This window comes from Cebidichthys violaceus, unplaced genomic scaffold, assembly GCF_023349555.1.
Source record: "Cebidichthys violaceus isolate CVI_PGR_0920_01 unplaced genomic scaffold, fCebVio1.0.p SCAF_14, whole genome shotgun sequence".
NCBI lineage: Eukaryota > Metazoa > Chordata > Actinopteri > Perciformes > Stichaeidae > Cebidichthys > Cebidichthys violaceus.
Genome location: NW_027176307.1, coordinates 9309398 through 9362188, shown reverse-complemented (window position 1 = coordinate 9362188; position 52791 = coordinate 9309398). Strand labels below are relative to the sequence as shown.

At 41.6% G+C, this 52791-nt stretch overlaps 1 protein-coding gene across 3 annotated transcripts; it reads left to right on the top strand.

The window, feature by feature from the left end:
• The first annotated feature begins 299 nt into the window (after positions 1–299).
• Positions 300–50467, top strand: LOC137871122 (adhesion G protein-coupled receptor F5-like). 3 transcript variants are annotated; one of them, XM_068708740.1, is made up of 44 exons: positions 300–373; positions 4038–4132; positions 4223–4274; positions 4819–4971; positions 5076–5240; positions 6839–6991; positions 8083–8247; positions 8656–8790; positions 8881–9051; positions 9203–9244; positions 9413–9562; positions 19779–19946; positions 22557–22601; positions 22694–22753; positions 23611–23667; positions 24291–24350; positions 24747–24794; positions 25341–25481; positions 26259–26429; positions 29035–29079; positions 29555–29611; positions 30233–30292; positions 30689–30736; positions 31283–31423; positions 32201–32371; positions 34525–34569; positions 35010–35066; positions 35688–35747; positions 37415–37525; positions 39235–39345; positions 41040–41150; positions 41781–41887; positions 41978–42036; positions 42126–42265; positions 42348–42557; positions 44557–44766; positions 44871–45014; positions 45116–45294; positions 46210–46377; positions 46477–47886; positions 48011–48052; positions 49028–49090; positions 49252–49318; positions 49399–50467. In XM_068708740.1, the coding sequence occupies exons 2-44, from the start codon at positions 4040–4042 to the stop codon at positions 49467–49469; spliced, it is 5916 nt and encodes a 1971-aa protein (XP_068564841.1). In that variant the 5' UTR covers positions 300–373; positions 4038–4039; the 3' UTR covers positions 49470–50467. The 3 variants fall into 3 exon arrangements, with proteins under 3 accessions (XP_068564841.1, XP_068564843.1, XP_068564842.1); XM_068708741.1 differs by lacking the exon at positions 300–373 and adding an exon at positions 3718–3766; XM_068708742.1 differs by lacking the exon at positions 22694–22753.
• The last annotated feature ends 2324 nt before the right edge of the window (positions 50468–52791 follow it).

Genomic DNA, 52791 nt, shown 5'->3' with positions numbered 1-52791 from the left:
CACAATGGATTCATCTAGAATTCTGAGTCACTGTCGGTCTCTTGGTGCTTTGTTTCCAACTTCCTGCTCATGAATTGTTTAAGGGAGATATTTAAAAAAAAACTATTATCTTAACTTATCTATCTTTCATTGCTTCACACATACATATGGGTACAAGATGAAGTAGCTGATACAATCAGTCAAGTAGGCTGAGGGAATAATTAAACCTGTTGAGCTACCCTTACTATATTACAGGAAGTGAGCTGCGCAGCATGTTTCCCATAGTTCCACTTGCCTATTGACAGCCTCCACATTACACTGCTGACTTCTGTATTGACGTGTGTTCCCTGAACACCGGAGTGGATACATACATACAAGTGCAAGAGAGAGGATGGTAAGTGGCTACATTTACATGTCAGTGGGGACTTCATTGAAGAGGCTTTTTTCAGTTTTTGTGTTTTCAGGTTTGAGCTCACTGAGGCTGGTAGTTTACAGACAGTGTGACCTCTTTTGTGATTGTGTAGAAATCATTTGCCATGGTGCCTTTTCAACAAACCGTAGCTTTGAAAATGTGTGTGTGCTAAATGACTGGTTATAGTGAAATAGTTTTCCCTACTGCACAGTATTTACTGTATGTATTCTGGGAATTTATTTTGTATTGTTGGCTTAGTGTTGGTACCAATGCTTTTGCAAACTGACAAAGTCAAATACTAATCATACACAATTATTCCTTGACATTAAAGAGGGTCAAAAGAAATTACATTTATTCGTCTTCAGGGATCAAAATGTGTTTCTGAAAGCTGGAATATACTCAGTGAGTGTTTGATGTGTGATATTTCGGCGGGTTCATAGTTTTATTTAGCTGTGCAGTTCTTTTCTTAGTTTTGACCAATTATTAATCTAGCAGAAATAAAGACGTCATGTTCATGGCATTAACAGTAGTATTTTTAATACTAAGTGACCATGAGTTCCTTTTGTGAAGCATATGAAAATATTTCTAATTTTTTTAATGCGATGGGTCATATCAACAGGAACTGTGGCAGTGTTTGATAATACCTGATGGTTAATCCTATGGATCGATTAGGTTTGAGAGAATAACAGAAGTCAGGAAAAAAGGAAGAAATCGTTTACAAAAAGAATTCCAACTTTGCAGCAATATCTTTTGAGCCAGATATGCAACCTGGCGGATCCGACTGACCTTAACATCCCCAAAGTGAGGAGAAGGCATAAACAGATTCTGCATACGTATGCAGAATATTTTTACAGAGATTAGCAGACAGGAAGGATGAGAAATGATGAGATTGTGTGTTCAGCAATGGAAACCCCTTGCTCATTCCGAACTTGTTTTAACACATTGATACCATGCTGTGACGAGTAGCCCGCCGCACACTTCTTTTCCTTGCGTACAGCGTTCCAAGGATCATCATGCTACGGAGTGGGATTAACTGGAGCAATCTTTGGTTTGGCTCCCAACCGAGTCCTTGGAGCTTCGGCTGGAGGAGCAGGCTCACTGTAGAGTCTAGCTCTCTGTAACACTGGCAGAGCTTGTCACCCAGAACTGAGATTCTTCCCTCCAGTTGGGCGATCTTCTTGCATTAGTTCGTTGTGTCCTTTGTTCCCAGTGTGAATGTGTGTGACTTTGCCTGCCACATCCCAGAATGTAAAATATGGGTCTGGCTGTGTCGGCACCATGCAAAACCCACCATACAAAACCCGCCATACATTGTCCAGTTGTCCGTTGGTATACTCTAGTCTTTGAGGGCCATTGCCTAACCCAGAGATCAGAGTGTTCTAGTGAAAATGTCAAGTTGGAATCACCAATACTTGCTACACATGGACTCTCTATGGAGTTAACTAGTCAGTCTTTCATAAAGAAAGTAGTGAATGAGAGAACGAGGGAGTGATTCTGGACAGAGCCCTCAAGCTTTCTTACCGGAAAACACTGGCAGCCAGACGCACTAAGCGCCAGCCTTTTCAGCCAACGAAGGCCAAATTTCATCATAAAACCACAGCATCTTTTACTGCATTTTGTTTTGTTCTGATCAGATTGCTGGATGTTGAATTAAGGATGTCTTGACATGATTTTTGAGAGACTTTTTAATTACGTAACAACAGCTCCTTTGTTCAGAGCAGTACTTATTAACAAAGGAGGTGTTGTCACCTGAGAGCCAACCAATGTTCCCTCGCACTTATAATGACATGTCACTGCCCGCTGTCAACACATTGTGCCCTTGTGCCATTTTAAATGCAGCACTATGCTTTATCTTTCAGCATTCCCTTGGGCCAAACAAGCACATTAAAGTGGCAATAGACAATTTTTCAACTTTCCCCCCTAGACGACCAGATTGCTTTCCCTTTTCCTCATAGCCTACTACTAGGGACAAATGAGGGAAAAAGCAAAAAACATATCAAAATATATGGTATTGTAATTCATTGCTTAGGTAATCGCATTCCACGGCTCTTCTGGCAACAGCACAGTGTCTTTCCCTAGCTGCAACCAACACAACCACTAAGCTTTATTCAAATGAATGCACAATAACGTCACCAACGGGCAATGAGCGTTTGATAATCATCTGGTGACATGTATACTTTTGGAGCTAGTCACACAGAATTTTGTTTTCCACAGTTACTCTGGTTGTTCCACCATTGGAGATGATAACAAATAACTAATATGCTCTAAATATTTTGGTTGCACACAAGAGAATTGCATAGTGAAAGCCAACCAATTAAAGGGGACCAATCTAAATGCCATTGGTGTTATTATTCCACAGCCGTTACATTGTGAAATCAACATCGTTGCTTCATAATGATAAGTTAAAGAACTTTTTTTTTTGAAGTATCTTCATCTAAACTGCACATCTCAATCACTTTCAATTGTGAACAGGTCACCATTCTGGCATCCTCAAAAATGATAAATCTTCCACTGTTGTGCCATATCTAGCCACACTGGATCTTGTTGAGCCACAGCCAACATGTGGAAGCTTTTCTGTCCAGTGCAGTTAAAGTCAACTTGAAGAGGAAATGTCATTAAATCTGTGTTTAGAGGTAAACGTTTGTGCTTGTCTCTAGATAAGAAATACGTCTGATATCTGTCACACTTGGCAGCACAAACAGTTTCAGGCGTCAATGCTTCCTGGTTTCACCCAAATACCAAGAAACACAAAGTTACCTAAAGCTCACTGACATTTTAGACTTGATGATATTTCTTTCACTTGACGGAAACCAAACAAAAAACACTTAGAGTGACTTATAATTACATTATAATGCATTATGACATGAATATAATGAATCATAAAAAGATGATTATTTATTACAATTGTGGAATTATGAAAAAATGAAAAGCCACACACTCATGTCCCTGAGTCACCATCAATTATGAAGTTTTTTTATACTTGACCTTATAAGTCATTGTAAAATTATTTTTAATGAGTTATTAGTGTAGTAACACTACTACAATTACAATACTACAATTACTACAATAATACAGTGCTATAAGCAGATTATAAAGCATTTTACGTATGTTTATAATGCGTGTGTTTCCAACACTCGCTGAGTCAACGGCAGCTCCCTCACAGCTTGTCCCACGTTATATAAAGGACAGGGGGTCTAGCTGTCTTTCCTGGTTCCATTTGTGGTGATGGGAAACAACCAGGCCATCAGGACTTACAGGATGTGCTCTAACTCAAGCATTATGAATGCAATTCTGTGATTTCATTTCATGTCACCGATGCAACAAAGCAACAGCTGACAACGCCCATCCAGTTAATTGCCTGTGGTTGAGATTACCGTAAGTGATGCCGCAAACGGTTTTAAGTACCTGCCCACGCAGGTATTGCAGCAACGAAATAACTACACAAATATTGTCACGGGGAACCAGTTAACGGAGACAATAGATATGCTCCCTATCCCCCCTTTAAACCCTCACGTAATTAATCCTTAGCTCTTGGACTGTTTAACAATACAAACAATAGGCTGTGCAGCCAGTATGCTAAAGCTGATAGTAAATCACTATGTATCTTATTGTTCTTTTTTCTGTCCCTTCCAACCTTTCTTGAAAGGAATGGCAATACCTAAGAATGGCTTGGTCATCATTGCCCTTCTACTGACAACTATTATTTTGGAAACAGGGAACTTCTCAAGTCACTTCTCAACGGTAGGTCCACTGCTGAACAAAAAATATGGGTTCAGAGGTTTTAATTAATAACACAAAGCAACTCTCTGAACGTGTGTTCTGTTTTCTCAGGTGCACTATGAAGAAGACCACTTTGTATCTCACATTAGGGAGAAAAGGACTGGTGAGTCCCATTAATGAATATGATTGAATATGATATGAATATTGGGAAATACACTTATTTGCTTTATAACTCGTAGTTAGATGAGAAGATTCATGAATACAACTCTAATGTTTGTCCACACATGGAGATTGGATCGCTTTTGACATGAATGTTTCTAGTCAGGGAAAAAACAGCTGACCTGAAGTCTCTTTTTCTTGCTGTTGTGACAACGTTGCCCAGCCCAACCATCCTTCATTACGAAAGCTTTTTTATTTTTATCACCTTGGTTTTATTGACTAAACAAACACTATACAACTATAGTATATAGTCAGCTTTATTTTGTGAGCGGTCTTTATGCTTAGCTAGGCTAATTGTCTCTTGGTTGTAACTCTTCAATGTACCGACATGAAAGTGCTGTCAATCTTCTCATCTAACGCAAGAAAATGAATACACGAATTTCCCAAAAATATCCATCTATCACTTTAATACCATGTATATCATGCATGCATGGCAGTCAATATTTCCCAGTGTTGTTTTTTTTCTAATCCCATTTCAATCTTTGCAGTAACTACAGACCAATGGAATTACATTATTGAGGTTGTAGTGAATGCCTCTAATGTAGAAACAATCCAGCAGATTCGGTCCGTCTTGAATGCTACCAGTTTTCCCAAAGCACTTGATAACAGCACAGAGATCTCTGACATTAGCATCACAACAGGTGAGTAGCTTGAGCATCAAGCCTCGGCCTTCTTTCAACGAGTCGAAGACAAACATGCTATCAAGCTTAATAGTATATAAACACAAAATCTACTCTTTTGACAGTGTGCTCCTCAAATGCAACCAGCATCCAGTGTAGATGTGAGGAACATTTTGCTTGGCCGGACAGCATTTGTGTCACGTACGGAGCCTGTGATGAAATATCCAGTGGCATCTGTAAATGCATCGACGGCATTCCAGCCGATGGCCAGTCCTGCCAGTCAATATCAGGTAATCAAGTTGTAATTAGGGGTCTCCCTGACTAAGAATTTGCACAGTCGAATGTGATCTGTCCAGTAGTTGCCAACCACTCATTGACCCCCCCCCCCCATTTAAGCTTTATGTATGGATACAACAATAACAACAATCATTTTTTACAACAGAAAAAATGATTGGCTAAGACACAGCTGTCCGTAGTATTGAAACGGAGCAGAGATCGACAGATGGACAGACATGGTTTCTTAGCGTGTTTGCTTTTTCATGGCTGTAAATTGAACTTTCAGCTTTAACTCCATTTTACCCCCGTTGTAGCAATCCACAGACAAACGCAACCAGCTGTTTCTGCCCGCCTCCCCCAGCTGACTTTAAAGAATCATTCATGAATTAAAAACATATCTTGCGCTCTCATGATTGCACTGAGTTCTTATTGTTATCTCATATTCTTTTATTTTGAAACAGCAGCCTGATGTTGTTGTTATTTAGCTTTTCTGAGGCTATCGTGAAGATGCTACTCAGAAGGTCCAGGACATTTGTATAGTGCAACTTAGTCTACATGGTGATTTATTCATGCACACTAAGGAGATTTCTAAAAACAGTGTTACCGAACAAAAATAGGCTATAAATTATGATTTATTGGGAGAAACCAAGCCATTCTTGTAAAAGATAATTAGAATGGATCGATATATCCACATTGTAGTCCATATTTTATATTAATTATCAATCACATGAAGACTTGTATATGAAAGGCGTCGTTCATAGAAATGAATCAACAGAGAATTCTAATCACCAGACTCTGCACTTCCTCTCTACTCTAAAGAACTTCTTGTCTTTCAGCTCTTGGTTTTGGTATCTGTCCCCGCTACCTTACTGTTCAGTCTCACCGCTCTCTTCGGCATCGTTTCCAGATGCAGCAGGCAGCTGTTTTTAGCCAAAACATACATACAACACATAGCTAATAAACTCACAGTGTATACTACTTGTCCAACACCAAACATAAGACGGACAGAGTTTGCGATTAGCTGGTGAGCAGGTGGAAAATGTAGCAGCTAAAGAGCCTGAGTTAATGGAGAGGAAAACAAAGCTAAAAGGAGAGTGAATATTGGACTTAAAATTCATTAGTGGCACACAAACACCCTTCAAATGGCTGTGTCATGACAAGTGACAAATGTTATGTTCGTATCACCTTTCATTAAGTTAATATGGCAAAGCTGATATGGAGCTAGTGTTTTAATAATCTGTCTATGGCTGGTTTCTGATGCCCCTTTATGGTTAACATTTTTTTGCAGGTTTAAAAACACAATGTAGACACTCCCACCATGTCAAAAACAGTATAAATGAATTAATGAAATTGATATAACACAAAATTGTTTGTATTACACTAGCCCAACCACCGTCACTACTTTAGGGAGAAAGACATGATCCCTCTCTGGCTTCCCACCCCATTGAACTAGGAATTACTGCTAGGTTCCTGTCTTATTAACTGAATGTATATGCCAGTGAAATTTGAGTGTCCCTGTCTGTAGATTTAATAAATGCCAAATGGATATTTGCTTTTGAGGGTTGCACTGATGAATAAAGCTCATTGTACAAACCGATTGTTTTTCATACAGCGCTGCTAACTCAGGTTGAGTACGCAGTGGACGTGGAGCTGAATGTTACCGACATTGAGACGGTGGACTACCTTAGGAGCCTCCTGGAGAGCAGTGCCTTCACCCTGGCCTTGGGTCCCACTGTCAACGTCACACACATTGTCATCACCACAGGTGAGAATGGAGCTTCCTCTGGTCGGAAACACCAATGGAGGCTAAATTTTGTGAATCAAGGCACAGTAAAGTGTGCAGTGTACCTTTTCACAACAGTTGACAAAGTGATTAATTCCATTCAATCCATTCCGGATGGATTTCTGTGTATGTTGCTATTTTCTTTCATGAAGACATTTGTCATATTAGAGATCATATTACAGTTTGTTACAGGAAGGCCCCTGGTTATCCTCTGCATTAATGCACAATGTAATGTCTCACCTATTAACTCCAGATATGTGGAAGATGTGATAAAGGAGCTGAAGTCATGCACCTGCTCTCTTGACCTTCCCCCCCAATCACCATTAAACTCTTCACTTGTTTTTAAAGGTTTTATTTAATATAATACGCTCCTTCCTTGTTACAAACTGGGACTTTCCCCTTATCACAAGCAGCGAGAGGCATGGAGTTTACTTTAGCACTGGTCAAATATTTCTGAACTGTGAAAAATAAAACACCAACACCGCGTGATTTGAAAAGTCAACAATAAATGACGTAAAAGAAAGATTATTATTTATTTTATGCCAAAATTTGATTGCCTGAACGTAGCTAAGTCATTTTATTGCCTTTTTGTTTTGTTTTTGTTTCAATTTACTTAATTTGAAACTGCGACCGAAATCTGTGAGAAACATAATTGAGAATGCAGTTTAGCTGGAAGGGTATCGTATTGTACCGATGCTGCATTCTACAGTTTACTAAACCTGTTTTCTGGTGCATTCTTTAGGTGGAAAAGGAGTCGTATCTCCTATTTTGGCAGGTTTTCCCCACATTTAAAAAAAACTTGCATATATGCGTAAATTTAGCTGGAAACAGGGTATAAGTCAACAACAACAACAAAACAACAGGGAACTATCAAGGCCTGTGCACACACGCACAAGTTAAAGTTTAACAATATCAAATCCTGCAGTCCGCAGAGAACAAACATAGATGGCCTATGAATGATTGATCAAAAAGGTGTGTCTCATGTTCCTCGTAGTGTTCACCAAGAGTGAAATGTATGAAACTGCATATAATTTAACACTTTTACTCACCTGTGTGTGTGTTGTTTTGTTTAGTGTGTTTCCCAAACGATACCAACTTCCAGTGCTGGTGTGAGGAACAGTATGTTTGGTCATTTGACAACTGTATCACATACGGAGCCTGTGACGAGATCATTGGGGACACGTGCCAGTGCATCAACAGTATTCCTACCAATGGGCAGTACTGCCAGCCACAGACAGGTGATTTTATAGGTTACTTTATGCTTCATTTCAGCTGCATCTTGATGTTTTCGTTCTATATGGAAATAAATGCATCTTTAAGTATTGTAATACAATTTACATTACAATACATTTACAATACATTTAACATTTTCTTTTTGCTGAAGTTGACCTCATCTTATATATAGGTCTAGTGTAAGACTGCGCACATGGAGAAATCTTAACAAAAATATCAGCGCGGCTGTTCATTCTTGAGCATTGAAAACAACTTATGCAAAAAAAAAATTTAAAGAGTTAAGATTGTTCAGAACTTTCAGCTGCATCTCACAGTCTTAGCTCGGGTGTCATCACATGACCTTGATTTGGAACAAAAATAATCACAAAGAAATTAACTTCTAATTACAGTCTCTTTTCCAACTGTACTTCCAGTTTTTTATGAATACCAGATCTTCATTGAGGTGAACACCACGGACGTAGATCAACTGAGGAACACCCTAAACAGTATATCTTTCCCCGTCCAAATCAGCAACCAATTAATCATCTCAGAGGCTATTTTCACTACAGGTAAGAACACGGAGATTCTAGCTTATGTCTATCTTAAACTGTTTTACCTTTTCATAAGAGAAAATACAGTGTTGTTTTTTTTGCTTTTAGTTTGCAGCCAAAACCTCACTGAGATCCAGTGCCAATGTGAGGATGACTACCTTTGGCCTTGTGACAAGTGTGCCACCTATGGGAAATGTGATAGTAATACAACCAGCACATGTGGGTGCATTAAAGCTTTTCCCATAGATGGACAGTATTGTCAGTCAATAAAAAATCAAAGTGAGTACTATGATCACATTCTGATTCCAGTTTTAATGCCCAAAATCTAAAATTTCTAATGTTTTTAAAACCATTTTTACTTTTCTTTAATTTAATTTGTAAATCAATTCATGCCATTAAGAAGTGACATATCTTTTGTTTCTCTCTACAGACTTTACGACGTGTCCTCAGACAACAACGTCACCAACAACAGGTAAAGCTGAGAAGACGCTGCTGTTTCAATCAGAAAAGAAAATGCACAAAACACAGAATCTTGTTTACCTTTGATCTATTTGATTTCTTTGTAACGCTTTTCTTTTCTCTCCACATGATCAAACTAATGCAACTAATTGTTCTTTTATTTTCTTCTTTTTATTTGCAGATCCACCACTTCTTTATGAATACGTAATTTCCGTTGAGTTGAACATCTCAGATGTGACACAAATAAATCGGCTGCGGTCCATTCTGAGAAACATCATTTACCCTGTCAGCATCAACGACGTGCAAATCTATGGTGTCAACATCTCTACAGGTAAAGATGGTCGCTTCTGTCATTTTGGTTTACTTGATTCAAAGTTCTTATACAGTTATTATGTGAAATGCATGTGTCTACATTCATGATATTGTGTCCTCTCGTTTCCAGTACTGTCCTTGACTAAAAGGAAAAAAAAAAAAATTATTTTGTTAATGCAAAGTCAGGTCTGCCATATTGTTCAAATTAACATCCACTTATCAATAGTTCACAATTAGAAAAACACCCATGACATATCTAGCTCCCACACGTGAAATTTATTGTGTTTTGGTATCCAGGTTGCTCTCTGAGCAGCGGTGGTCCTGACTTCAGCCTTTCCCACCATGGCTCCAACATCCTGTTACTCATGCAAACTCTGTGAACACAATCAAGCTTTTGTCTTTGTAGGGAGTGAACTTTTCTTCTCCTTTGATTTAAGGGTTACAACTCATAAGTGCATATATACTTTGTATTGGTGATTGGTTAATACATCTGAATTGAATAGATCAGATTAAGGATACAAATACACATGGTCACATTCAGTCGAATACAAGAATACATTTTTCTACCACATTTCCCCCCTAGAGTGACTGTTGTTACTCACTCTGGAAAATGCTAAAACCTCCCGCTGGTCTTCTGGTCCATAGGTTTTGCCCACAGTAGAGAACCACTCATGCAAATGGTTACTGGCACCTTGTGGCTGGATGCATGAGTTTGTTCTTGTCTTCAGCAGTTTGTCATTCTTAGCTATATTCTACTGATCAACTATTACAATCTCAGGTTAACACACAACTTAGTTTTAACTATAGGCTACATATAACATTTTAGATGATTACATATTAACCCTAATATGTCACTTAAGGTGACCAACTGTTTAATGCTGAATATGCTGTTTTTTAGGCCCTATACACCTAAGAGTAATGCAAGCAGATTACATATTGTTATTACTGTTACATAGTAGGTGGCTAGCTATATGATCTATACGTGTCATTACATGAGTATATGAGTGTTTTTGGAGTAATTTGAACTACCTTATGGTTACTCCTTGAGGGTGGCTTCTCCTGCCCATTGCAGTGCTTTTGGTTGCTGAATAGTTTGAGTACCCAGGTATTATTTCTAACTGGGGTACTTGTCTAATGATGTCCAGATCCTTGAATACTATTTGGCCTCCTGGTAGACTGTCTAAATCAGAAAAGGAGGACTAAAGGATTAGTCGCTAATCCGGGACCTCTTTCGTTTCATGTACTATGGATACATTTCCAATTGAAATATTTCTGACAGCCACTCCTATGAGGACACTATGTCTTCACAACTGTCAGGTATCACAAAACGACAGACAAGAACCCAATAGCACGACACAGAAAACAGTTCAGGTGTAGAAACCGGGTTTAATAACCAGCAGATGACAAACCAGGTAGTAATCCGCGTGGCAAACAAATCCAGTGGGAGCAGGCAAAAGGGAAGGTCCAAAGTCCAAAAAGGCAGGTCAATACACGAATAATCAGGATCAGAATCGGAATGACAGGTTGCTGGATAGCAAGGGAAACACACTAGACAATCTGGCAGAGAACTGAGGGAAATGGGCTGGTACATATACACTGAGGGGCTGATTGCTGATGAGGAGCAGGTGAGTATGGAGGTGGGGCAGGCCAGGTGAAATGAAATCAGCAATTAGTGCAGAGCGGGGGGGAGTGGCAGATTCTGAAATGACATGAGAGTTAGTGTGGCAAAACAGGAGACAGACAAATGAAAAACTAAAGCCTGGCTGAAGTTGTGACAGAACCCCCCCTTCTAGGGACGTCTCCTGACGTCCCACCGGGCTGGTCAGGATGGTCCCTATGGAAAGCTGAGATGAGGTCAGGGTCCAAGATGTTACGAGCTGGAACCCATGAGCGCTCCTCAGGGCCATAACCCTCCCAATCGACCAGGTATTGAAAACCCCTTCCCCGCGGTCGTGACTTGATGAGACGATGGACAGAGTAAGCAGGACCCCCGTCAATGAGCCGGGGGGGTGGCGGGGGTCTGGAGGAGGGCTGGAGCTGGCTCTCCTTTACGGGTTTGATCTTGGAGACATGAAAGGTGGGATGAATTCTCATGGAGCGAGGAAGGCGGAGACGGACTGCAGCAGGGTTGATGACCTTAGTGATGGAGAACGGGCCCACAAACCTTGGGGCCAACTTCCTAGACTCTACCCGGAGTGGGAGGTCATGTGTGGACAGCCAAACCTTCTGACCAGGAGTGTAGCAGGGTGCAGGGATCCGACGGCGGTTGGCATTTCTCTGGTACCGGTTGGACGAACGCAGGAGAGCAGAACGGGCCCGCCACCAGGTGCGCCGACAGCGCTGGATGAACGCCTGGACAGATGGGACCCTGGCCTCTCGCTCCTGCTCCGGGAACAGTGGAGGTTGATATCCCCGAGAGCACTGGAAAGGAGAAAGCCCTGTTGCTGAGCTTGGAAGTGTATTGTGAGCATACTCCACCCACAGAAGCTGTTTGGACCAGGAGGTCGGTGTCTGGGATGCAATGCAACGCAAGGCAGTCTCCATTTCCTGGTTCATCCGTTCCGTCTGTCCGTTGGATTGAGGATGGAACCCAGAGGATAGGCTGACCGTGGCCCCCAACAGCTGGCAAAACTCTGTCCAGAAACGAGAAGTGAACTGTGGCCCCCGGTCTGAGACAATATCACAGGGGAGGCCGTGCAGACGGAAAACATGATGTAACATAAGTTCAGCTGTTTCTTTGGCAGATGGCAATTTAGGCAATGGAACAAACTGAGCAGACTTAGAAAATCTGTCCACAATAGTCAGAATGGTGGTGTTACCCTCTGAGGGAGGCAGTCCGGTGACAAAGTCAAGTGAGACATGGGACCATGGACGATGAGGAATAGGCAGTGGCTGAAGAAGACCAGAAGGGGCATGGCGAGCAGTCTTGTGCTGAGCACAAATCTGGCAAGCGGCGATAAACTCCTTGGTGTCCTCTTCAATGGAAGCCCACCAGAAACGTTGCTTTAGCAGAGCTAGGGTGCGCCTAACCCCTGGGTGACAGGCAAGGCGAGAAGAATGTCCCCACTGGAGGACCTGAGAGCGGAGACTCACAGGCACATACAGACGATCATCAGGGCAGGCACTGGGAGCCGGGTGGTCGGCCTGGGACCGTTTTACCTTGTCCACAATGTCCCAGGTAACTGCGCCGATGACCACCTTAGTGGGGAGGATACTCTCAGGCTGTGTGGGACAGTTGTCTGACTGGAACTGACGGGACAGGGCATCTGGTTTGACGTTCCTTGTACCTGGGCGATAAGACAGGGTAAAATCAAAACGATTAAAGAATAATGCCCATCTGGCCTGACGGGAGTTCAACCGTTTGGCTGACCGGATGTACTCCAAGTTTTTGTGGTCTGTCCACACCACAAACGGATGCTTTGCCCCCTCCAACCAGTGCCTCCACTCCTCGAGAGCCAGTTTGACAGCCAGTAACTCCCGGTTTCCGACGTCATAATTCCTTTCTGCTGGGGACAACTTGCGGGAGAAAAAAGCACATGGGTGTAACTTTTGGTCCTCAGCTGACCGCTGAGACAGGACTGCCCCCACCCCGGAGTCTGACGCATCCACTTCCACAACAAACTGGTGTTCAGGATCTGGAAAGATGAGAATGGGAGCAGAAGAGAACCGTGATTTTAACTCCTTGAACCTCCTTTCTGCAGCAGGGGACCATTGGAAGGCTATCTTCTGGGAGGTGAGGGCTGTCAGGGGAGCTGCCACAGAACTATAGTTGCGGATAAACCTACGATAGAAATTGGCAAACCCAAGGAACTGTTGAAGCTTCTTCCGAGTGGTGGGAACCGGCCAATCCGCCACTGCTTTAACCTTGGTGGGATCCATATGAATACGTCCAACTGAAATGATGTATCCCAGGAACGACACCTCAGTGGCATGGAACTCAGACTTCTCCACTTTCACAAACAGCTGGTTCTCTAGGAGTCTCTGGAGAACACTGCGGACATGCTGCACATGTTCCCGTTCAGTCTTTGAAAAGATGAGGATATCGTCAAGATATACAAACACAAACACATTGAGAAAATCCCGGAGCACATCGTTGACTAAGGCTTGGAATATTGCAGGAGCATTAGTGAGTCCGAAAGGCATAACCAGGTACTCATAGTGGCCTCTAGGGGTGTTGAACGCCGTCTTCCACTCATCCCCCTCCCGGATGCGAACAAGGTGATAGGCATTCCTGAGATCAAGCTTGGTAAACACAGAAGACCCTTGTAACAGTTCAAATGCAGAAGAGATGAGTGGGAGGGGGTACCGGTTTTTAATGGTGACATCATTCAGACCGCGGTAATCGATGCAGGGTCGGAGGGATTTGTCCTTCTTATCCACAAAGAAAAATCCGGCTCCAGCAGGGGATGAAGAGGGACGGATGATGCCTGCTGCCAGTGAGTTGTTAATGTAGTCGTCCATGGCCTTGGTTTCAGGGGCTGACAGAGAAAAGAGTCTCCCCCTTGGCGGTGATGAGCCAGGGAGGAGGTCAATGGCACAATCGTACGGGCGGTGTGGGGGAAGCGATGTGGCCCGTACTTTGTTGAACACCTCCCTTAAGTCATAGTACTCGGATGGGACACCTGAGAGATCTGGGAGCTCATTTGAGGAAGAGGTGTTGAAGGCAGGTAGCAAAGCAGATTTCAGACAGACCGCATGACAATGTTCACTCCATTGTAGAATGGAACCAGTCCCCCAGTCAATATGTGGATTATGTTTTATTAACCAAGGAAACCCCAGGATGATTGGGTGCTGAGGAGTATTTATCAGGTGAAAGGTAAGTGATTCAGTGTGGTTACCCGATATGCCCAGATGAAGAGGAACAGTGCGGTGGGTTACTGTGCAGAGGAGGCGCCCATCCAGAGCAGTCGCCTTGATAGGCTCGACCAAGGGTTCCTGGTTAATACCCAGTTGCATGGCAAGACCACGATCCAGAAGGTTGGCATCGGCCCCGGAGTCAATGAGGACAGAGACAGCATGTGATTGTCCATTACAGTCGAGCTGGGCGTGAAGTAGTGGACGAGAGGGCATTTCAGAGTTCATGATATGGCTCACCAGCGCCCTCTGGATTCCTGGTGAGCCCTGTCTTTTACTGGACAGGAAGACACATAATGACCTCCCTGCCCACAGTACATGCAGCAGTTCTCCCTTTGGCGCCGCTGTCGTTCAGCCGCTGACAGCCTGGTCCGGCCAAGTTGCATGGGTTCAACCGGGTCTCCAGAGGCACCGGCGGGAGGAGAAAACATTGAAGTGGGAGGCGACGATGGAGGACGTGGAAGGCTCCGGGGAGTACTGATCAGCGCTCTCTCTCGTCTCCTTTCTTGGAGACGCCCGTCGATGCGGATGGCCGTGGCGACGAGCGTGTCCAAATCAGTCGGAGGATCCCGAGCCGCCAGCTCATCCTTGATGCCATCAGAAAGGCCGTTGTAGAAAGCGTCAGTCAGGGAGGAAGCGTTCCAGTCACTCTCCGCAGCAAGTGTCCGGAACTCAATGGAATAATCAGTCACTCTCCGGTTCCCCTGAACCAGGTTTAACAGTCCACGAGCAGCCTCTCGACCAGGGGTAGCATGATCGAACACCTTCCGAAGACCCTCAGAGAAGGCAGTCACAGAAGAACAGAAAGCCGACTGCTTCTCCCACTCAGCGGTGCCCCAGTCCCGAGCCCGCCCAGTAAGCTGGGTGATCATGAAAGCCACTCTTGACCTCTCAGTGGGATATGCGAGAGGCTGAAGTTCAAAAGTCAATTTACACAGTCAGAAAAGAGCGGCAGGTACCTGGAGCTCCAGAAAAGCGCTCCAGAGCACTTAGGCGGGGTTCTGGACCCGGAACAGTGGGAACAGAAGGACTGGTGGGTGGTGAAACCGCTGGCGTTTGTCTGGGCTGTATGAGCTGCTGAAGCTGATTGCTCAGAGCCTCCAAATGTTGGTTGTGGCGTGCAGAAGTCTCCTGGAGAGCCGTCGCCATAGCGGTGAATTGCTTCTCATGATGGTGTAGGGCGGCAGCTTGTGCTGCCATTTCCTGCCTTATTTTCTCCATGTCGGCTGGGTTCATTTTTGGCCAGATTGTACTGTCAGGTATCACAAAACGACAGACAAGAACCCAATAGCACGACACAGAAAACAGTTCAGGTGTAGAAACCGGGTTTAATAACCAGCAGATGACAAACCAGGTAGTAATCCGCGTGGCAAACAAATCCAGTGGGAGCAGGCAAAAGGGAAGGTCCAAAGTCCAAAAAGGCAGGTCAATACACGAATAATCAGGATCAGAATCGGAATGACAGGTTGCTGGATAGCAAGGGAAACACACTAGACAATCTGGCAGAGAACTGAGGGAAATGGGCTGGTACATATACACTGAGGGGCTGATTGCTGATGAGGAGCAGGTGAGTATGGAGGTGGGGCAGGCCAGGTGAAATGAAATCAGCAATTAGTGCAGAGCGGGGGGGAGTGGCAGATTCTGAAATGACATGAGAGTTAGTGTGGCAAAACAGGAGACAGACAAATGAAAAACTAAAGCCTGGCTGAAGTTGTGACAACAACAGTTCCTGAATGTTGCTGGACATGAGGGCTTGATGGCCAGTGTCAACCTTTGCAGTCTGACTGGTGACTGTGATGACCAGATGACCAGGGATATGTCCTTCATGTGCAATATCCACTCTGATGTGGCTTTCAAGTTTCACTGAGTGTCTCGTCACACTCCCTGTGTGGTGGTAAGGGTCATTCGTCGGTACAGTAGTGAAGGGTACATTTCATAAGTCGACCCCTCTGCTGAATTGTAAATTGTAGCTTTGCCACCCAACACTAGTGTTGCATGTTGGTGAGTGGTAGAGCCTGTTACCGTTGTTATGTACAATTTGTTATTTCCTCAGTTATCACTTGGGCTCTGTTACAATATCGCCATACTCTGAAGTCTGGGTCACTGCGCCTCAAACATCTGTGAGGCTGTGGTAGGTGGGATTATAAAGTGGGCCAGTGGTCTATCAGTTGTGGATGATCACTTCTATTTCTTTATCTGATGTTGTAGTAGGAGATCTGCCGCTATATAGAACCTTGCTTCCAGGTCTCTAAAATACTTAGTCTTCGTTTTGCTGCTGTGTCTTGATGTCCAATGCTTTTAACTGCTGTATTACATTCTGATAGGACAGTGGCTCTTCAGGTGAGGGAGACCTGCTGAAGGGTTCTCAGTCAGGCAATAGGTCAAGGTAGATGTAACTTATGATGATCCTGGAGTCCATCTTTGATTGTGCATCCTCCTCCTCCATGTCTTCATACAACAGTGTCTCCCCTTGCTATCTACTCCTCCTTGGTGTGCTCCTTTGCAGTAGCGGGACAACTTGGATTGAGTGTTGTCCTTTACTTCCCATCATTTTGGTTATCATGGTTTTGACACAGAGGATGAGGATTACCCATCAGCATCAGGAGCATTGTAAGTAGTGCACTATGAGCGCAATGATGCGTTGACGTCCTCCATCCATTATGTCCCACCCTTTTGAGACCCATAGGGCACTCCTGCTCTTCCGTCGGGACCGAAGGCGTTTGCTATACGTTTCAGTGTGTGGATGACGTGGGTCATGTTGGCGGTGACATCTACTGCCAGAGTATAGCATGTTCCTGTTTCATTTGGATGTAGTGCAGCACACAGACCACCTTGCTTAACTAGCAGGAAATCCAGAGCCACTGCGTGTTGGAGTAGGGCCATCCACTGGCTTTTGGCTGAGTCTGACAGAAATTGGAATCCTTCTGTGGTCTCATTGGCAAACTCTTGGAGAGTATAGGTGATGTTGTCAATGTGTTCTGCCAAGAATGGGACACCATAGAATGGAAACAGTCCAATTCCACATTTCTCTTCAAGCAAGATTCAGTAGAGGAAGGCTTTGATGGTGATTAACTGTGCCAATGACCTTGTGACCCTTTCACACAGGTGATTCTGTGTGTTGAGATCCAAAGAGAATTCTGTCACATGATACGGCAGTTTCAGCTTTGCCAGTCCGCGACATGCATTGAAGTCTCTTGGTAAGACAGGGTAGGAATGCACCACTCCATGCACCACTGATGAGTGATTACTTGGGTACACCGGAATGAGTTGTGGTCCACTGAGGCTTTTCACCCCCGTTTGGTTGATGCCGCCAAGCTTGCGTCCATAGAATTATCTCACGTAGGCCTTCCAGATACTTACTCCCAGCTGTTGTTCTGTTCCATTTCCACATCTGCACCACTGTAATTACCTGGCAAGACTGGTATTCCGGCTATCTTACCTTCTTGGGTTATGTCTGCTTTTTGGCTGATGGTGTTGGAATCATATAGCTCCCTCAAGGTGTACCTCCTGGGCTGGAAGCATTATATCCTTCCGTAATCATGCGGCAGCTGTAGCACACTGCCCTGTCAAGGGTGCGACGATTGGTCGTCCTACTTCCTCCCAAGTCAATGGGACAGGTACTCGTACCAGATACAGCTTGGGTTGCCTTCTCTTATTCAGTCCAAATGACAGCTGTCTATACCACTGGTTCCTGCCAGGGTGTGTGCATTGAAAGCATAGGTGCGATTTTGTCCCTCTGGTTGTCCTTAGGTTGTGTAGTGGGATGATTTCCTCTTGGTGCCTTGTCTAGTGTGGGACATGGCATGGTTTGCTGTCCTTCCAACCGCTACTTCTTCCGCCGCCGACAGGGTGGCCCCCCATTGCTCTAGAAGTGGAGGTAGGCTTGATATCTCTGCTGTTTTCTTTTGCAATGTTGTTCATAGTACGTCCCTATCTATTCTGGTTATGGAGAAGGGGCATTTGCCAACACTCTAAGCAGGGTGATGTAAGTTTCCAGTCCACATTGAAGATCTTTCAAATGTGCCGGTGTTGACAGGTCTGTCGGTTCCTGTCCATCACAGGGGGATTTTCTTGTTTGTCTTGTATAGTTGACTCTGCTCCTTCTACAGATATTACTGTTATACCCAGGAGAAGTGCTCCAAGTCTTAGCCTCCAGGAACCTCATGGTTCTTCAGGGGAGGTCCTTCCGACATTGGCTTGAATCCTGGTCTGTGCCCTCACCTGGGGTTGGTTTAGCTTCATTGTGCTGTCCTCTTCAACTTCCTTTTCCTTCGTAGTCGGTAGCGGGGCAGTTGCCTTGGTGCAGTGCGTGATGTATTACCAATGAGTTTTCATTTCAACCTTCACTGCTGTTTTTTAAATGGAATTTGATCCATGGATTTTGTAAATTGTTTTCCCAAGATTTTGTGGGCCAATACTGCATGAATTGGGGGATCATTCATAATAGAGAGTTCAATATCTTTCCACCTGGCACAATAAATTGGGGTACACATGTAAATTAAGGATTTCATTTGGACACCATAGAAGTAATCCTTAAAATTGGGTAGAGCCATTCCTCCTTCCTCTTTTGGGAGTTATAGAGTTTTAAATTTGATCCTTGTTTTTTTCCCTTGCCAAATAAATCTTGAAATGATTTTATCCAATTCAGAGAATTGTTTTGGGGGAATTTCTACAGGTAGTACTTGAAATAAGAACAGAAATCGTGGCAGAGAGCACAAGCATTTCAGCACACAACTCAACCCAACCTTGTGAGGCATGCAACCCTGTTACAGGGGATTGGCTGTTGCTGCTTATGCAGATGAAAAGGCATGTGAATTGGCACGCAGGAGAAGTTTCACTTGGTTGCAATCTGCAGCCTCACCGCTAGATGGCGCCACATTCTACATACTGCACCTTTAAGTTATTCAGTATATACACAATTTTTTTCCATCTTGTGATGTATTTTAAATATTTTACACATTAAATTTATAGCATATAGCGCATGATTGTATTTTATTATATGTTTCTAAACATATAATTTGTTTTATTAATTCACAGTTGATTGATCTGTTTTAGCATGTGAAATATATTTGACAAAACCAGCACTAACTTCAAAATGCACAAGCAGCTAATCACGAAACTCAAACTGATACTGTGTCTTTACCAATCCATGAAGTCAGGTGACACAATGAACAAACATAGCTGGTAGGACAGTTCAGCAGAATGAGATGCTCTTGTGAATGTCACATTGAAAATATTTTAGACAACATCAAACACATAACCTTGTTTTCTGCAACTACAAATATTATACAGGTTTTCAAGGCTCTATTTACATAAAATATATGTCTTTGAAATGTGTTACACATACACATGTTTTACACAATGTATATGATTGTCTCCAGTTTGCTATCCAAGCAGCGGTTATCAGTGCAGATGTGAGGACCAGTATCGTTGGTCATGTGACCAGTGTCTCCTGTACGGTTCCTGTGACAACATCACTGAGGACACATGTGGATGCATCAATGCCATTCCTTCTGATGGACAATACTGCCAGTCTGCTGATCAGCACAGTAAGTTGATCTGTGGTCGTTATTGCTTTCAAGCCAGAATATGATGTGCCTCATTGTAGAAACCCTTTTTCAACTCATGCTTTGTGTATAATTAAAATAAAGATAAGACACTTTGAATAACACACTTAGTGTGGCTGAGAAAAGTAAAAAAAATGCCATTACCAATACCAGTGCTCCTAAAGTGATGCCGGTACCAGTGGGGTGCACTGCACAGCGCTCATACAGATACAGACGTGGCGGGACCTAATTATCGCGGAAGCATAGTGCCCACCCTCCAATTCCTCCCAAGTTAAAACTGTTAGCCCAGTCATCACCATTCTCATTGCCTGGAGCTGCTGCGGTATTGGGCCAATCACCCGTCCTTTAAAAAACAATATATGAGCACAAAAAGGACGTAATGCAGGCAGTCACTGGGTCACAGAACATTTTACTCAGGAGGGGAGCTAGCCAGGTAGCGTCTGGTGGCCGGGCCTTGGCACATTGAGGTTCGGCCAGGCAAAGCTCGAAATATCTGATTTGGAGCCACTGCACTGTGGGCCTGCATAGGCATTAGGGTCGGGATAGGCATTGGGGTTGGGTGCAATGTGAGCCAGGAGGCAGGCATGGGCGTGGACCTAGATATTGTTGGGCTCATCTCAATGCATAGCACTGATTCGGGAACCAAACTCCTGAAGGAGGGCTGGACTCCATTCTTTTCTGAAGTTTCCCAGAGTAAGAGATGCCGAGCAGGTGCCATACTGTAAGTCTTGGACACTGGTGAGGAAAGGAGCAGAGCTCTCAACTAAACACCACCTGGTGACGAGTTGAATCAGATGGCGGGGGGAGGCTGCCCGACAGACCTGGTAAACCCAAGTGTGTAGTGAGGGGGAACTGGGAACGTCTGGCTGAGGCCCCTGTCTGCAAGGTCTTCAACTCCCACCTCTGGAAGATTTTTTGTAGATCCTCAAGGAGACTGGAGACATGGAATCCGAGTGGGCCATGTTCAAAGCCTCCATTGTGTAGGTGGCTGCGAAGAACTGTGGATGGACAGTCACCGATGCCTGTTGTGGCTGCAATCCAAAACCCGCTGGTGAACACCAGCAGTGAAGGAGGCTGTCAAGCTGAAGAAGGAGGACTTTCGGGCTTGCCAAGGGGTCTTTGGAAACAGCAGAAAGGTAGTGGTTGGCAAGAAGGGCTGCAGCTGCGGTGGTTACAAAAGCGTAAACCCGGGTGTGGGAGGAGTTTTGGGAGACTTTTGGTTGGCCTCAAGGAAGTTCTGGCACACCGTTAGACGTCTCAGAAATGGAAAGCAGGACAGATATTGTGGAGCGGTGAAAAGAGCACTTTGAGGAACTCCTGAACCCTACCAACATGTCCTCCGTAGAGGAGGCACAGTTTAAAGACTCAGGGAAAGAGCCATCTATATGTCTGGCATGGGTTGCTGAGGAAGTCAAAAAGCTCTTCAGCGGCAAGGCGACAGTAGTGGATGAGATTTGACCTAAAAGGCTGAAGGCTTGGACTGTCTTGGCTGTCATGCATCTTCAGTGCCATGTGGAGGTTGGGTAAAATGGAGCATGAGATGTACAGGAGGTTTGGTGCAGCGTCAGGAGTGCTACACCAGTGGTACCAGACCGTTGTGGTGAAGAGGGAGCTGAGCCAGAAAGCAAACTCTCGATTTACCAGTCCATCTATGTTCTGATTCGGTAGTGACCGAAAGAATGAGATTGTGGATACAAGCGGCCGAAATGAGCTTCCTTCGTAGGGGGGCTGGGCTCAACCTTCAAGCTCAGACAGCTGAGGTGGTTAGGGCTTCCTGGACGCCTCCCTTTAGAGGTTTTCTGGGCACGGCCAACTGGTAAAAAGCTCCTGGGTAGACCCAGAACACACTGGAGAGAATGTGTATCTCATCTGGTCTGGGAACGCCTTGGGGTTCCCTAGGAAGAGCTGTGAAGTGTTGCTGGGGAGAGGGACGTCTCGAATACCCTCGTAAGCCTGCTACCCTCGCGACCTGGCCCCGGATAAGTGGAAGACGATGGATAGATAGATGGATGGATAGATAAATGCAGAAAACAAAGCTGTGATTTATCAAACATATGTCTCTTCAAAATGGCTGGTTTACCGATTCAATATATTAAAAGGTAATGTGGAAATGGCAGTAAAAGTGGTCAGGAACATTAATGCATGCTCTTTTCTTGATTGTGAATTGGGTCGCAATAGTTTGTCAATAAATGTATTTGTCTTTTCCTTAAATTACAGTCATTTAGCAGTCGCTTTTAACCAAAGCGACTTACAATTCAGTATCTATCTATACACCATAGGCACAGCTACGAGAGCAATTTGAGGTTAAGTGTCTTGCTCAAGGACAAATTGACATGCGACTAACGGAGCAGGAGCTGGGACTTGAACCGCCGATCCACTAATTGAAAGACGGCCCTGCTCTCCACTTAGCCACGGTCACCCTTAAATGAAAGATGACTCCACTTTTTCAAATGTAATATCCGGAAAAATGTCGCGAGTTATAGTCAAGCAATTGAAGTGTACAGTGGTAATTACCTTTGATGTGTCAGTCTCTATATTTCCCTATATTTGTATCTATTCAGCAGCGACTCCTCTCTCTCTTCCTGCTTACAGACTTTACAGCGTGCAATATTTCAACAACAACTCCATCACCACCAAGTAAGACTGGGAAGACAGTATTCAACTTATGACAAGCACTAAAAGGATTTAGGCAACACTCTGACAAATAAATGTTAAAATGTTCTTTTCAGATTCAACACCGACTGCTACACCTCATGGGAACACTACAACGGCCACAATGTCACCAACAAGTGAGTACTATTAAACAATCCTTACATTACCCTTCCTTGTTATAACAAGGCAGTTATTGTCTTCAATGATTTTATTCTACAGCTTAACGTACATGATAATGAAATGGTAGTGAAATTAGTGTAGGGTCAAATTTAGTAATGATTTGGCCTTGACGATCACAAAATGGTTTCTGCCAACTCAACACCTCATGCTACAACACATCAGAGCACTACATCACACACAACTACACTAACTCAAGTTACCATGAAGTTGTTAAAATACAAGGCATTGGCAGAACTCTTCTGGTTAATATTTGCTTGAAACCATTAAGGATTTTTCCTGACTTGAAAGACGTTTTCTTTAAACATATAAAATAGTATTTGTTGAAAAATATTGGTTATAGCACAGAAATAACAGATCCAGGCAAATTGAACACCTGTAACTACAATAGATGTGACTACTACAGGACCTGCGACAACAACTGTTACGAATCAGTGTCCAGAAATTATTTGATTTAATTTAATAACAATTAAAGCTACCAGGAGGAACTTTAATTCTGTGTTGAGTGTTGCGGTCTCTCTGGACAAAAGCAGTAGTTTCTGAGGACCAGAGTCCCTTTAGAAAACCTTTCATTTCACTGCGGCAGGGTCTGACAGTCTGCTCCGCTCAGTCCAGGTTCTGGTATACAGTAATTAAACTGTGGGCCACTTGCAGTGAAGTATAATTGTAGTTAAAGAAACTGATAAGGGCTAAATTACTCTTAGCTTCTACTGTCAGCAGTAACACAATGTTATATATTGAAATACTTTCTGTCATGAATTTTCACTTGAAGGTTTTCACTTTCCAGTGTAACATGATTATAAAATCATCTTTTCAGGTTCAACAGGCGTGAACACAACAGCAGTGACCACAACACCTACAACAAATGTGACAAGTAAGTGTTGAAAAAATAATTGTTTTAGCATACAATTTAAAAACAACATAGTTAATGCCACATCAGTTGCTACCTCCACTCCAGCTCCAAACACAAACCCCACAACAGCTACAAGTACCAAGGCTACAACCACTACCACGACCACCACTAGAGTTCCTACCACTATCTCCACCACTACTAACAGCCAAACTGTTACATGTATTGTTTCATTGCCCCAAAAAATGGTCTTACGGATCCATTTATGATCACCAAATGTATCTTGTATTATTAATTACATTACTTACATCAGATGTCTTAAACACCACCTTTCATACACATATAATAAAAAAAAATGTTACCTCATTTATGGATCACTTGCAGTGCAGTATAAATGTTGGAAAGGCAACTGATCACGGCTAGAATACTGTTGACTTATACTGTCAGCAGTAACACACTGTTAAGAAATGTCTCTAGAATTCAGACATCGCCACCAACAGCTGTCTTTACCAGTGGGTCTTTAGAAATGTGTTCTGGGACATCTCATCCCTGGTTGACATTTGTTAAAATACTTTCTGTAATATATCTTAACTTGAAGGATTTCACTTTCCAGTTTAACATACATGATTATGAAATCATATTTTCAGATGCAACAACAGGCATGATCACAACAGCAGTAACCACAACACCTACAACAATTGTAACAAGTAAGTGTTGAAAACTATTGGTTATAGCACAGAAATAACAGATCCAGGCAAATTGAACACCTGTAACTACAATAGATGTGACTACTACAGGACCTTCGACAACGACTGTTACAAATCAGTGTCCAGAAATTATTTGACTTCATTTAATAACAATTAAAGCTACCAGGAGGAACTTTGATTCTGTGTTGAGTGTTGCGGTCGCTGTGGACAAAAGCAGTAGTTTCTGAGGACAAGAGTCCCTTTAGAAAACCTTTCATTTCATCACTCTTAGCTTCTACTGTCAGCAGTAACACACTGTTATATATTAAAATACTTTCTGTCATGAATATTCACTTGAAGGTTTTCACTTTCCAATGTAACATGATTATGAAATCATCTTTTCATTTGCTACAACAGGCATGAACACAACAGCAGTAACCACAACACCTACAACAAATGTGACAAGTAAGTGTTGGAAAAATAATTGTTTTATCATACAATTTAAAAACAACATAGTTGATGCCACATCAATTGCTACCTCCACTCCAGCTCCAAACACAAACCCCACAACAGCTACAAGTACCAAGGCTACAACCACTACCACGACCACCACTAGAGTTCCTACCACTATCTCTACCACTACTAACAGCCAAACTGTTACATGTATTGTTTCATTGCCCAAAAAATGATCTTACGGATCCATTTATGATCACTAAATGTATCTTGTATTATTAATTACATTACTTACATCAGATGTCTTAAACACCACCTTTCATACACATATTAAAAAAAAAAAATGTTACCTCATTTATGGATCACTTGCAGTGCAGTATAAATGTTGGAAAGGCAACTGATCACGGCTAGAATACTGTTGACTTATACTGTCTGCAGTAACACACTGTTACGCCATCTCCATCACCAACACGTAAGACTGAAAAGACCACAGTAATCCTATCAATCACAGCACAGATCAGAAATAATGAAACATAATGCTTTTTTCTGTCTCTGCAGCTCCTCCAGTCATCTACGAATATGTGATTTCTATTGAGCTGAACACCACAGATGTTGCTGGCATAGAACTACTGAGAAACATCAGTTACCCGATCAGAATCACGGCCAACATTCAAGTCTCTGATTTAAATATATCTACAGGTCAGAATAATGTATTTTAAAGATCCAGTGTGTAACATTTAGGGGTAGTTTTTTGTAAACATGGAATAATATATTAATCCTACAACCTGTACACTGCACCTTTAAGTTATTCAGTATACACACATTATTTTCCACCTTGTGATGTATTTTAAATATTCTAAACATTGAATTCATTGGTGGATTACAACTTTTTGTCTAGGGTCCAATCACATGGCAAAGAACTGTGTTTTTTTTAAATATTTTATTTATTTATTTATTTCTATCTTTAAATTTCGCATGAATCATTTCTCAAGTTCCATGATATAGATATGAACACATTTTTCATTCATTCACAGTTGATTGATCCGTTTTAGTGTGTGGAATATATTTGACAAAACAAACCCCAACTTCGAAATGCACCAACTGCTAATCATGACACTCAATGACAACATCAGATGATGACTGACTGGCAAAATGTCAAGGAATCTTTTAACTGGTGGTTCAGGAAAAAACAAGGTGTTATCAGAGTTTACCAACTCAAACTGATACTGTGTCTTTACCAATCCATGAAGTTAGGTGACACAGTAAACAAACATAGCTGATAGGACAGTTCAACAGCATGAGATGCTCTTGTGAATGTCACATTGAAAATATTTTAGACAACATCAAACACATAACTTTGTTTTCTGTAACTACAAATATTATACAGGTTTTCAAGGCTCTATTTACATAAAATATATGTCTTTGAAATGTGTTACACATGCACATGTTTTACACAATGTATATGATTGTCTCCAGTTTGCTATCCAAGCAGGCCTGGTTATCAGTGCAGATGTGAGGACCAGTATCGTTGGTCATGTGACCAGTGTCTAATGTACGGTTCCTGTAACAACATCACTGAGGACACATGTGGATGCATCAATGCCATTCCTTCTGATGGACAATACTGCCAACCTGCTGATCAGCACAGTAAGTTGATCTGTAGTCGTTATTGCTTTCAAGCCAGAATATGATGTGCCTCATTGTAGAAACCCTTTTTCAACTCATGCTTTTGTATACAAATTAAAATGAAGATAAGACACTTTGAATAACACACTTAGTGTGGCTGGGTATAGTTTAAAAAATGCCATTACCAATACCAGTGCTCCTAAAGTGATGCCGGTACCAGTGGGGTGCACTGCACAGCACTCATACAGATGTGGTCCCCCAACCTACGTGGCGGGACCTAATTATGGCGGAAGCATAGTGCCCACCCTCCAATTCCTCCCAAGTTAAAACTGTTAGCCCAGTCATCACCATTCTCATTGCCTGGAGCTGCTGCGGTATTGGGCCAATCACCCGTCCTTTAAAAAACAATATACGGGCACAAAAAGGACGTAATGCAGGCAGTCACTGGGTCACAGGACATTTTACCCAGGAGGGGAGCTAGCCAGCTAGCGTCTGGTGGCCGGGCCTTGGCACATTGAGGTTCGGCCAGGCAAAGCTCGAAATATCTGATTTGGAGCCACTGCACTGTGGGCCTGCATAGGCATTGGGGTCGGGTGCAATGTGAGCCAGGAGGCAGGCATGGGCGTGGACCTAGATATTGTTGGGCTCATCTCAATGCATAGCACTGATTCGGGAACCAAACTCCTGAAGGAGTGCTGGACTCCATCCTTTTCTGAAGTTTCCCAGAGTAAGAGGTGCCGAGCAGGTGCCATACTTTAAGTCTTGGACACTGGTGAGGAAAGGAGCAGAGCTCTCAACTAAACACCACCTGGTGATGAGTTGAATCAGATGGCGGGGGGAGGCTGCCCGACAGACCTGGTAAACCCAAGAGTGTAGTGAGGGGGAACTGGGAACGTCTGGCTGAGGCCCCTGTCTGCAAGGTCTTCAACTCCCACCTCTGGAAGATTTTTTGTAGATCCTCAAGGAGACTGGGGACATGGAATCCGAGTGGGCCATGTTCAAAGCCTCCATTGTGTAGGTGGCTGCGAAGAACTGTGGATGGACAGTCACCGATGCCTGTTGTGGCTGCAATCCAAAACCCGCTGGTGAACACCAGCAGTGAAGGAGGCTGTCAAGCTGAAGAAGGAGGACTTTCGGGCTTGCCAAGGGGTCTTTGGAAACAGCAGAAAGGTAGTGGTTGGCAAGAAGGGCTGCAGCTGCGGTGGTTACAAAAGCGTAAACCCGGGTGTGGGAGGAGTTTTGGGAGACTTTTGGTTGGCCTCAAGGAAGTTCTGGCACACCGTTAGACGTCTCAGAAATGGAAAGCAGGACAGATATTGTGGAGCGGTGAAAAGAGCACTTTGAGGAACTCCTGAACCCTACCAACATGTCCTCCGTAGAGGAGGCACAGTTTAAAGACTCAGGGAAAGAGCCATCTATATGTCTGGCATGGGTTGCTGAGGAAGTCAAAAAGCTCTTCAGCGGCAAGGCGACAGTAGTGGATGAGATTTGACCTAAAAGGCTGAAGGCTTGGACTGTCTTGGCTGTCATGCATCTTCAGTGCCATGTGGAGGTTGGGTAAAATGGAGCATGAGATGTACAGGAGGTTTGGTGCAGCGTCAGGAGTGCTACACCAGTGGTACCAGACCGTTGTGGTGAAGAGGGAGCTGAGCCAGAAAGCAAACTCTCGATTTACCAGTCCATCTATGTTCTGATTCGGTAGTGACCGAAAGAATGAGATTGTGGATACAAGCGGCCGAAATGAGCTTCCTTCGTAGGGGGGCTGGGCTCAACCTTCAAGCTCAGACAGCTGAGGTGGTTAGGGCTTCCTGGACGCCTCCCTTTAGAGGTTTTCTGGGCACGGCCAACTGGTAAAAAGCTCCTGGGTAGACCCAGAACACACTGGAGAGAATGTGTATCTCATCTGGTCTGGGAACGCCTTGGGGTTCCCTAGGAAGAGCTGTGAAGTGTTGCTGGGGAGAGGGACGTCTCGAATACCCTCGTAAGCCTGCTACCCTCGCGACCTGGCCCCGGATAAGTGGAAGACGATGGATAGATAGATGGATGGATAGATAAATGCAGAAAACAAAGCTGTGATTTATCAAACATATGTCTCTTCAAAATGGCTGGTTTACCGATTCAATATATTAAAAGGTAATGTGGAAATGGCAGTAAAAGTGGTCAGGAACATTAATGCATGCTCTTTTCTTGATTGTGAATTGGGTCGCAATAGTTTGTCAATAAATGTATTTGTCTTTTCCTTAAATTACAGTCATTTAGCAGTCGCTTTTAACCAAAGCGACTTACAATTCAGTATCTATCTATACACCATAGGCACAGCTACGAGAGCAATTTGAGGTTAAGTGTCTTGCTCAAGGACAAATTGACATGCGACTAACGGAGCAGGAGCTGGGACTTGAACCGCCGATCCACTAATTGAAAGACGGCCCTGCTCTCCACTTAGCCACGGTCACCCTTAAATGAAAGATGACTCCACCTTTTCAAATGTAATATCCGGAAAAATGTCGCGAGTTATAGTCAAGCAATTGAAGTGTACAGTGGTAATTACCTTTGATGTGTCAGTCTCTATATTTCCCTATATTTGTATCTATTCAGCAGCGACTCCTCTCTCTCTTCCTGCTTACAGACTTTACAGCGTGCAATATTTCAACAACAACTCCATCACCACCAAGTAAGACTGGGAAGACAGTATTCAACTTATGACAAGCACTAAAAGGATTTAGAAAAAGGATCTAGGCAACACTGACAAATAAATGTTAAAATGATGAACAGATGTTAACCCTACAACAGTTTCCACAACACCAGCAACAACTTTAATAAGTATTTACTTAAAAATAGTTGTCACAACATAAAAAATAATTTTAAAGTTTTTTTATGAATTAATAAATAAATAAATAAATAATGAATACATTATTATTTTCAAGAAGTGCGTATGATCAGAATATTGCTGATCCTGACTGAACATGTATTGCCACATCACATCGTAACACCCAAACTACACCAAGAAGAGTTACAATGTCCTTCATGCTTGTAACGTGGTAGTTTTATCATATATCATATATTAGGTATTTAAACAATTATTTATTTATTTAATATTTATTATTTTAACTTTCCAATGTAACATGATTATAAAATCATCTTTTCAGCTACAACAGGCGTGAACACAACAGCAGTGACCACAACACCTACAACAAATGTGACAAGTAAGTGTTGGAAAAATAATTGTTTTAGCATACAATTTAAAAACAACATAGTTAATGCCACATCAGTTGCTACCTCCACTCCAGCTCCAAACACAAACCCCACAACAGCTACAAGTACCAAGGCTACAACCACTACCACGACCACCACTAGAGTTCCTGCCACTATCTCCACCACTACTAACAGCCAAACTGTTAAATGTATTGTTTCATTGCCCAAAAAATGATCTTACGGATCCATTTATGATCACTAAATGTATCTTGTATTATTAATTACATTACTTACATCAGATGTCTTAAACACCACCTTTCATACACATATTAAAAAAAAAATGTTGCCTCATTTATGGATCACTTGCAGTGCAGTATAAATGTTGTAAAGGCAACTGATCAGGGCTAGAATACTGTTGACTTATACTGTCAGCAGTAACACACTGTTAAGAAATGTCTCTAGAATTCAGACATCGCCACCAACAGCTGTCTTTACCAGTGGGTCTTTAGAAATGTGTTCTGGGACATCTCATCCCTGGTTGACATTTGTTAAAATACTTTCTGTAATATATCTTAACTTGAAGGATTTCACTTTCCAGTTTAACATACATGATTATGAAATCATATTTTCAGATGCAACAACAGGCATGATCACAACAGCAGTAACCACAACACCTACAACAATTGTAACAAGTAAGTGTTGAAAACTATTGGTTATAGCACAGAAATAACAGATCCAGGCAAATTGAACACCTGTAACTACAATAGATGTGACTACTACAGGACCTTCGACAACGACTGTTACAAATCAGTGTCCAGAAATTATTTGACTTCATTTAATAACAATTAAAGCTACCAGGAGGAACTTTGATTCTGTGTTGAGTGTTGCGGTCGCTGTGGACAAAAGCAGTAGTTTCTGAGGACAAGAGTCCCTTTAGAAAACCTTTCATTTCATCACTCTTAGCTTCTACTGTCAGCAGTAACACACTGTTATATATTAAAATACTTTCTGTCATGAATATTCACTTGAAGGTTTTCACTTTCCAATGTAACATGATTATGAAATCATCTTTTCATTTGCTACAACAGGCATGAACACAACAGCAGTAACCACAACACCTACAACAAATGTGACAAGTAAGTGTTGGAAAAATAATTGTTTTATCATACAATTTAAAAACAACATAGTTGATGCCACATCAATTGCTACCTCCACTCCAGCTCCAAACACAAACCCCACAACAGCTACAAGTACCAAGGCTACAACCACTACCACGACCACCACTAGAGTTCCTACCACTATCTCTACCACTACTAACAGCCAAACTGTTACATGTATTGTTTCATTGCCCAAAAAATGATCTTACGGATCCATTTATGATCACTAAATGTATCTTGTATTATTAATTACATTACTTACATCAGATGTCTTAAACACCACCTTTCATACACATATTAAAAAAAAAAAATGTTACCTCATTTATGGATCACTTGCAGTGCAGTATAAATGTTGGAAAGGCAACTGATCACGGCTAGAATACTGTTGACTTATACTGTCTGCAGTAACACACTGTTACGCCATCTCCATCACCAACACGTAAGACTGAAAAGACCACAGTAATCCTATCAATCACAGCACAGATCAGAAATAATGAAACATAATGCTTTTTTCTGTCTCTGCAGCTCCTCCAGTCATCTACGAATATGTGATTTCTATTGAGCTGAACACCACAGATGTTGCTGGCATAGAACTACTGAGAAACATCAGTTACCCGATCAGAATCACGGCCAACATTCAAGTCTCTGATTTAAATATATCTACAGGTCAGAATAATGTATTTTAAAGATCCAGTGTGTAACATTTAGGGGTAGTTTTTTGTAAACATGGAATAATATATTAATCCTACAACCTGTACACTGCACCTTTAAGTTATTCAGTATACACACATTATTTTCCACCTTGTGATGTATTTTAAATATTCTAAACATTGAATTCATTGGTGGATTACAACTTTTTGTCTAGGGTCCAATCACATGGCAAAGAACTGTGTTTTTTTTAAATATTTTATTTATTTATTTATTTCTATCTTTAAATTTCGCATGAATCATTTCTCAAGTTCCATGATATAGATATGAACACATTTTTCATTCATTCACAGTTGATTGATCCGTTTTAGTGTGTGGAATATATTTGACAAAACAAACCCCAACTTCGAAATGCACCAACTGCTAATCATGACACTCAATGACAACATCAGATGATGACTGACTGGCAAAATGTCAAGGAATCTTTTAACTGGTGGTTCAGGAAAAAACAAGGTGTTATCAGAGTTTACCAACTCAAACTGATACTGTGTCTTTACCAATCCATGAAGTTAGGTGACACAGTAAACAAACATAGCTGATAGGACAGTTCAACAGCATGAGATGCTCTTGTGAATGTCACATTGAAAATATTTTAGACAACATCAAACACATAACTTTGTTTTCTGTAACTACAAATATTATACAGGTTTTCAAGGCTCTATTTACATAAAATATATGTCTTTGAAATGTGTTACACATGCACATGTTTTACACAATGTATATGATTGTCTCCAGTTTGCTATCCAAGCAGGCCTGGTTATCAGTGCAGATGTGAGGACCAGTATCGTTGGTCATGTGACCAGTGTCTAATGTACGGTTCCTGTAACAACATCACTGAGGACACATGTGGATGCATCAATGCCATTCCTTCTGATGGACAATACTGCCAACCTGCTGATCAGCACAGTAAGTTGATCTGTAGTCGTTATTGCTTTCAAGCCAGAATATGATGTGCCTCATTGTAGAAACCCTTTTTCAACTCATGCTTTTGTATACAAATTAAAATGAAGATAAGACACTTTGAATAACACACTTAGTGTGGCTGGGTATAGTTTAAAAAATGCCATTACCAATACCAGTGCTCCTAAAGTGATGCCGGTACCAGTGGGGTGCACTGCACAGCACTCATACAGATGTGGTCCCCCAACCTACGTGGCGGTACCTAATTATGGCGGAAGCATAGTGCCCACCCTCCAATTCCTCCCAAGTTAAAACTGTTAGCCCAGTCATCACCATTCTCATTGCCTAGAGCTGCTGCGGTATTGGGCCAATCACCCGTCCTTTAAAAAACAATATACGGGCACAAAAAGGACGTAATGCAGGCAGTCACTGGGTCACAGGACATTTTACCCAGGAGGGGAGCTAGCCAGCTAGCGTCTGGTGGCCGGGCCTTGGCACATTGAGGTTCGGCCAGGCAAAGCTCGAAATATCTGATTTGGAGCCACTGCACTGTGGGCCTGCATAGGTATTGAGGTCGGGTGCAATGTGAGCCAGGAGGCAGGCATGGGCGTGGACCTAGATATTGTTGGGCTCATCTCAATGCATAGCACTGATTCGGGAACCAAACTCCTGAAGGAGTGCTGGACTCCATCCTTTTCTGAAGTTTCCCAGAGTAAGAGATGCCGAGCAGGTGCCATACTGTATGTCTTGGACACTGGTGAGGAAAGGAGCAGAGCTCTCAACTAAACACCACCTGGTGATGAGTTGAATCAGATGGCGGGGGTAGGCTGCCCGACAGACCTGGTAAACCCAAGAGTGTAGTGAGGGGGAACTGGGAACGTCTGGCTGAGGCCCCTGTCTGCAAGGTCTTCAACTCCCACCTCTGGAAGATTTTTTGTAGATCCTCAAGGGGACTGGGGACATGGAATCCGAGTGGACCATGTTCAAAGCCTCCATTGTGTAGGTGGCTGCGAAGAACTGTGGATGGACAGTCATCGATGCCTGTTGTGGCTGCAATCCAAAACCCGCTGGTGAACACCAGCAGTGAAGGAGGCTGTCAAGCTGAAGAAGGAGGACTTTCGGGCTTGCCAAGGGGTCTTTGGAAACAGCAGAAAGGTAGTGGTTGGCAAGAAGGGCTGCAGCTGCGGTGGTTACAAAAGCGTAAACCCGGGTGTGGGAGGAGTTTTGGGAGACTTTTGGTTGGCCTCAAGGAAGTTCTGGCACACCGTTAGACGTCTCAGAAATGGAAAGCAGGACAGATATTGTGGAGCGGTGAAAAGAGCATTTTGAGGAACTCCTGAACCCTACCAACACGTCCTCCGTAGAGGAGGCACAGTTTAAAGACTCAGGGAAAGAGCCATCTATATGTCTGGCATGGGTTGCTGAGGAAGTCAAAAAGCTCTTCAGCGGCAAGGCGACAGTAGTGGATGAGATTTGACCTAAAAGGCTGAAGGCTTGGACTGTCTTGGCTGTCATGCATCTTCAGTGCCATGTGGAGGTTGGGTAAAATGGAGCATGAGATGTACAGGAGGTTTGGTGCAGCGTCAGGAGTGCTACACCAGTGGTACCAGACCGTTGTGGTGAAGAGGGAGCTGAGCCAGAAAGCAAACTCTCGATTTACCAGTCCATCTATGTTCTGATTCGGTAGTGACCGAAAGAATGAGATTGTGGATACAAGCGGCCGAAATGAGCTTCCTTCGTAGGGTGGCTGGGCTCAACCTTCGAGCTCAGACAGCTGAGGTGGTTAGGGCTTCCTGGACGCCTCCCTTTAGAGGTTTTCTGGGCACGGCCAACTGGTAAGAAGCTCCTGGGTAGACCCAGAACACACTGGAGAGAATGTGTATCTCATCTGGTCTGGGAACGCCTTGGGGTTCCCTAGGAAGAGCTGTGAAGTGTTGCTGGGGAGAGGGACGTCTCGAATACCCTCCTAAGCCTGCTGCCCTCGTCACCTGGCCCCGGATAAGTGGAAGACGATGGATAGATGGATGGATGGATAGATAAATGCAAATAGTCAAGCAATTGAAGTGTACAGTGGTAATTACCTTTGATGTGTCAGTCTCTATATTTCCCTATATTTGTATCTATTCAGCAGCGACTCCTCTCTCTCTTCCTGCTTACAGACTTTACAGCGTGCAATATTTCAACAACAACTCCATCACCACCAAGTAAGACTGGGAAGACAGTATTCAACTTATGACAAGCACTAAAAGGATTTAGAAAAAGGATCTAGGCAACACTGACAAATAAATGTTAAAATGATGAACAGATGTATTTACTTAAAAATAGTTGTCACAACATAAAAAATAATTTTTAAGTTTTTTTATGAATTAATAAATAAATAAATAAATAATGAATACATTATTATTTTCAAGAAGTGCGTATGATCAGAATATTGCTGATCCTGACTGAACATGTATTGTCACATCACATCGTAACACCCAAACTACACCAAGAAGAGTTACAATGTCCTTCATGCTTATAACGTGGTAGTTTTATCATATATCAATCATATATCATATATTAGGTATTTAAACATTTATTTATTTATTTAATATTTATTATTTTAACTTTCCAATGTAACATGATTATAAAATCATCTTTTCAGGTTCAACAGGCGTGAACACAACAGCAGTGACCACAACACCTACAACAAATGTGACAAGTAAGTGTTGGAAAAATAATTGTTTTATCATACAATTTAAAAACAACATAGTTAATGCCACATCAGTTGCTACCTCCACTCCAGCTCCAAACACAAACCCCACAACAGCTACAAGTACCAAGGCTACAACCACTACCACGACCACCACTAGAGTTCCTACCACTATCTCCACCACTACTAACAGCCAAACTGTTAAATGTATTGTTTCATTGCCCAAAAAATGATCTTACGGATCCATTTATGATCACTAAATGTATCTTGTATTATTAATTACATTACTTACATCAGATGTCTTAAACACCACCTTTCATACACATATTAAAAAAAAAATGTTGCCTCATTTATGGATCACTTGCAGTGCAGTATAAATGTTGTAAAGGCAACTGATCAGGGCTAGAATACTGTTGACTTATACTGTCAGCAGTAACACACTGTTAAGAAATGTCTCTAGAATTCAGACATTGCCACCAACAGCTGTCTTTACCAGTGGGTCTTTAGAAATGTGTTCTGGGACATCTCATCCCTGGTTGACATTTGTTAAAATACTTTCTGTAATATATCTTAACTTGAAGGATTTCACTTTCCAGTTTAACATACATGATTATGAAATCATATTTTCAGATGCAACAACAGGCATGATCACAACAGCAGTAACCACAACACCTACAACAATTGTAACAAGTAAGTGTTGAAAACTATTGGTTATAGCACAGAAATAACAGATCCAGGCAAATTGAACACCTGTAACTACAATAGATGTGACTTCTACAGGACCTGCGACAACAACTGTTACAAATCAGTGTCCAGAAATTATTTAATTTAATTTCATAACAATTAAAGCTACCAGGAGGAACTTTAATTCTGTGTTGAGTGTTGTGGTCTCTCTGGACAAATGCAGTAGTTTCCGAGGACCAGAGTCCCTTTAGAAAACCTTTAATTTCATTCCTCTTAGCTTCTACTGTCAGCAGTAACACAATGTTATACAGGGACGTGCGGTCAGGGGAGGTCATCATGAAAAGTAAAAAACTAATAATGCTTCTGATCTGTGCTATAAATGTCATTTCTGTATGATTCCAATCATTTCAAGCATTTTTATAATCAAAATCGCTGAATTAGTGCATGTCCTGTTTAAACAGAGGAGACACTCGAGGTGAGGCAGTGACAAGCTGTTCCTCACCTCAGATTGTGAATCCCTCACAAACTGGGTTGAGCGCGGGCCTTTTGCTTTCTCATTGTTTGTCACCACTGTAATATTTGTAGACTCTTTTATTATATGTCCTTTCTTTACATAGAATAGGTAATGTATTTCACGTCTGTGTAGAACATATTTAGTGTTGCTGATCTGACATTAAACCGCAGTGAAAAAGCACAGAGGGGCAAACAGTACCTCTGCCTCACTGAAGAGGGCGTGCGAGAGCCCACGGGTCGGGTTTATGTTTGTTCTGTCGTTGCTCTTCTTCTACATTTCTCTTCTTCTTCTTATATTTTGCTTTGACCACAAAAATGTAAGATTCTATATCCAAGCTTAAAAATGTCTAAAAAAAACAGCGAAATATGACCAAATCAACAGCAATTCAACGTAGGACAGGTAAAGTAACCTTTTATGTGTTCGTTGTTCTCTTTATACATCCGTGGTTGTTACACAGATTATCGCGGAATCTCACGATTTTCGCGGGTGGTGCCCGCGAGCGCTCCGCTTCTGAAACGCTCCCGGTGTAATCAAATATGTACCTTACCTATGTGTGTGTAAATAATGCTGATATGAAAAAAAAAACAGTAGTCAATGTGCAAGCTGCCAATTGAATGGTGATTTAAGCTACTCTATTGGGTTCATATATTTGTAAATCTGACTCATGTAGTGTCAGAGCCTCACCAGCCACGAACCTCACCGCACGTCACTGGTGTTATATTGAAATACTTTGTCATGAATTTTCACTTTCCAGTGTAACATGATTATAAAATCGTCGTTTCAGATGCACAGGCGTGAACACAACAGCAGTAACCACAACACCTACAACAATTGTGACAAGTGTTAGAAAAATAATTGTTTTAGCATACAAATAAAAAACAACATAGTTAATGCCACATCACAGTTTGTCCCCCTGCCATCGGGGAGAAGGTACAGAACAATAAAAACATGTACAAACAGACTGAGGAACAGCTTCTTCCCCAGAGCTGTAGCCTCCATTATTACTTAGTAACGTTTTTATTCCTTTTGCATTTTGTATTTCCTTTTGTATTTAATCTTGTATATTGTTTGTTATCGCTGCTGAGAGCTACCAAATGAAATTTCGTTGTATCACTACAATGACAATAAAAACCTCTTTATCTTACCTTATCTTTATCAGTTGCTACCTCCACTCCAGCTCCAAACACAAACCCCACAACAGCTACAAGTACCAAGGCTGCAACCACTACCACGACCACCACCAGAGTTCCTCCCACTATCCCCATCACAGGTATTGTTTCATTGCCCAAAAAAAATGGTCCTACGGATCAATTTATGATCACTAAATGTATCTTGTATTATTAATTACATTACATTTCTTACATCAGATGTCTTAAACACCACTGTTCCAGCTGTCTCATTTGATGGCCATTAGAACTGAGGGTCAAACTCTCAAATTCAAACATGATGTTAGGATTGCTTTATTGGATCAAGGAAGAGGCAACGACATCTCAGTTGCTCTTCAGCAAAGCTGCAGAGGATGTCGAAAAGAAAGCAGAATTTCAGGCACTAGAATACCGTTCATACACATATTAAAAAAAACCTTACCTCATTTATGGATCACTTGCAGTGCAGTATAAGGCAGAGCCTCACCTGTCATCATGAAAAGTAAAAAACTAATAATGCTTCTGATCTGTGCTATAAATGTCATTTCTGTATGATTCCAATCATTTCAAGCATTTTTATAATCAAAATCGCTGAATTAGCGCATGTCCTGTTTAAACAGAGGAGACACTCGAGGTGAGGCAGCGACAAGCTGTTCCTCACCTCAGATTGTGAATCCCTCACAAACTGGGTTGAGCGCGGGCCTTTTGCTTTCTCATTGTTTGTCACCACTGTAATATTTGTAGACTCTTTTATTATATGTACTTTCTTTACATAGAATAGGTACTGTATTTCACGTCTGTGTAGAACATATTTAGTGTTGCTGATCTGACATTAAACCGCAGTGAAAAAGCACAGAGGGGCAAACAGTACCTCTGCCTCACTGAAGAGGGCGTGCGAGAGCCCACGGGTCGGGTTTATGTTTGTTCTGTCGTTGCTCTTCTTCTACATTTCTCTTCTTCTTCTTATATTTTGCTTTGACCAAAAAAATGTAAGATTCTATATCCAAGCTTAAAAATGTCTCAAAAAAACAGCGAAATATGACCAAATCAACAGCAATTCAACGTAGGACAGGTAAAGTAACCTTTTATGTGTTTGTTGTTCTCTTTATACATCCGTGGTTGTTACACAGATTATCGCGGAATCTCACGATTTTCGCGGGTGGTGCCCGCGAGCGCTCCGCTTCTGAAACGCTCCCGGTGTAATCAAATATGTACCTTACCTATGTGTGTGTAAATAATGCTGATATGAAAAAAAAAAAACAGTAGTCAATGTGCAAGCTGCCAATTGAATGGTGATTTAAGCTACTCTATTGGGTTCATATATTTGTAAATCTGACTCATGTAGTGTCAGAGCCTCACCAGCCACGAACCTCACCGCACGTCACTGCTGTTATATTGAAATACTTTGTCATGAATTTTCACTTTCCAGTGTAACATGATTATAAAATCGTCGTTTCAGATGCACAGGCGTGAACACAACAGCAGTAACCACAACACCTACAACAATTGTGACAAGTGTTAGAAAAATAATTGTTTTAGCATACAAATAAAAAACAACATAGTTAATGCCACATCACAGTTTGTCCCCCTGCCATCGGGGAGAAGGTACAGAACAATAAAAACATGTACAAACAGACTGAGGAACAGCTTCTTCCCCAGAGCTGTAGCCTCCATTATTACTTAGTAACGTTTTTATTCCTTTTGCATTTTGTATTTCCTTTTGTATTTAATCTTGTATATTGTTTGTTATCGCTGCTGAGAGCTACCAAATGAAATTTCGTTGTATCACTACAATGACAATAAAAACCTCTTTATCTTACCTTATCTTTATCAGTTGCTACCTCCACTCCAGCTCCAAACACGAACCCCACAACAGCTACAAGTACCAAGGCTGCAACCACTACCACGACCACCACCAGAGTTCCTCCCACTATCCCCATCACAGGTATTGTTTCATTGCCCAAAAAAAATGGTCCTACGGATCAATTTATGATCACTAAATGTATTTTGTATTATTAATTACATTACATTTCTTACATCAGATGTCTTAAACACCACTGTTCCAGCTGTCTCATTTGATGGCCATTAGAACTGAGGGTCAAACTCTCAAATTCAAACATGATGTTAGGATTGCTTTATTGGATCAAGGAAGAGGCAACGACATCTCAGTTGCTCTTCAGCAAAGCTGCAGAGGATGTCGAAAAGAAAGCAGAATTTCAGGCACTAGAATACCGTTCATACACATATTAAAAAAAACCTTACCTCATTTATGGATCACTTGCAGTGCAGTATAAGGCAGAGCCTCACCTGTCATCATGAAAAGTAAAAAACTAATAATGCTTCTGATCTGTGCTATAAATGTCATTTCTGTATGATTCCAATCATTTCAAGCATTTTTATAATCAAAATCGCTGAATTAGCGCATGTCCTGTTTAAACAGAGGAGACACTCGAGGTGAGGCAGCGACAAGCTGTTCCTCACCTCAGATTGTGAATCCCTCACAAACTGGGTTGAGCGCGGGCCTTTTGCTTTCTCATTGTTTGTCACCACTGTAATATTTGTAGACTCTTTTATTATATGTACTTTCTTTACATAGAATAGGTACTGTATTTCACGTCTGTGTAGAACATATTTAGTGTTGCTGATCTGACATTAAACCGCAGTGAAAAAGCACAGAGGGGCAAACAGTACCTCTGCCTCACTGAAGAGGGCGTGCGAGAGCCCATGGGTCAGGTTTATGTTTGTTCTGTCGTTGCTCTTCTTCTACACTTCTCTTCTTCTTCTTATATTTTGCTTTGACCAAAAAAATGTAAGATTCTATGTCCAAGCTTAAAAATGTCTCAAAAAAACAGCGAAATATGACCAAATCAACAGCAATTCAACGTCGGACAGGTAAAGTAACCTTTTATGTGTTCGTTGTTCTCTTTATACATCCATCGTTGTTACACAGATTATCGCGGAATCTCACGATTTTCACGGGTGGTGCCCGCGAGCGCTCCGCTTCTGAAACGCTCCCGGTGTAATCAAATATGTACCTTACCTATGTGTGTGTAAATAATGCTGATATGAAAAACAACCAGTAGTCAATGTGCAAGCTGCCAATTGAATGGTGATTTAAGCTACTCTATTGGGTTCATATATTTGTAAATCTGACTCATGTAGTGTCAGAGCCTCACCAGCCACGAACCTCACCGCACGTCACTGCTGTTATATTGAAATACTTTGTCATGAATTTTCACTTTCCAGTGTAACATGATTATAAAATCATTGTTTCAGATGCACAGGCGTGAACACAACAGCAGTAACCACAACACCTACAACAATTGTGACAAGTGTTAGAAAAATAATTGTTTTAGCATACAAATAAAAAACAACATAGTTAATGCCACATCACAGTTTGTCCCCCTGCCATCGGGGAGAAGGTACAGAACAATAAAAACATGTACAAACAGACTGAGGAACAGCTTCTTCCCCAGAGCTGTAGCCTCCATTATTACTTAGTAACGTTTTTATTCCTTTTGCATTTTGTATTTCCTTTTGTATATTGTTTGTTATCGCTGCTGAGAGCTACCAAATTAAATTTCGTTGTATCACTACAATGACAATAAAAACCTCTTTATCTTACCTTATCTTTATCAGTTGCTACCTCCACTCCAGCTCCAAACACAAACCCCACAACAGCTACAAGTACCAAGGCTGCAACCACTACCACGACCACCACCAGAGTTCCTCCCACTATCCCCATCACAGGTATTGTTTCATTGCCCAAAGAAAATAGTCTTACAGATCAATTTATGATCACTAAATGTATCTTGTATTATTAATTACATTACATTTCTTACATCAGATGTCTTAAACACCACTGTTCCAGCTGTCTCATTTGATGGCCATTAGAACTGAGGGTCAAACTCTCAAATTCAAACATGATGTTAGGATTGCTTTATTGGATCAAGGAAGAGGCAACGACATCTCAGTTGCTCTTCAGCAAAGCTGCAGAGGATGTCGAAAAGAAAGCAGAATTTCAGGCACTAGAATACCGTTCATACACATATTAAAAAAAAACCTTACCTCGTTTATGGCTTCAGAGTCAGGGGCTTAAATGTAAACAGAGCAGACAGTGCAGTTGCACTGGGGTGCAGGCCCTCCAACAATTATATTTACAGCATAATATTTTGAGAGAAATGGTTTTATATACCATTGATCTGCACTGGTATTCAATTAGATCCTAAAGTGAGCCATGGTTTATTGTCCACTCTCTTGTGTTGTTTCTTTTGTGTCCTGTCTGCCTGACTTTTTTGTACTGGTGTTTTTCAGTTTCTTAAAAGCATAAGCATTTATCCATAGCTTTGCTCATGTATTTCATCTCTTTTAAATAAACAGAATTCAATGTGGAAATGGCTGTCGAATTAAACATGACCTACACAGCAGATTTAAATGATAAATCAAGTTCTGCATACAAGGATCTTGAGTCGAGGATTAATGACGTGGTAAGTGCATTGATAACACCATATTCAGTTGGTCCTTTTTCAGTTCTTCATGTTCTGATGTTGATGTTATTAATTACATCTCTTCCACAGTTATTGAACGAGTATAAAGGACTCACAGGGTTTGTCAATGTTTCTGTGACTGGATTCAGGTATTGGCAATTTTTCCGTCAAAAATGTTTGGAAGCAGGAATCCGTACACATTTTACACCACAAAGCTGACTTGTGTTTGTTCTTACAGTGAAGGAAGCATAGTAACAGACTTTACTGTTCAGACAAGACAAATTATTCTGCCTGAAGTGATCAACGCAAATACAAACCTTCCAAAAGCAATGGCCCCCATTGCTGAAGTTATTGGCTCAGTTACTGCAGTGTTCAAAAGTAAGTTCAAAATAGCTAGTAGATAATACATTTTTGTTTACTTTATTGAATTCCAAACTGATATCTTTTAATTTTTCCAAAGGTCCAATTCCCATCACCAGCTCTCCAGACATCATTTACACTGGCCGAACCATGACGCTGATGTGTGACGACAAGCTGAATGAGGGAGACATTTCCGGTTCTGTGTGGACATTTAAAGGAAGGGAAATTAAAAGCGGTGGAAGGATTATCATATCTAATTTTGGTGTGACCTCTAGCCTTAAAGTTGACAACGTCATCCTTCGTGATATTGGTAAGTCAAAGCTAGCCGAATTTGTTGACTAATACGAAATCAATTACCACAATATCACTTTGCAATTTGTATAAAGCTGTAGTTACCTCAATACTCAAAGCTGGATTCTACATTCCATATTTATGTGAATTGAGATCAGATATATCATAGTTTGGGGATTTTATTCCTGTTATGTCAGAATATTGTGAAACAATATTAAAGTTGTCTTTTCCTGTGCTAGAGTAAAATTACTTTTTTGTTTTTTTCTTCTTGTTTAAGGAAATATTTGGCACCTATGTGTTAGGTGTTGATGTTAAATGAAGTGAATCGAAGCAAAAAAACTGCGTGCTATATTGACCCAAAAAGCGGAGTTGTCCTGCTTGCGGAGCCATGCTTGCAGTGCCTACATGTACCAGGATGCATTGCGCGCTAGCGTCTGTCCAACAGTGCCTCTATACGCCCCTTGTCCCTCCACTCAGCAGCTGGGATGCAAGACATAGGAAACTTCTGTTGGTCCTTTGTTTAATCCTGCTGGAACATGGTCCCAACACCTTCCAGAATGAGATCGGCAAATCAAAATATTTAAATACATACATTACTACAAAATAATATGGAACTCCGTGCTTAATGCAACTTCAAGGGTCTTACGCTCAGGCTGAAAGCCACCTGGGTTCTATTGGAGACTGCTCCAACACAGGCAACAGAGAGGACTCCCATTGGTTAGTTGACTATGTTAGTTGACTGGTGTTGAGGCCTTGAGTTTGTTGTTTTGGCCGTTGCCGTCTTGGTTTTTTGCAACCACAAATGACACGAGAGTGTGGTGCTAAGCACAACCAAACGTTTAACAAAAATTGCTCCAGGTAAGGGTATGAATGATTTGTTAGAGTACTGATGGGCAGGTGGCACCTGGGGTGTGAATGGGTGAGTGATGACCTTTAGTGTTAAAGAGCTTTGAGTGGTCAGAAGAGTAGAAAAGATCGATACAAGTACAGTCCATTTACCATCTTACTTTCATGAAACTGAAAACACACTGTGTTTTTTAGTCTTGGAACTTTAACCCACATGCAGTGTCATAAACAACTCCCAGACAGGACAACGCGGTGGTAGTGACCTGTCAATCACTGTGTAGCCCCGCCCTAAATCATACCCTTTGTTATGGTCTATTTTACTCTAAATAGACCATAATTTATGAAATGAACATCATGCTGTATTGAAGAATACTTTAAACTAGCAATTGAGACCATAAACTCATGTTTACAATGTCGACTGAGGTAATAAATCAAGTGAGAAGTAGAGTCATTTTCAGACTTCTTTTTGCAACCAGGAGTCGCCCCCTGATGGCCATTAGAAAGAATGCAGGTTTAAAGCTTCACTTTTCAGAACCGGTAGTTGCTGCAAGCCCCACAGCTACTGGGAGTTTGTGCTGTGCGATGAAATTAGTATAATTATATATATTGTATATAATTTCCATCGTTGTGTGCATAGTGTTTACTCGGCTCCATTGTCATGTCAGAAGAAGCAACAATATCTTCTATCGGTGTGCCGCACACAGTGTTGTTTATTGTGTCATTCTTGTTTAGTTTCAGCATAGCAGCAACCTGTGTGTGGTTTTGATGCGTACAGTGCACACATGGCAGAAGTTTGCCTTCGGGACTTTCTGCCACAAATCTTGTAATGTTTAGACAATAATCCTAGTTGGTTAGGTTTAGGAAAAGATCATGTTTTAGGTTAAAATAAACAATTTGTGGCAGAAAGCCCTCAGGGTCAATATAGCACGCACTAAGGAAATGCTTCAATGGACTACATCTACCGTCAACACTGATTGGACATCCACTTAAAAGGTGACACATTGTCACTTTTAGATAGCATACTAGCCACAACAGTCATCTAGAAAAATAATGTCAATGTATCAGTATCAAAATGTTTAGTAACAACTATAGTGAAAAGTTGACAATTACAATTTTTCTTTATTTTACAGCATAATATTGCAACCATTGACACTTGCTTCTCTTAATCACAGGACGTTACGAATGTACTCTGACGGGCTCAAACATATCTTTCAGCCAAAACGGAGATGTAACGAAAGAAAAAATCAAAAAAGCTCCCATTATACGAGTGCAGAGTCAAGTAAATGTTAAATGTAAGGAGGGACAGAAACAATCTCTTCAGTGTTGTGTGCAGTCCACCTATACGATCAAGTGGTTCAGAGACTCAGAGCTTTTATCCACCAGTAAGTATCAAGTGACGTTGAAAACACTCAATCTGACCATACTGAAACGCTGAACTAAGCTGTTTGCAGTTTCTCTCGTTAACAACACTGTTAAACGTTCACAGACCCAGTCACTAACAATGAAGAAAACTGCATCAAGTATGATTACACGTTAAGTAGCTGCAGCGAACCACGGCAAATCGTTTTCACTTGTAAAGTCGAGAGTCCACTGTATGAAGAAAAAACAGTGTTGAACGTTTTCCGAGACGGTAAGAGCAACACTTAACATATGATTTTGCTGTTCCTTAAGATGTTGTTTTTTTTGCCATCTTCATGTCAGACACTAATTGATAATTTATTAACTCTTCAGATGTTGTATGTAATGCTCCTCCATATGGTGAGGGACAAGAAGGCGACATATCAAGCATAGGATGTGATGAAGGCCTAGAAGGCTTCAAGAAGGCGCAGTGTCAGAGCTCAGGAGAGTGGAGATTTTTGGAGGACACCTGCATTGTAACAGAAATCAAGGAATTGTTAATTGATTCGGAGGTAGGTAATCAATTTTGCCATTTCACCAATATGTAGCTACAACTTCACTCAACTTCTGGTCTGAGCCATATCATCTTCATGATATAGTCGGTCAATCAGCACCTTGACATGCTCACTAGTCCGTTTTATGTTGTATCCTGGTTTTAATCAGGTTGTGGATTTGATATAAAAACATTCACTAATACAACTGGTCAATGATGATTCTACTGTCATACATGTTTCTGATTGTTTCTGTGATGTAAGGTATCTGTTATGTACTGAGGTGCAGCTATTATCAGTATCAGACTTCCCGTTGTGATTGTCCTGACCAAATTGTATGAGACAATGTTTATTTAAACGAGGAATTATTACGAGGAAATTCATTTTGTGTTAATCGTGGCGGTCCCGTGTTGACAAAAGCACGGTGGTGTTTCTGAGCACCAGAGTCCCTTAAGAAAACCTCTCATTTTACTGCAGCAGGGCCTGACAGTCTGACCCACGCATTCCTGGTTCTGGTTCTCCCGTGTCTCCCTTCCTCCAAGTTAAAACTTTTATTTATATAATTAATTTGAGCTTATCAATTTTGAACCAGGACCTTCACTATTTGGATGAATACACTTTTGAACAATAAGGTGTGTCAGATGCAGTAGGCTACAGCTGTTATTACAATGTGTCAAATACATTTTTTTAAACATTCAAGTAAATATTGGATGCACCCAGTATGGCATATACCCAATATTAAAGGACTCAGATCGAGATCGGTCCAAAATAACTGAGACATCCTTAAGACCAGCCAATTCTTTTTGCCTGCTTTTTCCTCTTGTGGCTTGAAAGGTGCACAGCTGTTGTCTGTAGCATTTTCTAGTGACCAGAAAGAAACATCTCTGCATATGTCATGAATATGTTTGTTGTGTTTCTGATGTTTCATTTTTTTAGTCTTTGGATGAGGAAACGATACCAGAGTTTGTGGCGGATCTAAATATGACTGTCACAAATGAACAAAGTAAAATTTCTAATTCATCTGCAACCATAGCCGCTATCGTTGACATCATAGGGAACATTGCAGCCATTATCACTGATGACGTCAGTCAATCTGTCATAGAGGTATGTTAAACCTTCCCCTCTGTAGCCTGTTAATAAAGGTTATGTGTGTACTTTTTGATGAGGCCCCACCCTCACAATGAAATGTTTCTTCATCTGCAGGATGTACTTGGAACAGTTGATGTCATCATTGGTGATGATTCAAGAGAGTCCTGGGAATCTCTGAATGCAAATGAAACCAGGAATTCGAGCTCGAGACTACTGGGTTCATTGGAGTCCCTCGCTAGCGGATTGGCCGAGGAGGTTAACTTTGCAACTCAACGGATCCTGTTAAACAGTACCACATTTAACAACTCCTTCATGGCAGATCTGAATTCAAGCGTCGTCTTAGTAATACCAAACGACATCAACCTTATCAACATATTAATCACCACCATTACCTTTCGTACTCTTAACAATGTCATGCCGACGCGAAACTCCAGCTTTGACACAAGCCTCTTCAACGCCAACAGCAATGAGACTGTCATTAATGATACCATCAATGCTGCTGTCGTGCTAGTCCAAATAAATAGAAATGAAACAATTCGGAATGTTACTCTGAGCTACAGCAAGCTGAATGAGTCGCTGTCAAAAGTCCCACAGTGCGTCTTCTGGAACTTTGCACTCTTTGGTTATCTGGGCGGTTGGGATGATGAGGGCTGTACATTTGTTTCCGACATAAACAACACAGTAACCTGCAACTGCAACCATCTCACCTCCTTCTCACTGCTGATGGCGACCGACATCCCTCCAGACCTGAGAGAAGCCCTGGATATAATCACTTATGTTGGGGTTGCGATATCTCTGGCAAGCTTAGTTATATGTCTAATAATTGAAGGATACGTTTGGAAAGCCATTACCAGAAATAGCACTGCCTTCATGCGTCATGTTTCCATCATTAACACTGCCCTGTCCCTGTTGATCGCCGACATCTGTTTCATCATTGGAGCCTCTATTGCTAAGAACCCCCTCGAAAACCCAGGGGAGGACTTTGTGGTTCCACTTGGACCATGCAGCACAGCAACATTCTTCATGCACTTTTTCTACCTCGCTGTGTTCTTTTGGATGCTGGTGTCAGGCCTACTGCTCTTCTACCGGACAGTGATGGTCTTCTCCCACATGTCCAGGTCAATCATGTTGAGCATTGGCTTCCTATTAGGCTATGGGTGCCCCCTGATTATAGCTGTTATTACTGTTGCTGTCACAGCACCAGGAAATGGATACATCAGGAAAGACGAGGCTTGCTGGCTCAACTGGCTCGAGACACATGCCCTGCTGGCCATGGTGATACCTGCCTTGGTAATAGTTTCCATCAACCTTGTAATCGTAATTGTGGTCTTGTTCAAAATGCTGAGAAGAGGTGTGGGAGATGCTGCCCAAACAGATGAAAGGCACACACTGGTGGTCATTCTAAGGTGTGTGGTCATTTTGACTCCTTTATTCGGACTGACCTGGGCTTTAGGAATCGGAACCATGATATCATCAACAAATAAGGGAATCCACATTGCCTTTGCCTTCTTCAATTCACTACAGGTATTTGCCATTACTGAAATACAACGTTGTAATTTAATTATTGCAGTATTTTTGTATAATAAAACACTTTGTGTTCCATCCTTTTGATTCTAAAGATATTTGCATGTCATCTGTCTTTCCTCAGGGTCTCTTCATTTTAGTGTTCGGGACACTGTTTGATTCAAAGGTAAGTTGGCTTCAAAGAAATCGTTTTTTTAGGAAATGCACTTATTTGCTTCTGGAAGAGATCGATGAAAAGCAGTGGAGGGAGTATTTAAATCCTGCATTTCATAAATTATTCTCAAAAGATAGTACTGTAGTATTGTGACTCAAATGTACTTACAGTATCAAAAATAAAAGTAGTCCTTATTGAGCAGAAGAGTTCCTATCAATGTTATTGATAGATTATATATTCTATAATTACATTATCATGACAAAGCAGTAATTTTTTTTACCATTGTAGTTGGCTGATGTGTAACTAATTACTACTACTTAGCTATTCATTGTATTTTCAGTTTTCTGCGTGTAATCTGCAAAGTAATTGGTAACAGTACAGAAGTACAATATTTCCCCAGGATTGTAGTGGGGTAGAATTATTATGTAGCACAAAATGTAAATACTCAAGTTATGAACAAGTACCTCAAAATTGTACTTAAGTACAGCACTTGAGAAAATGTAAGTACTTTCCACCTGTGCCACACCCTCATGTAGGCACTAAAGCCTTGGTTATACTCCCAAATGGGTGCATTCAGCTGCAGACACAACGTAATAGTTCTGTTTATACTGTAGCTTAGCTTAGCAACACATTGCCGATACCACTACACCCACTGATGACAAAATTTACATCATGTGGACTCTAGCGGACCCTTGCTTACTCCAAAAGTAGAACTTCGGCTTGAGTGTGGAGATTAGAGACCGGCGGCAATTAGTTTAGCATGAAGTCTGGCAGCAGCTAGCCTGGCTCTGTCCAAAGTTTAAAAATCTGCCTTAACCACTACCACTAAAGCTCACTTAAAAACACATCATTGGAAAGCGAGTAACCTTATTCCCCACAATGTCAAACTGTTACTTTTAAGCGTTAGTCTTGCTAAATATATATCAAATTACAAGTAGTTGAACATACTGAAATCTGACATTGACATAAATTTGATTGTGCCTTTAGATCCGTTCTATCCTGTCAAGAACATTACCTACATCAAGCACAGGCTCAAATAATACAACAAGAGTAAGTACTTTTTATTTTATTTCCCAAACTGTTGCATAAACTCTTTTTAATCATGCCTGTAGTTGAATCTACAGGTCTTTTAATCAATCAATCTCAATGACAATTATGCAAGTCTTTTCTGCAATCACTTGCTTTTACATGCATTTTCTTTTCTACCATAGAGTACCAGTGGTGGTGTTTCCTCTAACAGTGGATTAAGCTGGATAAATCGACTGCGTGGAAGAAGATGCAAGTAGTTGTTTTAAATTTTGCAATTTTTCCGTCCATTTGAAAAAAACTGTTAACAATTTATTTTTTTTGTCTTTCAGATATGTACCATGTGTCAGAAGCAGCAAACTCAAGAAGCACTGGTGCATCGGAGTCATACAGCAATATCTGAGTCAATGCATTAACTGTTCACTTAAAATGTATTTCATAACTGACTCAAAAGATCAGTTATTGTTTATAATAATAAACTAAAAGGCATAAAGTTCACTTGAATGTTCACAGTTTTCTAATGAGAAGCCCTAGAAAAGCGAGTGTGACGTGTCTGAACGTAAACTTTTGTGATATTTGATTGTGAATAAAAAACTGTGAAATGGTACTTTTGAAACATGCCTTGTGCTGCTAATTTTGAAATGTAAAGTCTACTGTTTCTTGGTTTGGTAAGAAGCACAAAAGCCAGAGGAAGTAACAAGTAAAGAGGCAACTTCTAATTACTGAATATCTCACAACAGTAACTCAGAAACAATGACTGTGTAACTAATAAGTCATTATTTTTTGGTACACAGTAGTGAATCATACTACGAGTTTCTAGGTCTCTCATGATTACCTCACCATTACCTTTTCTATGCCTATCTATCTGAAACGTAACTACTAAGGATTTAACAAAGTAAATGGTAAATTGGTGAAAGTGTGTCTCGCTCAATGATCGACATGGACTAGCGGATCCGGGGATCGAACTGCAGATCCTCTGATTGAAGGACGACCCGCCTAGATACATAAGTTTTGTCTTGTGATAAATTCTTCACTTAGCGTGCAGCTATGACATTTTAGCTGCACTAAACACAAATGACATTTTGTCAAATCACTAAATTGAAGATGAAATCCTGTAATGAAAACAGTCTGCAGGCTTTGTGCCAGCAAATATACTTTGCACTATTTTGGTGTGTAAAGGTCAAATGAGTTTTGGTAGTAGTGCAGTTCGATAATGCATGTTAGCTCAACAGCAGGCAAAGTGCAATGGCATAGCTTTAGTGTAGTTCACACACATCATTTCAATGATCTCCCTGCCCACAAAGGGCTGTGGTGTACTTACAATGTTTGTTGTTATTTTGATGGATTATTCAACATTTGGCCAAAGGCTAAAAAAACAGTGATGCAGTGAAATAACTGTTTATTAGATTGTCAAGGTGAACTTTGCTGTTCAATGATGTGTATGGTTCAATGAGTTGTTAAGGAACAGTAGATGTATTTTTTCAAATTCATTTATTTTTTGAATTATAAATAAAACACTTAACAATATTGAAGGAATATTGCTTCCACACCATGTTGAATACTATAAATCAGGGATTTCCAAAGTGTGGTGCCTCTAGGGGGGTGCGCGAGAGGAAAAATGTAATGGTGGTCTAATGTTGTAATAATTAATATTAAATATAATTTAAAAAAAAATTAGTGGGATTCTTCTCAAAATAAAAACATGAATTATAAAAATTCCCTTTGTAAGATTTAAATTTAAAATGAAAAACTTACAATTTAATAAATAAATGCACTTCAGCTCCTGCCGCCGTCTTCACACTAGCTAGCCTAGCTTGTGCAGCTAACGTCAGCTAACATCTAACTTCGTTCATTCAGCAACATTCATGCAAATATGCTAAACTGGCTGAAATCCGTGAAACTGTCAGGTGGGACATCTGAAGCTATCAGTCATAAAAGAGGAGAGGGACAGAGACAGAGAGGAATCAGAGGTGAGAGAAACGGAGAGGTGCGTTGGGGCGAGACCGGGAGAAGAAATCGAGCAGGAGTCAGAGAAAGATGAGACGGAGGAAGAGATAGCACAGACAAATCGGGAGCACATGGGCCCATCGCGGAGTCAAGGTGAAAAAAGAAGAAACGAGAGTGAGCATCAGACTGGGAAAAAAATGAGGAAATATGATGAAAATGATCTGGGTCTGGGCTTCACTTGGATTGGCAATGCAGATTGCCCAAAGCCACAGTGCGTGTGCAGTGAGGTTCTGGCTAACAGCTGTCTGAAGCCCTCTTATTTACGTCGCCACCTGAACACCAAGCATGCCAGTGCAAGTCAAAAGCCCCTTACATTTTTTCTATCGAAATTGGAGGCATTACAAAACAGCCAAAAACAACTTAAGTCTCATTCATGTGTTGGGTCTACAAAACACGCACTACAGCCTTCATATCTGGTCAGTTACAGAATAGCACTATCTCACACAATCAACGAAGACGTGTGCTTGGCAGCTGCCAAAGAGATGGTGGAATGTATGATTGGAGAGAGAGAAGCAAAAAAGTTGGACATGATCCCAGTGTCCAACAACACCGTGTCGCGCCGCATCGATGCTTTGTCCGAAGACATCCTGGCTACATTAGTCGGTCGTGTAAAGAAGAGTGAGTTTTACTCTCTGCAACTAGAAGAGTCTACAGATGTGGACAATCTGGCCAATCTTCTGGTGTACGTCCGTTACCTTTTCGAAGGCACGGTGTAGAAAGATTTAATGTAACCTCTATGTATGGTTAATTGTAAATTAAATGTGATGCAATCTGCCTCTGAGCCTGTGCGTGTGTCCTCGCCTCCTTATTGCTCTTTAAAAGTGACGCCTTGTGTAACTGAAATATATTGAAACTTTGTTGCAGTGTTTCAGGGCGTTTTCACACCTGTAGTTCCTTTGCTTTGTTCTGATTCAGGGATTAATATGATACAATGTTGCCGTTGCCCCTTTGTTCGGTTTGTGTTCACACTGCAACATTTAACAGCGGACTAAATCTTGTAAACAAACGTCATGCGCGAGCAAACTGTTCTCTCATTGGTCCGATTTTTATGCGGCTATAAAGCTCTGTTGCTTTTTTTTTTTTTTTAAGGTTTGGGGGATTGGGGGTGCGTGAACCCAGTCGGGATGTAGAAGTCGCTTTGGATAAAAGCGTCTGCTAAATGACTGTAATGTAATGTAATGTAGAAGGGGGTGCGTGGCCTAAAAAGTTTGGGAACCGCTGTGTTAGACAAAAGAAAAGTTGAGTTGCTACTGTGTGTGTCCAAAAAGTCCTCGCTGTTGAGGTTGAGGAAACGTTCAGATTAGTCCTTTTTTTTTTTTTTTGCAAACTTAAATCTCTTTTTAATTGAGTTACTATAACTGAAAAAACTGGCTTGTGGGAATCTAAACAGATGAGACATACATAACTTGTGGAAGTGCAACATTTTGCCCACTGCATCACTGGGACTTATTTTGATCCTCTTCCGTCCAGCTCTGGGTGGCAAGAGATGGAGAAGGAGCAGCAGAGAAGCCATGTCACTGTCCCAGTCTACCAGGAGTAAATGAGGCAAAACAAGTCATTAGTATGTACTTGGAATGCACAAAGTCAATAGCACCAGCCATTTGGAACATAAACCAAGGATATCATGTAGCTTACTGGTGTGATCGTTCTCTGCAAGGTTTTCAGCATCTGTCAGAAGTCGACATTGACTGAGTCAGGTGTTTGGCCTCTTTGATAAC

Excerpts from the sequence above, each read along its gene's own strand:
- LOC137871122 (XM_068708740.1), top strand. The coding sequence starts at position 4,040 with ATGGCAATACCTAAGAATGGCTTGGTCATCATTGCCCTTCTACTGACA. Across the intron at positions 8,248-8,655 it reads GTACTGCCAGCCACAGACAG|TTTTTTATGAATACCAGATC; the intron begins GTGATTTTATAG and ends CTGTACTTCCAG. Across the intron at positions 24,795-25,340 it reads ACCTACAACAAATGTGACAA|CTCCTCCAGTCATCTACGAA; the intron begins GTAAGTGTTGGA and ends CTGTCTCTGCAG.